This window comes from Phyllostomus hastatus, unplaced genomic scaffold (assembly GCF_019186645.2).
Source record: "Phyllostomus hastatus isolate PE091 unplaced genomic scaffold, TTU_PhHast_1.1 phas_contig_148, whole genome shotgun sequence".
NCBI lineage: Eukaryota > Metazoa > Chordata > Mammalia > Chiroptera > Phyllostomidae > Phyllostomus > Phyllostomus hastatus.
Window position 1 is genome coordinate 12,094,974 of NW_025333607.1, and position 70,426 is coordinate 12,165,399.

At 54.3% G+C, this 70,426-nt stretch overlaps 1 protein-coding gene across 2 annotated transcripts; it reads right to left on the reverse strand.

The window, feature by feature from the left end:
• Positions 1–245: 245 nt before the first annotated feature.
• Positions 246–47,937, reverse strand: STUM (stum, mechanosensory transduction mediator homolog). Of its 2 annotated transcripts, XM_045818078.1 has the most exons (4): positions 47,526–47,937; positions 7,962–8,141; positions 5,680–5,688; positions 246–4,379 (listed from the first exon to the last, which is right to left on the reverse strand). In XM_045818078.1, exons 1-4 carry the CDS (start codon positions 47,719–47,721, stop codon positions 4,345–4,347), a joined length of 420 nt encoding a protein of 139 aa, XP_045674034.1. In that variant the 5' UTR covers positions 47,722–47,937; the 3' UTR covers positions 246–4,344. The 2 variants fall into 2 exon arrangements, with proteins under 2 accessions (XP_045674034.1, XP_045674044.1); XM_045818088.1 differs by lacking the exon at positions 5,680–5,688.
• Positions 47,938–70,426: the final 22,489 nt, after the last annotated feature.

Below are 70,426 nucleotides of genomic sequence, written 5' to 3' on the forward strand. Positions count from 1 at the left end.
GTCCCAGCAAAATCAAAGCGAGAGATACCTTGTCCCAGGAGCTCAGACGCATACAAGTGGGACCCGAGTGAGGCAGGGGCAGGGACAGGAGGGGCGAGCGGAACTGGGCGCCAATGTTTCTGTGTCGCTAGAAAGAGTCCCCGCGGCAGGGCTGCCAGCCTGAGCCCAGGAGGCCTGTGCGGGAGAGGACAGCTGCTCCCGGTCCCCGTCCCCCCTCCCTCCCCCCCCCCATCGGCCCCCTCCCAGCCCCTCGCTCCTACAGACCTGGGGAAAACAATGGCTGCCCAGGCCCCTCCTTGTTCCCCACCCACAGAAGGTAAAACGGAGGCAGGAAGCAGCAGAAGGGACGAACAGCACTGAGTCTGGAACTCCCGTGCAGGTCGTGGGGAGCGTCCGGGGTCACGCTGGTTGGGGCCCCCCCAGCTGTCACCAGAGGGGCCCAGCCTATCTCATGGGACTTAGGTGGATTCTGAGCATGAGCGTCCGCCCCTCTGGGACCCCCATGAACCTTCTGAAGCTCTGAGAACCCAACAGGAAGAAAACCGGCAGACACACAGGACCCCGAGGGATGCCCGCCCGGTGCTCAGGCCACCTCGGTCCCACCTCCCTGACATCCTGGCCCCTCCTCTTTGCAGGGAAGGGTCCAGCCAGTCCTCGGGGACAGGCTGTCCCCTCGTCTACCTCTGTGCATCTTGCTGTTTCACCCGGAAACCTGGGGACCGGGATGCTCTCCAGGAAAGTGGTATCTTTGATCGGCTGCGCCGGGGCCGTGCCCAGGCCCTGCTTGGCCCACACGGGAGCCCACACTGAGTGCTTACACTGAGTGCTCGCTGAAGGCCAAAACGCAGGCCGGGAGGCCGCAGGGGAAGGCCTGCTGCTGCTCAGCCTCGGCCCGGGTTCCGGGAGGGCGGGGGGAGGCACACAGCATACGGTCAGCGTCCTCTTTGAACTGTTCCCCGAGCCTGGAGCCCCCCACCCCACACGAGGTCGTGGTCTCTGGGAGGGTCAGTGCAGTGTGGGCGCTGTAAAAGGGCTCCTCCCCACCCAGCCCCTCTGCGGAAAGCCCTCGGAATAGACCCACGACAGGGAGGAATAGTAACAACAGTGAACAGGGCCTGAAACCACCCACTGGTTCATTTGCATCTAAGTGCAACACCCGAGCAGTTTACACAGTGCTGGAGGCTTCCCTTGCCAACATCATCGCTAACAGATAGAAACAACCAGTGTCCCTAAAGCCTGCGGTGGCCCGGGAGCTGCTGGGGCCCAGACTCTGGGCCCAGGGTCAGACGGCCCCGCCCCACCCCCAGCTGGGGCCCAGGGGCCCAGGGGGAGCTGGGTCCAGGCACAGCCGAGAGACCCTCACAAACCCACCCTGCCTGGGCAGTCGCCGGAGACCAAATGCTCCACGCTGTGCTGCAGCGGCCCCAGCGTTCGGAGACTGCCCTTGGCACTGAGGCTGACACGTGGTCTGGGCCACAGAAGAGGGCTTCTTGCTCCGTGTCTCTTCCTTCCCTCCCCTCAAGGGCATCCAAGCGGAGGCCCCACCCGCAGCCCCCAGCGCAGGGCAGGCAGGGTTAGGGCAGCGGGGGGGATGGGGGTGACAGGACCAGGAAGGAGCCATCCGCCTCCTGCTGTCCAAGCCGGGAGTCCTGGCTCGGAAGCAGACCTAGAGCTTACGCTCCAGCCCCACAGCCTCCACGCCCACAGGACATCCCCCAACCCCCAGGCGGCTCTTTCTTACTCCAGGGCTGCACTCCGGCCGCAGGGAACTGCCGCTCCAATCCTGGGATTATCGTCTCCTTTACTGTGAAGCTCTCTGCACCCCTGGGGCCCCCCAAACCCCCATGGCCAGGGGATGTCCTGGGGGATTCTGATGGACGGAAGGCCGATGCTGAAACATGCCCCATGACTTCTGGACCTTCCCCTTCTCGCTGTGCCATTGAGTCAAGCCCAGCTCTGTCCCCAGAGGGTTAGGTGTCAATCAAGCGCTCGTTTTCAGCTGGCGGGGGTTCAATCAACGAATTCTGGTCGCCCCGACCGCTGGGAGCGCACTAGCCACGGCTCCTTATCGAATGGAGAGACTGCGGGCTGATGAGTTGACGCTATTTGAGCCAATTCCACACACGTGCCAGTCCACATGGGCTCGCTGTCCCAGACCAGCGGGTCCTCCTGGTCTCGGTCTCTTCCACACGGCAGCAGCCTGCAGAGGGGCTTCCTCCTGAGCCTCATGTCTTCCCAAGTTTGGGGACGTCCTTCCAAGTACGCAGACCCCCACATTAAGCCGTTCCACACTGGGACTCATGGTGACACCTGTCACTCAAAAAAAAAATTCCCACCTCTGTCTGGCTTGTGTCACTAAACATGCGACATAAGTCACTATCTGTTCTCTACCCTCTCAGCAGCCACCCCCAGTCCCAGCCAGGAGAACAGCACCCTCTCCTCCCACGGTGGGGGTGCCCTCCCTCCCCGGGGACCTGTCATCGCTCCAGGGGGCCACGCAAACTCGGGGAGCTGCTGGGGGGAGGGCTGTGGGCTGGCGGCTGTGGAGGAGTGGCTGGGCCCTTGCACTGTCATTCCATCAGCTGAGGGGGTTCTATCTGATTCCAGGGGAGGCTCCGAGCTCAGGCGCCGGCTGTCTTCTCGGCCTGGAGAAAGGCTCTGGCTTTCTGATCAAACCAAACCTGGTTCCTTGCCTTGAAAATGCAGCGGCTCCCCAACGTGAAAGCAGCAGCAAAGGCTGGGCGGGTGTCAGGAAGGGAGGAGGGGGGAGGGTACAAAGACGTGCCAGGTGTTCCGAAAGGGCGACCCAGCCCCCTGCAGCCTCCAGGAGATGCTCATCAAAGCTAAGGGGTGACGGGCAGCTAAGGTCAGGCCAGGAGTGGAGACCCTGCCCCGAACCAGGGCGCAGGGATGGGCGAGCGGCCGGGGGGATGCCAGAAAGCTGTCCAGGTCCCAGGGCCCCCCAGGCCTGCTTCCCCGGCAGGACTGTAATTAGAAAGCCCAGTGCACGGGTCCCCAGCTGGGGGCCTAAGAACAGAGACTATGCAAACACCGGCCCCCAACGGGGCCCCCGATGGAGCCAGGGGCCCTGTCCAGCATGGGAAGAAAATGGGCAGACAGGTCCCTTCTCCAGCCCTGGCCCCCAGGAGCAGCCCCTCAGAGAGGGGCACGAAGCCCAGTGGGTGGGGCACTTGGCCTGGAGCCTGCTTCGCATCTTAGCGATTCCTGCGTGAGACAGAAAACGAAACCAGACGTGGAGATGTCCGCCTTGTCGCTGTCATTTTGGAGCTCCCCCTCCACATTTCAGATCGACACGTGACCTGCAGTCCCCCGGAGGACTCCGGCTGGTTCCTGCCCCCCGTGGGGTCTGCCTGTAACAATCGCCGAGGTGTCCCAAAGGGACCCGGGGCCCCTTTGCAACTGGAGGCACCCCTGGGTCACGTGCTGGACGGTGGAGCGCTGTTCCAGATGGTGGGGTGTTGGGAAATGTGGGGCGCACGCCTGCTGTTCTCTTTCTCAGACCCAGCATCTCTGACCTCAGAGACCCACCCATCCCAGGGACTCCAGAAAACAGATTGTGGGCCAGAAACGGTGTTCAGGGAGCTGTGGAGGGCGGCCAGGCAGGGCCCACGCAGAGACGGCTTGGCCTTTCTAGGTAAGACCGGGATTCCAGGAGGTAGCCCCAGGGACACCCATAGACTCGGGGAAACAAAGGTCCAACACCCCCAGGCCTGGGAGTTTCAGTGACAAGGAAGTGGGGGATTCGATAAGGGAGGGCAGGGCTGGGTCACATCTCTGGGGATCTGTGTCCCCCGCCACCAAAGCTGAGGGCACAGCAGGCCTTGCCCCTCCAGACTGGACTCCATCCATTCTCACTGCCCCCCTAGAGCTGCCTCCAGGGACCCACTCTGGCAGGGGCTGGGGACCCAGAGGAAGTGTCCACCGCAGTCCTGCTCCTTGGTGAGCCCCTGCTCACCCAGACGGGGCCACTGCTACCTGGCCCCACCGCTCAGGTGTGCCCTTGCAGTGGAGGATGCAAAGCAGGGGGTGGGGTGGGAGGGAACAGGGACGTTCCAGCCACTCTATTGCCGCTCCCCACTCCCCTGGAGAGGCTCAGGGGGCCCGAGCGCACGGGGCTTTCCGGATGCAGCAGGGAGGGGCTGGCAGCCCTCAGAGCCTGCTGAGAAAAGCAGGTGCATTTCCAGAGTAAAGTGTATCTTCAAATCCCTCCCTGTCCACTCCAAGCCCAGGGAACAGCAGAAGACAACACGCAAGGTCCTTGTGCCCGCCGCTGCCGGACGGGGCCCTCGCGGGGCGGCCTGGTCTCCTGGCGGCTGGCCGGGCTCACAGCTGCTGTGGGATGCCCTGCTCCTTGTAGCCTGTGAGGGAGAAGCGGAGGAGAGATGGTGAGACACCCGCTTCCTTCGGGGTTGCTCCAGGAACCCTGGCCACCCCCAGACTGGGATCTGTTCAGGAGACCTTGCTCACACAGACAGGGAAATCGTTCCTACAGTCCGGGTCCCACTCTCCCCAAGGGCACCGATTTTTGATGGAAATCAGAAGGATGGGTGGAGAACTGTGGAGCCGGGGGCTACTGGGGATGCAGGAGAGGAGGGTGTGGGTGGTGGGGGTTGGAAGGTTATATCAACACGCCCTGAAGCCACACGCCTGCACACAAGTGGCCCCACCAGACTGGCCTGGCTAGACTTCCCAATGCCCTGCCTGGGAAGAAGGGGCCCAACAGGCCGCCCCAGGTGATGGGCAGCTGGGACGTGTGGACAGAGAGGAAGAAGGAAGACAGGAGGAAGACTGCATATAGCAGGGAGCGACCACGTGTGCGCTCGTCCAGTCACAGCTGGACGGCGATGACACAGGCAATGGTGACTGAGGCTGTCGAGCCTTTAAAACATTGGTGATAATTACAAGGCCATTGGGAAAACAGACCACTATGGGTATTAGAGAATTATTGCTAATTTATTTGGGCATGAAAGGGCACTATGGTTGTTTTAAAAAACAAAAAACAAAAAAAACAAAAAAAAACTATGCCTTGGCTGGTGTGGCTCAGTGGATTGAGCACCAGACTGAAAACCAAAGGGTCGCTGGTTCAATTCCCAGTCAGGGCACATGCGTAGGTTGCGGGCCAGGTGCCCAGTAGGGGGCGCTCGAGAGGCAACCACACATTGATGTTTCTCTCCCTCTCTTTCTCCTTCCCTTCCCCTCTCCCTAAAAATAAATAAATAACATCTTAAAAAGAAAAGATACCTACTGAGATATTCAAGGGTAAAATTAAGGTCTGGAATTTTGAGTGGTTTTCTCCTACTAGCTGGTACCTTAACCCAAAAAGGAGCTTCAGTGACTTAACTTTTTTTTTCTCTTTACTTATCAGATTCTCCATCAATTTTCGGCACCAATAACCCAGTGCTGGGCTGGGGTGAGATGCGGGGAGTCCTGGGTGAGACAAGAGTGGCTGAGACTCGGCAGCTGTTGAATTGGGGCTTTTTAGAGACCCGCTCAGGCCAAGCCCTCCATGTTTGTTTATGCTGAAAAACTTTCCAAAATAAAAAGCTAAAAATAGAAACCAGTCAACTAACTGAGAGAGGGGGTGGGTGCGGCAGTGGGGTGGGGGTGGGGCGCCCAGGCCGCCCAGGCCCGAGGCTGGGCCACCCTCAGCAGACTCACCTTGGGAAACTTGGGAGCCGCGCAGGGTGTGAGGCAGCACGTGAGGAAGAGAAGAGAAAGAAAAAGAAAAAGAGAAACGAGTCTGAAAACAGAGGACAGAGGGGCTGCCTGAAATACAAAAAGGGAGGATGCCGGAGGACTGGGGGGGGGTGCGGGGAGACGGAACAGAGGTGCTCAGGGCTCACAGTGACCAGCCCTGCGGCCAGCGGTGAGCCCCGCGGGTGTGTGCACCCACAGCGACCGTGGCCCCTCCCCAGGAGTCCCGCCTTGCACACACCGGAGCCGCATCTGTAGCATCTAAAGCTTTGGGAACGGCCCAGGCCCAGGGGTGGCAAACGGAATTTGTCTTGCAGGCACCTTGGATCAATTGGCGGTGACCGCCTGAAGCCCTGTCCTGAGACTGCTGGGCAGAAAGCGTCACAATCGATTAGTAATGCCTGCCATGTGCCTGGCAGTGGAAAGAAGGTGTTGGAAAACTACCAAGTGTTTATTGACCCATGATCGAGACAGGCTGTGCACTGCACTGTTACTACTGTGCAAGCACAGTAGTGTGCTTGCACGCTCCTGATTTTAACTTCTACCTTGATCTATATTTCTCTGATTCCCCTCTTGAGCTTTTCCCCCACGATGGTATGTTCGTGGATGACACCCTCGACAATGCACGCTGAAAATCACCCTGCGTGGCTACACCTGAAAAGTTCCCTTCGTTTTTATAGGAAGGGGCCCTGTCCAGCCATCTGCCAGGAGAGACAAGCTGACTGTGGCCATTCCCTCCAAGGCAGCCACCCTGGGACACACACACCACTGTCGCCCGGAGCCGTCCACGCCCGTGGCACCATCGCAAGGGTGGCAAGTATTCTTCCTTTGAGGCGGGTTCACTCTTTGGAAGAAGTGCAAACACCCCTTGGTGCTGAGCCGGGCGAGCCAGTCTGGTGGCCGGCGGGCAAGGTGAGTGGGTAGCAGCGAAGCATGACGGATCTTCTCGTGCAGCCCCCACGTCCGTCCCCCAAACGGTGTCCCAGAGAGTGTGACATAAAGACAGCAGCCCTGGAGCCGGTGGGAGGACATCCATGGCACTGACTCCGACCCACGGGGAAGGCTCTGACTCAGGGACACTCTGGCCATCCATCAGACCCCCCTCCTCCCCTACCTCTGCTCCCAAGACCTTCCCGGCGGCCCATCCAACCAGCCCACCAGCTCTGCAGGCCTCCTCAGGCCCTGGCACCTGCGGTTCCTCTGGCTCGTGACTCGATCCGTCACTGACCCAAGGCCTTCCTGGTCCTGTGTGTCCCCTCATCTTGGATGCTCACAGGATCCTGAACCCAGACTAATCAGCTACAGATCATTCTGGATCATTCCAGGGCCCCGGAACCCCGGGTTTCCCCTCTGGCCTCTACTGTTCTTGCCTGGCACACCTCACCTTCGGCAGTGACGATTGCACCCAGAAAGGTTTTGTTGGGTGTAGGACGCCGGGCGGACCGTGGGGGGTGGAGAAGGACTAACGCCTGCGGAGACGTGGCCCCGTCAGTGGGCACCGTGGCCTGGTGATGTGGACGGAATGCAGGGACGTGCGTGGGGCACAGGGGCCGTGCACCGCTGGGTTATTTTAAAGTCGTTCATCAAGTCGTCTTTGGTCAACTTGATTCCGAAAGGTTAAGCCCTTTCACAAAATAGTCCTGTGTCTGACTCAAGTTTGTGTGGAGCGGTTGGCAACAGTCCACGCAATACCAGCTAGGCAGTAAGGCCTCCGCATCCGTGGACAAAGAGCTCGGTTTGAAAGAAGGAGAAACTACACCGAAACTAGTCCATATACTAAGTGGACTTTCCCTTCTTTCTGGAAAGTGCACGAGGGAGGGACAGGGAGTGGTAGGCACAGGGGCCCTGAGCCCCCTGGGCCACGCTACCTGGTGCTGTCGGCTGGCCTGTTTCCTTGACAGACGCGGTGCCTGATGTGTCTGAGCTGACAGGGGCTCCCTCCCTCTCTCACGCGCACTCTCTGGCTCAGTCTCTGCCCGTCTGCACTCAGGAGTCCCAGCAGGCATAGCGGCTGGGTGTGCAGGGAAGGTCCCCTCCGCCGGGCAGCCACAGACACGAGTGAGGAGGACACAGGTGAGCCCTCGGGGGTGGAGGTGGAGCAGGACCAGCGAGTCTGCCTGCCAGGTGCCCACGCCCTGCAGGATCACAAACGCCCAGGCCATTCTGGCCCCCACCCCTCCCCCAGCTCCACCCCCCTCATCCCGGCCCCAGCCCCACAAGCAGGCGCAGCACTAGTGGCTACTCACTGGCAAGGATGACCATGTCCATGCCCCAGAAGATGCTCATGATCCAGCCCACCATGACGATGGCCGTGAGGATCTGGATGAGGGCCGCCGCGATGTTCAGCCAGAAGACGCAGCACACGTGCCTGTCCGGGAGGTCGGTGCGGGCTCCGCACAGCACGGTAAAGGCCGAGACGAACGTCCCTGTGAGTGGCGGAGGGGACAGCCACGTTAGGGTGATGGGAGCTACAGGGGCACGTGGGCGAGTCGCCACCAGGGGCCCAGCTGCACACTCTCTGGGAGCTTGGAGAGACGCAGCCTGTGCCCAGCAACTTCCCACGCAGGCCCTGGCCCACCTCTTGTCCCCACACTAGAGGCCAATGAACCACCTGGAGGAGGCACAGCACGGCGCCAAAGGTGCCTTTGGGGGAACACAGACGACATGACGATGGTCCCTGCCATCAAGGAGCAGGGCAGGGGAGCCTGGGGCAGGGGTGGTGACGTGGGGGAGGGGGAGGGCATCTATGGAGGGCTTTGCGAGCCAGGGTAAGGGGCTTCCCCACCCTACAGGGAACTGAGCTCTGACAGAGTCTGAGCAGGAGGGAAACACGACGGAAGCAGGGTTTAGTTAAGAGAAGGAGTTTGTCGGCAGGGTGTTGGCTGGGCTGCCAGTGTCTGAGAAAGACGGACTCAGACAGGGCAGCAGCTGAGAGCTGATGGGGTCGTGGACCCAGGGCTCCGTAGAAGACAAGGAAGAAACAGGGCACTTGGGGACGATCAGGAAGTGCGCGCCACCATCCTGTGCCTCGGCTGGCACGTCACGCACGTGGGTTGGGAGATGAACCCGAGCTGACTCCGTTAGGACAGAGAGCCCTGCGGAGGTGGAAAGATGGTGTGAGGTGAACAAGAGCACGTGGGGGAAATGTTACACCAAACAGCACAGACGCCGCTAGCCACACACCCACAGTGTGCTGCCCCCTCTCCCCCCGCGGCCCCTCCAAGGCTTCCCGCCGTCGGAGGTGGTCGTTAGTGACCCCATTTTGCAGATGGGAAAACCAAGGCGCAGACAGGCTCGATGACTTGCCCACACAGCGCAGCCCAGATTTAAACCCGGTCCATCGAGTTTACCAGCCTGAGCTCTTCTCGGTCTAGGATGTTGCACCCTTGCACTAAAACGTTTTAAAGAAGTTGGTATAGCTTCTGTGGGAAACAGTATGGTGTTTCCTCAAAAAATTAAAAATAGAAGTACCATGTAATACAGAAATTCCAATTCTGGGTATATACCCAAAAGAATCGGAAATTTGGTCTGGCTGGTGTGATTCAGTGGATTGAGTGCCAGTCTGCAAACCCAATGGTCACCGGTTCGATTCCCAGTCAGGGCACGTGCCTGGGTTGTGGGCCAGGTCCCCAGTAGGGGGCGCTCAAGAGGCAACCACACATTGATGTTTCTCTCCCTCTCTTTCTCTATCCTTTACCCTCTCTCTAAAAATACATTTTAAAAACTTTTCTTTTTAAAGGAAACTCAGTTCCTGAACTCTTGGAGTGAGAAGATCATCTAGTCCATCCCCTGTCAAAAGACAGACTCTCGCCAGCATCGCCGAACTGGTTAGAGGCCGGTGGGCCTATTCATGCTTCTGCCCACTTGCCACGGGGACAGGAAGGCCAAGGGAGCCCACTCCTCCGTGGACGTGCAGGGCTCTGTGAGTGGCGTTAGCAAAGACCTAGGCTTGTCTGCTGGGCAAGAATGGGCTGGCCCACGTGTTATGGGAAAGAAGAGACAGCCTTAGCTCCCTGGTGGTGTGGCAGGGCCTCTGGGTCCCTACTCTCTCTTCCACCCATGTGCTCACACTCATGAGCACTCTGAGACGTGTGTGAAAATATGAGCACACGGCGTGTACGCTGACTTGTATGATATGTACCTAGACTGCCTGCAGCTGCCTTGATTTAGATACCTTCAGTATTATTAAAGAATTTATTAATTATCATTAATTTGGACACATTATTTCACTCATTCGGAAACGACGGTAATTGGGCCCTTTGGCCAAAGTAACATACACCGTAGAAGGTAGGGATTAAGTGCATGGATTTATAAGATCAAAACATCGTTTTAATCAATTCGGCAGGACATTTTTTAAACGATTCTAGCACATGTTCACATGCAGATGTTCATGGTTTTAAACGAGTCCTGCCCGATAACGCAGAGCCCTCCCCAACAGCTACGGGTGCGTTCTGATCAGCTCCATGAGAGCCGAGCACCTGCCCGTGCTGGGGCCTGGGAACACAGAGTTCAGACAGGCGGTGGGGGCCTGACCCACCCCCGCCCCAGAGCTCCCGTGCTGGCGGGACACGGGGTCGCAAAGGGGACAGTGAGAAATTCCGTTTGGTTGTATCAGAAAAGGCTTCGCAGAAGCTTAAGTGACTGGTGGGGGGAGAGGGATGGAAAGCTGACGGGAAATGACCCAGGGCAGTGGGGGGAAAGGGCAGCCCGGGGTCACCCCAGAGTGTACGTCCTCTGGGAGCTCAGAGGGTGACAGGGGACTGAGTGGCCAAGGGCAGCTGGACACACTGATGAAAAACAAAGCTAGCGCATGCTTGGTTTTAAAAACAACGACCCGTAAAGTAAAAGAATGAGGTGGAGGTGGGCGGGGTCAGACGGGAGGGGGACCCACGAGCCAGGCTTCCTCTTCCAGGAAACTGGAGGCCACCGCGAAGGGTTTCGACAGGGAATCGCGCAGCCAGGTCTGAGTTTTAGAACCAATGCTGGGACCCCGCCCCCCGCCAAGGGGAGGATGGGCGGACGGGGTGAGGCAGAGGCTGGGAGGAGAGACAGTGCAGAAGTCCCCGTGGGAGGCGACACGGTGGGAAGTGAGTCATGGCTGTGGGGAGGCAGTGGGAAGGGCCCCACGGAGGAAGAGGAGGTCACGTCCCCAGGAGCAGCCACCAGTGGCGTGACAGGAGGGAAAGAGGCGACAGGAGCACAGAATAGGAGTGGTTTTCGTGCCACGTGGTGTGGGTGGAGCCATGAACCAGGTGGGAAACCTGGAGAGGCCGTGGAGACGAGCTGGGGACGGGGACTCGGGAGGGGTCATGACGGTTGTGGAAGTCACCCCAGGAGGGCACGGAACTCAAGGCAAGATCAAGGGCAGACCCTGGGGGACATCAAGGTCTCAGGGTGAGTGAAGAAAGTGACTACAGAGGGGGCTGAGGGGACGAATCAGGGAGGAGAGGGACGTGTCCAGACCCAGGAGAGGAGAGCCTCCTCTTGGAAGAGGAGGTGGCGGTCAGGGTCACGTGCTGAGAGGTGGCGGGGAGGGACGGGGTGGAATCACAGGTCTGGTGAGGCCATGAGCGGTGGGCCAAGGGAAGGACTGGTGGGAGCAGACGTCAGAGGCTAGAGGAGGGGATGAGGTGTGGACTCCAGGGTGTGGCGAGCACCTCGCTTCCCAAAAGTTCCTGGAGGAAACTGAGGCTCGTTTATGGGCTGAGGAGGAGCTGCAGGGAGGGGGTCTAAGGACGTGAGCAGATAAGGGATGAGTGGACGTCCAGGGTCTTATTAAGATGAGAAGGGGAGGGGTGGGAGGTCTACAGCGTCCTCCGAACTGGTGCGGGCATCAGCAATCTGAGACTGAGGTTTTCAAAATGCCACTTCCAGGGCCCCGCCTCCAGACCACCAAAAGCCCAGGGACGGGCCCAGGGAATCGCTTATTTAGAAATAAAAGAAGCACTGCCCCAGCTGATTCTAATACGCAATCAGGTGAGGGAATCCTGAGACAGGGGAGAGGTTGGCCTCTCGGAGCCAGAGCCAGAAAACCACGCAACCTGTAGGAAACGAGCCCACGATCCCGGGCCTCTCCCTCCCTCCGACCACATCTGTCTCCCACGTGACTCGGTGCTGAGGCGGGCGGCTGGTCCTCTGTGGCCCAGGCAGGGGGCCGGGCCCGGAGCATGGAGCTGCTGGGTGCATCCAGGCCCGGCCAACACCAACTGGCGCACAGGAAAGTGAACTGTGTCGTCAGCCACCGACGTCAGTGTGTTACGGCACCTAGAACCGCGGCAGGGACACGTGCTCAGTGTGTGTCTGGGTCCTCCTGTGATCCTGAGGAAGAAAGGCCTGAGGAGGACCCCCACCCCCACCCCTACCGCATGGAGATTCACAGCAAAGACAGCAGCTGGCTTTGCAACAACCACAGGCCCCTCTGGCCACCATCGCTGCTGAGGTCCCTGGCTTCCCCAAGGGGCTCAGCGCCCAGGCCCCAGACGCAGGCAGTGGGGATGGGGAAGCCTCTGTCCACTCCTGTCCTGGAAGTTACAAAAGGTCCCCGGGGAGAGCGCCCCCAGCCTGGCTCCTGCCCCCCATCCTGCTTCTGGCGGGCACTGGGAGAGAAGCAGCCAGAAGTGGGCTGGTGCAGCCTCACATCGGAACGGGGGGGCAGACAAGCCTGGGGGCTGGAAATGCCCTTCAGGGGTCCCAGCAGGTGTAGCCTTTGGCACGGGTCACGCGGGAGCTGTGGAAGGCACCGTGTTGGAAAGGGAGACTCAGGTTTCCTGGAACTTGCAGGGAGGAGGGCAGAGCTGTCTGTCTGCTGAAGCAGCTGCTCTGGATAAAGAGTACTCCCCTGGGACGGGGGCCAGCATGTCACGTCAGAGCCAGATGCCACCTGCAGCTGGCTCTGCAGTCATTAAGATGTGTGCCGCGTGTGCATGGCCGTGACTGACGCCTGGATGCCCTCTGTCAGTCCTCCATGGGGTGCGGGGCTGAGCAGAGCCTTCTTACCAGCACAGCCTTGAAAGGTGAGCTTCAGGGACAGGGAGGAAATGTAACGGAAGGACTTCGCAGCTGACATGGAAGGCCAAGCCACACTCTGCAAAAGAGGTCCCTTGGCCAGCTGCTGTCTAGCTCAGAGCCAGGACGTGATGATGAGAGGGAGACCACACTCAGGGTCAGACTCAGCCTAGGAAGCTACAATTCTCACACCTTAGGGGGGCACAGAAAGCAGAGGAGGCTGTGCTAAAAATGCACCTTGCTAGGTCCCACCATGCCAAGATTCCAATTCAGAAGGAGCGTTCATCATCTTTTCATCATTGTGCAATTATCTCGACTGGAAATGGGAAGGCCAGAGAAGTGACTGTAAGTTCACAAGCAACTGTGGACAAAAGGCTTAGGGAGAAAGAATCAAAAGAGTTTGAGAGTTAGCTAAGCAAGCCAGAGAGAAGAAGGTCTCAGTTCTCAACAGGGCTCGGTGAGCTCCTTCTGCAGCAGCTGCGCCTCGAGTTCTGATTCCTTAAGCAGCGGGGCCAGAAGGGGAGGAGGCTTCGGACACAGCATGTTTGCATGCAATGCTGAGAGAAGGCACTGTCTACTTTTTTGGCTAAGGAATTCAGGAGCAGAGAGTGAGGACAAGGCGCCCAGGCCACCGTGAGTGGGAGCGTGTGCGTCTTAGAGGCTGAAGGGGATCTGTGTGAGCCCAGGGCAGTCAGTGTAGGCTTCAAGGCCGCGGAGCCCCGCGAGAACCCCTGCATCCTCGTTCAGAAAGTGTTCTGTGGACCCAGGGCATCCTGGCCGGCGGGGAGCTGGCAGAGAGGGGGCAGACGTGTAAAACCGAGAGAGAGAGCAGTGCAAAGCGAAACATGGGTCTAGTGTTTTCGTCATCCTGCCCAACCTCAGAGTTCTTCCAAACCAATCCTCCGGTGCCTTCGACCCGTATGTCCCGGACCAGTGGCACGAGGGGTCTGGGAACTGCTTCCACCACTCCCAACAGCACACCTGATGGCGGTCCCACCCCGCTGAGGCCCCGCCAGCCCATCGGCACGCCGGCTCCCAAGCGTTCAGGGAGCACACGACCCCGGTGCAGTAAGTAGCTGGGGGTCCTAGTGGCCAGGCTACCCGCCTTTGCCCCGTGAGAGATGAGGCTGTGAATTGATGACAACGTACATCTTTCCAAGCATGGGTTTCGTGGAAGAAAATAATGACGGGTGGGCTTCTGTCTCCCTCCCCCCGCCCCCGCCCACCCCTGTAAAAAGAAGATACAAAGCACCCAGAACCATGTCACCCTTGCCCCAGCTACTCCTCTGCGCCCGGGGCCCCCCTCTCTCTCCCTCGGTCAGAAGGTACGGGCTCCAGGTGCACACAGTACTCCTCCCTGTGCCTCAGGCAATCACCAAGGCGCTGCCTGGGATCCAAGGCTTGCAGAACCCAGGAAAAGGCAGTAGTGGGGCGTCTTGAAACAGGTAAGGGGGCTTAAAGTGAGACCTCGGTGGGGAACAGTCCTTGGCCACTACCACGCCGCAGGGCAAGGCGGGCCTTAAATTTGCCAACCGCAGAGGTCCATGGCATAAAGAAAGGAGGACAGGCACCCCACTCCCCCAGCTGTCACAAATCCATCTGTCACCCGGCCTTCTGAAGACGGAGAAAATGAGACCGGCTCCTCCTGTGCCCCTCTTCCCCGAAACATCAGACTGGTTATCCTGCGGGAGGCCGGGGGCACTGGAGCTGAGAATCAGTGTTAATGGTGCTGGGCTTTGCGTCAGGCTCCCTGTGCTTGTTAGCCGTCTCCTCTGCTGTCAGCCTCCCGTGCTAAGTCCCTGACGAGCTCTGAGCTGTGCTCCCAGCCCTGGACAGACCGTGAGGGGCCGGGGAACGGCAGGCCAGTGCTGCAGGTCTGCCCTCGGGGGGCGCCAAGGAGGCCCGGGGGTCTCGCCAGGTCGCTGAGCCTGAGCAGAAATGCAACCACACGGAGTTTCTCTGCTCCCGGTTCTGAGCCTAGTCACGGCAGAGCCTGGGCTTCGGTAACACGCCAGAGGGTGAAATAAGGAGGTGGGCGTGGGGTGGGGAGGATGTAATGACCAGGGCAGCGGACCCCGGGCGGCACTCCCAGCCCCGAGGCCTGAGCTCTGTCCTCCCACCTTCCACAGGACGAGCACTAAGGGTGGTCACTCGGGTGGAACGAATGACAAGGGCAGCGGCGGTGACACTGGTTACAGGAGACGACACAGCTCCCATCTCCTGAGAAGCTGTAGCCTGGCAAGACGACCTTTCCACCGGTGGCGGGACACTGAGATGAAAACAGAGCTGCGCTCTGCCCAAGGTCACAGCTGCCAGGGAGCCTTTCCGAGATCGCCGCAGAGAGAACCTGCAGCGTGATGAACCTCGAAGGCGCTCCTGGGGACGGCGGCTGCAGGAATGGAGAGCAGGAACCCCAAATCCTATGCCCCCCGCCTTGCCTCAGCAGGTGTCCTTTATCCTCGGGGGCTAGCTGAGACCTCTGGGTTCGTGGTGACCCTCATTCATCACCCCATGACAAATAACACTTACGAAGCACCTACCCTCTGCTCAGCACGGCGTTTGTTGACCTTGAGTCATTCTCTTCTTATTGTGGGGGCAAGGCTCCCTGGGCCTGCAGCCCCCAATGTATATGAGGCCTGGTATACCAGGCCCCAGGGGGTCACTCCCTGGGAGTGTTGTGGGCAGCTGTCACTCATCCCTGAGAGTGTTGTGGGCAGCTGTCCCCAGGTGCCCCAGGCTGTGGCCACACACACCGGGCACGTGGAGGACAGCGCCGCCCTGCAGCCCGCCCAGGAGCCCTCAGCGGCAGAGGCCTGCAGGCGTCGTAGAGCATCTCCAGTCACGCCGCCTTGGCCCGGAGGCCTGCCTTCCCAGGCACAGAGTAGCCTCTTCCTTAAAAGCAAAGCTGATTCTTTCCGTCCACTCATTTTCCCATGTGTTCAGGTCGCATTCGTGAAGCACCTGCTAGGTGCCAAGAACCAGGCTAAATCCTCGTGGACCCAAACAAGAAGGAGAGTCCCGGGCCCCAGGGATCCCCCAGGGTCTGAGCAGGACAGATCAGGCACAGAACACACCACTGCGTGGCCACTCCCATGAGGGGCAGAGGCAAGACAACGCTGTGGTTACGGAGGTGAGCTCTGGCATCGGAATGCCGGGGCCGGGATTCTGGCTGCTTCGCCCCAGGGCCCTGAGACCCAGGCCAGTGACATACGTCTCTAGACCTCAGTTTCCCTGTCTATGAGAGGAGGACAACGATGGTAGTCTGCCACGATGCGGGGGGGTAGGGGGGGCTCAATTAAAGAGTGACAAGTACTTAGAACATCATGTGCACCGAGCAAGGGACAGATGGGAATATCAGGAGGCCCCTGTCCCAGACTCGAGAGGCAGGTGATCGGGGGAGGGGTCCCCAGAAGGCAATGCCAAGGAGCAGAATAATGAGTTACCTCAGACAAGAGAATGAAATTGAAGATCTCAGTGACTCTCGTGGTGGCTTGTAGCCAATGGCTCTACTCTTCGCCTTTCTAAATCATGTGTTATAACTGCTATGTTCTCTGCGCCAGCCTCGTGAAGCCGGAGAGACTCAGGCCTCACCTGCATGCCACGGTATTGCGCAGCCGGTGAAAATTATAAGTATGATGACTACACAGCAAGTCAGGCAAGCGCTTTATGGGAAATTACAAAAACAGTAGGTAGACTGTGCTGGGGACTATTGAAAATTATTCACATGTGTGGAGACAAGGACTAGAGTACAAAGCAAAATGAAAATAGTTTTGCCATGCAGAAGTAGAGGTAGCTTTTTCTGTGTTTTTTTTTCCCCGAATCAAATTCTCTTTTCAGTTATAAAAATGTTTCAGGACGGCCAGGACCCTGCCAGGACCCAACTCTGCAAGGCTGTCAATCAAACAGCTCCTTACCGGTCACAGAGAAGGCCAGGGAGCAGTTGAGCAAACTAGGGGACAGGTGGCACACAGGTACCTGACACAGGAAAATAAATGACGCCATGTGACCATGTTGGGGCTGCGATAACCCCCACCCCCAAACTCCCAGGAACGCCTCTGGAATACAGCCCCCAACCCTGGGGCGTCATTCCTGGGTAAGCAGGCAAAGGCGGCTCTCAGCTGAATGGGACGCTTGGGCTTACCTGCTGGAGGTGGGTTGAGAAGGTGGACACTGTGGGCTCTTGTTCGGCCGCCAGGGAATGACTCCAGGCCCAAGGGCCCCTGAGGGGCCATTTACTGTGGATTTATTTAGGTGGCCCCACGACAACAGCAGGAAAGGAGGAGGCTCGGCTGCGCTGGCACCCCAAGCTCCCGGGGAACCAGGGTGGACGGAGGCCTGTGTGGGGCTCGTACTCAGGGGGTCCCTGTCTGGCTGGGGACTCCCACAGGCCCGGGAGACACATCTGCTCCTTCCTGGCACCGTGCCCTGTGGGTGGCCCGTGTGTGTGTGTGTGTGCTGCTGTGTCAGGGACGACTTCCTGCTGGGGCTCAGCTTAGTCACCCACTTCATTCACCTCCCTTGGCTGCAAATTGGTCATTTCCAGAAATGTATGTCACCCTCCTTGGGTGAGTCTTCTGAGAATGATGTAAAATTTTAGAACTCTCTGCCCACCCTGAGAGCAGATACCCAGGGGGGTCAGGGGGTGGTGCTCAGCTTATTCCAAGCCACGTGCTCTGCTGGAACCGATGACACCCAGGACGAGAGGATCCTCCATAAAAGTGCGTTCCATAGGTGTGAACTCTCCTGAAATGCTGGGACTCCTTTGCACATGGACTCGGGTCTCCCCTGCACTTCTGGTCTCAGCCTGTCACCTGCTGGGGTGCCCCAGGCCACCTCCACGGGACTCCAAGAAGCAGATTCAAACAGAGAGAGGCATCTGGCATTCATGTCCCACACGCTGATGGAATGCCAGGCACATCACCCAAGGTCCTGGAACAGCGGGTGTATAGGAAGTGTACCAGGTGAGTTACTTGTTACCTTATATCTACATTTACAACGAATGGCAGGCTGGTGTCATTCTTGAGACTGGTAAATTACCCCTGTTTCTGTGCTTTTTTCCCACAGACAGCGCACTGGAGGGTCTAGCGGAGGAACACAGCTACTCGTAGCTGACATCTCTTAGGCTGCTTTGGGCTGCAAGTGACACAAAACCAACTCAAACTACGGCAGCTCAAGGGATAGGCAGCTTTTACTGTCTCAAAGGACAGGACAGGAAGTCCAAAGGTAGTTCAGAGGTCAGATTGTTAAGCAGGTCCGTTGGGCCACCAAGGGCCCGGGCTCTTTGTCTCTGCACTGACACTCTTGGTGCTGGCTCCAGCCTCAGCCTGACACCCAGATGGCCACAGCAGCTCTGGAAAGCTCAATCTCAACATGACAACATCTGGAAGAATAAAGATAACGTATTCCCGTGGCCCCCTTTTGGGCCTAAGGAAACAATCCCCTGATCACCGGGTCACCTGTCATGTCTGAACCAGTCACCCACCAGAGGTATGGAGTTCCAGGACTGGCTTGCGCTAGTCATCCTGGTGCAAAGGATGCTGGGAGTCAACCTCACTGCCGACCATACAGAGCCTTACCAGGGAGCTGTGCCTCTCTCCTCTTCACCTCTGGGCACACCCCCTCCCAGGCAACCAGACACTCCAAGTCAACCCCGGAGACCATGGTGAGATGTCACAGCTACCCATCTAGGGCCCCGTAGAACAATCACTGCCTTTTTAAAATGCCCTACCCAAGTGTCCATCCAGACATGAATGGATAAACAAAATGTGGAGTATCCCTGTGGTGGAATATTACTCGGCCCTGAAAAAGGGAGTGCTGGCACGTGCTGCAACATGGATGAGCCTTGAGGACATTATGCTAACGTTGCATAAGCCAGTCACAAAAGCATAAATATTGTGTGATTCCACAGAGACAGGAAGTAGAGTAGAGGTTACCGGAGACTGGGGCAGGTTGGGGTGGGTGGGGGGAGCAGGAGTTAGTGCTTCCGGGGCACGGAGTGTCAGTAAAGGATGAAGAGTAACTTCTGGAGCTGAGTGGTGATTGCACAGCATTGTGAGTGCACTTATGCCACAGAGTTGGACACAGAGGAAGTGAATATGGTACATTTGACGTTACGAATATTTTACCACAATACAAAAAAAATGACCTTTGACGTCTACGAACCCTCTAGCTATTGGCAACTTCAGTGAGAGGCGAGTCTTTACCTGAGACGTAACACCCAGGCAGCAGCCTTGGGAGCTCTGATCACATGATAATCCCTCCACGACTGAACTCAATCTCATCGCCGCTCTTACACTCCAGGAAGCATCCCTTGTTCCTTCCCTGGCTTGAATGCCAAGCTGATTCAAGAGGTCCAGCCCATAGGGAGGTAGTGTGTGAACACCCAAATCAGGGCTCCAGGCCCACTGGGGGCACTCAGGGTGGGGGACCCCAGAACATACAGCGTGCCCACCCCTTACCCCGGGGCCATCCCTGTCCCTCCAACGTTGTCACTCCTGCAGCCACCTGGCCAGCAGCTTTAGGAGACTATGTGTCACCGCCTCTAACGAGGTGCCTCTGAGCCCCAGAGTGAAGCCCAACCATCCATCCCCCTGGCAGGGAGCAGCGGGAAAAGGCGCTCTGAGCCTTTCTGGGGACGCTCGGCTGATTACCGAGCGGGGGAGAGAACGACAGGGTCACACAGAGTGCTTCTGCAGCTGATGGATTTCTCAAAGCAGAACTCATTAGGTGGAGGTGAGGCTTATCTGGGGCTTTGCAAGCCCGGGCGGCCCTTGGCTTTCCAGCACTCTAAACAAGCAGGAATATGACAGAGGTGGAGGCCCGGAGCTGGGGAGGGCGGGCCTGGGGCCCAGGCCAGCGGCCAAGGCGGGCTCTGGGGAGAAAGTCGGCACCAGACATTCCCTATTAGGGCAAGAAGACTGCGGACTCGAGAGCTGAATTTGTGCCGGGAGGGCCGCAAAGGCTCTGATCGCCTGGAAGGGGCCTGGAAGTGCGCGGCTGCGGAAGGAGGCATGCAGTTCTGTAGGTACGGCTGGTTATGTTTTTCCCTCTCAGAAATGGCACTTCGGGAAACCTTGTCCTCTAACAGATTCCCAGAACTACCCCCGCATTGTCCCCAGCAGGGACCGTGTCGTTGGAGGCTGGCCCACTGCCTGCTCTCACCCACACGTCTCCATTGCCACTGCACCACCCCACTCAGCTCCCCACGACCCAGGGCCAGCAGCGCCTAGCTGCCGAGTTCAGGGAGCTGGCTCACCTCCAACCTCCTCACCTCCCACACCACCCACGCTGGGTACCGCTCTGGGTCCAGAGAGCGAGTGGCCTGTCGGGGAGCTGGGCAGGCCGAACTGTCTCTCCAGGAGCCCGCAGCTCCCAGGTGGGGGTGGCTCCTGACTCTCTGCTCCCCTTGCCCAGACCTCCCCCTTCCTATGGGAGCCCCGGCACAGAGTGACAACCCCCGCCCTCCCAGAGGGCTTGCTCCATGCCAGGCCTGCTCGTGGGCTCTGCCTGCAAAGTCTCCTTGAGTCCCTACAAAACCCCTGAGGCGGGCTCTCTTTGCCAAGTGGTGGCAGGACAGGGAGTCATTAAAACAACAACCAGCCAAACTCCAGAACCTGAAACAGGCCCAGGACTCAGGCATGACCTCCATCCTGCCTCCCCGTGGGAGGGAGAAGGAAGGAGTGGTCACCTCGCAGGGCTCAAGGTTCGTGGTCCAGAGCCTGGGCTCTGGCCCAGCTCTACCACGGCCCTGTGACCTGGGAGAGGCCCTCTTGCCTGTGAGCCTCGGCGTCTTGTCTGTGAAATGAGATGCTTGGGCAGCATGTGGCCCCGAGAACCCCTCCAGCTCTAACTCTTTGAGACCCTGGCCCTGTTGGGCAGAAGGTAGCCATTCTGCCAGACCCAGCTCCCTGGGGCTCATGGCTTCCTGTCCAGCAGGGGGGCAGAGCCCCCCAGGGGTTTGCTCAGGGGCTGGGGGAGTGGCCTGTGTGTGGGCTTCCCCCTGGGGCGGGGCTCCAGAGGGTCTGGCTCCCAGGAATCCTGCCCAGTGGCTGAGTCAGCAACTCTGGGAACTCGGGAGGTTCTCCTGGTCCACCTAACCCCCTGCAGGCCCACCTTCGGGACGGCTCAGCAGAGCGGGCTCATCTTCTGGCCGATGTCGCGGGTGCCCCACAGTGAGGCCAGCTCTGCTCCTGACGCTACCTGACCGGCTTGCTTTCCAACTCCCCGGCCACCTGGCTGGCTGCCAGGACTGTTACCCTCTCCCCACTGTGGGTTCAAGTAGCTATTACATTTTAGGCACTTGATACATATTTGTTGAAAATTATTAAATGAATGTAGTAGATATTCGACAAACACACTGAAAAAGCCCCAGCCTTATCTCCCAAGAATCTCATAGCCAAGGGCTCTCATCTTTCCAAGGTCAAGTTACATCTCAATGACCTTGATTCAGACCACCTGTGTTGTGAATGCCCCTCTGTGGAGGAAGGTGATGGCACAGGCGCTTTTGGATGACACAGGTCACCGCTTACACAGCAACCACAACACCTCCACACCCTTTAGTACTTACCTATTGGCTGTGCTTGTTCAACAGGGCCTCTGTCCACGCCCATACAGCAGCTCTGACCACGTAGGTTTTTCAGCAACGCTGGTTAAGAGGCCTCTCAGGTCAAGGATGAAGAAGGGAAGAGGCCCTAACCGGGAATCCACAAACCCGCTGGGGATCCATGAACTGGGATTTTAAAAAACTTACTTCTTTATTTTCACTAACCTAACTCAGTTTTGGCATTTCCTTTCGTCATGGGTGTGGGCAACAAGCACAACAGTATCAGCAGAACCTGGCACTCGTCACCAATGGAAACCGCAGACAGCTCCACACCACGCTGAAGCTGAGAGCAGATTTTTCAAAATATTGACACTCATCGCTATTTTAAAATTATGGCACTAATTAGACGCGCTGCTGGATCTTCTGATTTAATACAAAAGCACAGTGTTTCTAGATGCAAATTTTTCAAAATACTTTGATAACTGTTTCTCAATATCCTTGGTGTTCTGTGTAAGTCTCTGTATTAAATGCATTAAAAACAATATTATTCTGAGAAGGGATGCAAGACTCAACCAGGCGGCTCAAGGGCCCGATGGTGCTGAAACAAGGCTCAGAACCTCTAGATTTGAGAGTCTAATGTCTCCGCTGGGCTCAGACCTGCTGCTCATCAGATACAAGCTTTGTCTAAAAGCCGTCCGATGGGACGCTGGGGCTGCAGGTACAGGAAGCCAGGTGGGGGGAGGAGGCGGCGTAGTGGCTGTCCCTGGGGCAGGGACATTCCTGCCCTGGAGGTCTCCTGTCTAAACCAGCGGCTGCTGCATCCGTTCAGGGTTCCGAGTTCTACCCGTCGGAGGCGCTGTGCTCAGAGGGTCTCTCCTGCTCCGCAGACTTTCATTGTATTTCATGTGGTGCCTGCGGGCATGGGTGGATGTTCCGACATTGCCGGTGTGTTGGATGAGTCCCGTTGCTAAGAAACAAATCCCAGATGTTTCTTTAAACAAAAAGCACATTCCTCCTCATTCAACTCCTTCTCTTGGGCCACTTCGGGCCTCAATTTGAGCCTCCAGAAACATCCGATGACCTGCTCCAATGACCCCTACAGAGCTTGGGGTGATGGCCTTGGGCAGAAAGGGGGGCACCATCCCAGCCAAAGATGCCTGCTGACTCCGAGCAGGCGGCTTGGGCAGGAGGTCTCCTAGGAGGGACCAGCTCAGGCCCAGGGGACAAGACACCGCAAGGGACCTGTAAGCTGTGGCCCTGTCCTGGGGGCTCCTGGGGGCTCCTTTTAGGATTTCTAGGGACCACGAGCCTCACTATTTCCTGTAGAGGGGCTCCAAGTTAGACGTGTCAGGGGTGTCCAACCTGTGGCCCGAGGGCCATGTGCAGCCCAGGATGGCTGTGAATGCGGCCCAGCACAAAATCCTAAATCTACCTAAAACATCATGAGATTTTCTTTGTGTGGCCCAGAGACGCCAAAAGGTTGGGCACCCCCACAAGACCAAATCCAACCACGACTTCCCTCCCTAGAAGGTTCCAGTCTTCCTGTGTTCCTACCAGAAGGGCTCTGGGGGACACCACCCACCCCCCAGTCCCCAAAGGCAGGGACAGCTGGGTAGGTGGGCCACCTCTGGCAGCAGTCACTCCCGGGTTCCTTCTCCTGCAGCCCTGGCTTCGGGGTGCCACAGTGCCACCCAACGAGATTCCCAAGAGTTTCTCTCCAATGGGGTGTGTCTTTTTAAAAAATGCAAGTTCCCCAGCCCCACCTCACTCTCTCTACCAGACTCTCAGAGGGTTGGAACTGGATTTGACATTTAACAAGCTGCCCAGGGGATTCAAATCGCACTGAGGTGGCTGAACCACACGTCAGCCATGTTCCTGGCTGGTCCTTCTGTCCCCAGATTACTGAGCGCCCGTGAGGAGCCAGGCGTCGCACCAGCCCGGAGGTGCGTGCGGCGCTGAGGAGGACTGGACAGGCTCCTCTCAGACCTAGGCTGGGAGGGCTGGCTTCCCGCCAGTCGCGGCTCCAAGGATGATGACAATAATATGTTATTTTAAAAATGGAAAAGTGAGCAGAGGAGCAGAATAGACATTTCTTCGAAGAAGACAGACAGATGGCCGACGGGAACACGAAAAGATGCTCACCGTCGCTCCTCATCGGGGAAATGCAAATCCAAGCCACAATGAGATGCCACCTCACACCTGTTAGAATGGCTGTCGGCAAAAAGACACGAAAGCTCGTTGGTCAGGATGGGGAGGAAAGGAAACCCCCGTGCGCTGTAGGTGGGAACACAAATCGGTTACAACCATTATGCAAAGCAGCATGGAGTTTCCTCCGAAAAGTAAAAATAGAACTACCAGATGATCCAGTAATCCCACTTCTGGGGTACATCCAAAGGAAATAGAACCGCTATCTTGAAGAGCTGTCTTCACTGCCACGTTCACGGCAGCCTCAGAGTCAAGCTATGGAAACAATCTAAACGGATGAATAGATTTTAAAATGTCCTCTATTATCTACACAATTCAGCCTTTGAAAAGAAGAAAGTCCTGCCACTTGTGACAACACGGAGGGAACCTGAGGGTATGACGCTAAGTGGAATAAGACACAGAAGGAGAAATGCTGCATAATCTCACTCACATGGGGAATCTAAAAAAAAAAAGAGCCAAACCCCTGGTAACAGAGCATATAGTGGTGGTTACCAGAGGCTGGGGAAGGGGGGAGGTTTTTCTTTAAATCCTTTAGAACTGGGGGGTAGGGGGGATGTAATTGTCACTATGCTCCAAGCACTGTTCAAAGCACTTTATGTGTAACTGCTCGTCTAACTTTCAAGAGTCCTATGAACTGTGTACTATTGTTTCCCCCATTTTGCTGGTGAAGACACTGAGGCACAGAGAGGGTAGGTAACTGGCTCAAGGTCACAGCTATCACGTAGATACTCTATCACGTAGAGTATCACAGTTACCACAAGAGTGGGATCGAGGCCCTGAGCAAAATAAAGATGTTATAACCAGAAAAAAAAAAGGTCCCCAGGGATTTAGGGAAGCGCCCCAAAAGTAAACGAGTAAATTCAGGGTCCCTGGCTCTACATCAGCAAATGTCCTTTGCTCTGGAAGCCTCTGGCAAAGTGGCAGGCGTTTCTGCTTCTACTTGCTGTTCCCTCCCGGAGAATGAACTCTCCCTGTTCCTGGCAGGGGGCGCGAGGGCCAGCCCCGGGCTTCGGCACAGGCCACATGGAGGGACATATCATCAGGGGACAACTCGGCGGGCACAGCTCCCCACCAGGCCGAACATGTGGGTCTCAGGGCCGAGCCCTGAGGGCTCAAGGACAGGTGCTCCTCCCCCAGAGCAGGGACAGTGGCCACCAGAGGGGGCAACAGGCAGGAAAGCCCCAGGCCTCGGGGCTGCTGTCTCCTCCTTGCCACCCACCAGCCCCAGCCAAGTGGCCTGCTACTGATGCGTTGTTTTTACAAAGCTTTTAAATTAAGCCCGAGTAAAGAGAAGAGGCCGGAGCGGTGCTGCAGGCACCGTTCGGGTTCTGATTCCCACCCCAGCCGGGGTAGCGAGCTGCTTTCTGTCAGCTTTCCATGCCAAAGTCATCTGGGATATTTCAGGGCAGAATAAATGTCTGGGAAACCCTCGGAGCAGCCCTGCAAAGCATTACTACGGGCTGGCGCCTGGTCCAGGACAAGTCGCCCTCCCAGGGCCCCCGGCCGTCACATCCCAGGCAGGGCAGCCCCGGCAGCGGAGGTGCCCGCCTTCCCTTCTGCATCCTCAGCACCGCAGCCTTGGCAGGAGCCTCACCCAGAGCCTCCTGACTCCAGAAGCACAAAATGTCCTCGAACATCTCGCATTCATCACTCTTTCTCTCTCAATAAACACACTTAAATAACAAGTCAGCGGCAGCAGCAGCAGCTGCTGCCGCCAGAGAGTCTGCAGAATGGACAGTCCACTGGCCTCTTCCCACTGTGTGAGCGTGAGACTGTCAGCAGCAGAGCTGGTGCTCTGCGACTTTCAGACTTGTGCAAACCTCTGAACACATCCTTGTCCCGGGCACATTCAGGGCACCCGGCGTGCAAGCTCACACGTGCACAGGCACTAGGTGAGCAAGCTCACAGATGTATGCACACACAGATATCCAGGCTCACGTGCGCGCGCACAACAGATATGCAAGTTCACACGTGCAGACACTCAGGAGTATGCAGGCTCACATGCATGTGCGCGCACACCCAGGTATGCAGGCTCACACATGCATGTATACACCAGGTGTTCAGGTGCACAGGTGCACACACCAGGTGTGCACACACACCCTCTCCCAGGCCTCGCAGTCTGGCTTTCCAGGAACGGAGGCCAGCGCTCCGTCAGACAGGAAGTCGGGCATGTCCTCCTCTGGGTGGCCCTGTTGGAATTTCCGGCACCACGTAAATTATAACAGTCAGCACAATGGCTTTTCAGTAATTATTATTCCTCGTGATTCATGATTCTGTGTGACTCAAACCTCCGTACTGTGCCCAGGTGCTGAGTCACGCAGCGCCTAGCACCGACGGCCCTCGGTGGAACTCTCTCACACGAACCTGCGTCTGTCTTTACCTCCTCCTACTGGTCATAATCCCTGCAAAACGCTTTTCCGAAACGCCTTTAGTCACTAGGAAATTCTCTCTCTAATTTGTTCGGCTTCTCCCTCGATCCCCTTGCATATTCCGTTTTCTGGGAAATGAAGTTTAATGGTGAGCCAAACAAAGCCCCTCTGTGAGCCAAAGCAAGCACCTAGCTAGCATCGCTGACAAAAAGTTTGGTGCCATTGCGACCCTCCACCTCTCTCCCCTCAACCCCTGGCACTCCACATGGCTATAACATTATCTATTTGTTACCCAGGTTTTCTCGTTTAACAGCCATGTTATGTTTTTACTTCCTAGTACCGTCCATTGCAAATGTTCAGCATGCTGGCAGGATTGTGCACTAAAATGGGATTTTTTTCCCCCGATGAATCTGGATAAAAGGGAAAAAGAACTCTCAGGCTCTTCGCCACCCCTTGGGCAGCTCCAGCTGTCGGGTCCCCCAGGGCTTTGTGAAACCAGAGTTTGAGGGGGAAGATTGCAGGTCACTCTGACCTGGACGGGGCCACGGATCGGCAGAGTAGGCTCGCACGATCCGCCACCTGTTGACTACTCCACCCCAGCAGTGGAGTGGCCTCTTCTCCCCGATGGGGTCCACTTCCCAGAAGTGCCTCTCATCGACTGTGTGGTTCGGAGAGCCCCGTCTCTGCCACAAACATGAGTTCTTGGAATCAGGTTTGCAGCGTTTGAGGGAAGCAGCCATGGGCTGGCTGCCAAACTCACCGCCTACTTTCCCCCCCGACTCTGCGTATCCACCTCAGCCTTCCCTGTGCAAAAAAGCCCCATGAAAATCATGTTTATGGAAATTGTATCGCCATGGCAACTGTAAAGGTCTCAGCAGTATTTTTAAAATAGCAAATTACCAAAACCCACTTAGAAAAACATAAAATCTGTTTCCTTATGGGCATTAGCGAGCATACGGATTCTAACAAATACAAAATGCGTTTCATGATAGCATGCCCGAAAGTCAGTAGAGAGGGCTCCTGGCCCCAGATTAACAGGACAGAGGGTTGACTTCGTGAAAGTGAAGTTTAGTTTTCTTTTTCTAATAAGAAATTGCACTTCCGATTTAGTCTGGAAAATGACACCGAGACCTTCTGGTGCAGAAAAAAATGTGGGTAAGAGACCTGAGTTGCTGAAATACTAATTTCTTACTTTCTATTTTCACACCACTGATATTATTACCTTCCCCACTCTGCAAGACAATTCCATTTTTAACTCATAGGTTCTCAGCAGTTGCGTAAGCTTCTGCCGCTGTGATTGAGCCCGGCTGAATCTCTAATTATAAAACCTGCTCCTCAGAAGTCTGCACACAAATCACACAGGAGAGGAATAAAAAAAAAAAAAGAACACAGATTCCGAAGTATCCAACTAGAACTTTTCTACTTTTTGAAAATGTAATTGGTATGGCTATCAAAGGGGACCCTTTGAAGTAGATGAAGCACTAGTTTGGGGTGTCTTTTGTAAAGACTTAGAACCTACTAGGTGTATTTTGATGATTGTTCTCATGTCAAGGAATCATCGGGGCTTTGACAGCTCAAACGATGGAGGGTCTTGTTGTGAGTGGAAGAAAAATAATCCAACTATGGACAGACCATTTTATGCTTTAGCTGGTCTCCATCTTTAAAGGTGGGAGGTGATGGGGAGAAGAAGGAAATAATAAACGGAGGACAAAAAAAGCAAATGATGGGTCCCAGGGAGTGAGAAGTACACTGGACTGAGATGCTGATTTGCTTTCAATGTTTTTCTGTTTTGTTTTATTTTTTAATCGCAGGGAGGGTAAGGAGGAAACAGGCTGGGCAGATACTGCATCTTCCAAAATGATCATAAAGAAGAAAACATGTCCCACAGTCGCTTGAGAATGGTCAGCTAGTTCCGGAAGCTTGGCGGGTCTGCGGGTCCTCGTGCGCGGGAGAAACATGAGGGGTGGGCGGAGCAGTGAACAGGTAAGAAAAGACAGCGCCCCCGAGGGAGGGAGGGCGGCGGCGCTCCGGGCTCCCGCGGAGCAAAGGGGCAGACCCTGGCTGATCGCTGGGGAACGCGCTGGGCAGGCGGGCAGCCCAGAGGTCTCGGAGCCAAGCGCCAGGGGCCAGAGCTGCCCAAGGAGGAGCCGGGCTGCTGCCCGTCGTCGTTAAGCAACAACACGAAAAATCACAAAAGAAAACGCAGGAAGAAGCTTCCTGGTTTGGACCCCCGGTCAAGCTCAGTATTGTCTGCAGCCCCCGCCCGTCCTCTTCTCTGCCCCTCCCCCACCTGGCCCCCTCCCACGGCCCACGTGGGAATGTGGCATCTCACGAGCGCTGAGAGCCATTTGGAAGCTGGACGCCCACGCTTTTCAGACGGCAGGAGGCTCTGGCTCGTGTACTGGCTGTTCCAGAGCTTCCAGGAGGAAGTCTGTGCTGGAAACCAACTTCTCTCGGAAAACTAGGGGGAAGGGGCAGCGGGTGGGGTGGTGGGAGCAGCCGAGGAGGCGGGGCAGGATCCCACGGCCCATCTGGGGTGCGGGAAACAAAGGTCTCTGTGCCGGTGGGGGTCGCTGCAGGAAACAGGCTGGAGCCCAGGGCTTGATGAAGGGACTATTCCCAAAGGTCCAGGAAGGCCCAGGGAACCCACGAGGAGGTGAAATGAGAGGGCAGGGAGAGGGGGACGTGGGTATTGTCTGAGTCTGCAGAGAGCCGCGTGGAGGAAGGGGGGCTGCAGAACAGAGGCCACGGTCATGGTCAAGGAGCTGGAGGAGCTAACGCCCAACCTCTCTCCTTCTTCCCTCCATCCCTGCCAGTGCCTTCCACTGGTCAGCACTCCTGGAGCAGGTGAGGCAGGCCATACAAGTCAGCCTCCTGGCCCAGCACAGGCCAGGGAAGGGTGCAGAATGGCTGTGGGCGCAGGGGAGGGACAGGTGGTGGGAGCGGCCCCCCTTGCCCACCTCTGCAAGGGCAAGACTCACTCCTTCAGGCTGTGTGGCTTGCAGCAGAGCCTCCGTGCCCTCCCTGACTCAGAGGCGCGTGGGACCTGGAACCTTAACCTTGTTCCTTTTACAATCTCAGCACAAACAAGGAGGCAAGCATAATAACCAGGTGTGTACAAAGTAGAACCTGGACAGACAGCACCATCGGGCTGAGGATGCTGTCACGACAGAGCTGGGACAAGAAGCCAGGTTAGTGGACCTCAGCCTGGCAGAGGCCACACCCTCTTTCCAGCTCATTAGGGGTCAGCAGGTAGGGCTGGGACCCTGCCATGGGCTCTGCACTGGCCCACACACTAGGGGGAGGCACAAAAAAAGGTGGGGTGGAAAAGATAAGATGAACCCACATGATAAATTAGAAAACCCCAAATTAGACTGGGAGGTAGACCAGATAACCCCAAAGAGGAGACACCTGACTTTCATGCATCTCTTATTCATTGCTCCACCCCTCCCCGCAGTTGGTGCTAATTGTTTTCAGACTCATGTGAACAGCCATGTGTGTTTCCCCTCATGACTGGTGGTGGTGCCAATCCCCTGTTGTCCGGGGTGGTGGGTGGGGAACCCCACGCAGAATGTGGGGGAATGGGATGCAGACAGCATTGGGCAGACATCACCGCTCACCCTCCCCTGGGCCTGCCTGAAGAAGTGCTTTGGTCGCTCTCGAAGCATCCTGACACAGGGTAGGCCCAGCTCTCGAGTCTCCGGGGGAACCTGCACCGGGGGGTTGAATACATCCTGCGACATCAGCCGCATTGAACGTAGGTGAGAAGCTCGTAGAGAAAAAGAAAACACACAGCAGCCCCGCCCGAGAATGGGCCCAAGCAGTCAGCTCTCTTGCCAAAGCCATGGCTCTTCTCTGCTTCCCTGCCGCCCAGATCAGTTCCCAGACCCGTCTTCTCGGGATGTGTCAGACTCAGCATCTGGCCCTGGGCACCGACGCCCAAGACCAGCCAAACCTTCTGGTCAAGCCCAACCTGTGTGGTTTGGTGCGTCCTCCACTGGCCCCTTTTCTGCTTTGAGCCTCAGAACCACAATTATTTGAGCCTAAGATGATTATGGGGTATTTTTTTCCCCTTCTGAGTCAGGCCACGGAAAGATTCCACTTGTCTGTTCAGCTCACGTGACCCCTCAGAGCAGCTGAGGCTCAGTTGCGGCTCCGCCATGCGCTCCTGACATGGCGTGGTTACTGGTTGTTGGTTGAGGTCAGTTTCTTAGGGGTCCATAAATGCTTTGTGGACTCCATCCTGAGATGTCAGGAAAAAAGAGGAATAACCAAGAAAAGGAAGAATTCTCCCAATAGCTTTGTAGCATTGGGATCTGGTCCAGCCCTGGCTGAAGCATTTAAATTCCTGATTGGCCCCAAAGGATGACCACAAATGCAGTCCATTTAGTTCCAACCAGCCACTGCAAGGGAATTGACTTGTGGACACTGGCCCCAGCCTCCTGGGAAATTCACTTCCATTATAATCAAGCCCGTGCTGGTGGAGCGGAGAGGCAACTCACACTCCCAAATGGCTGCATCGAGCTTTGGTGTTAACCATGGGCTTTTAATACTCAGGGTCCCTGAGAAAATCTCTTTTGGGGGCCTGGGTGGGCCCTGCAAGCCAATGCCATCTTGTTCCACCACTTTCTCCCTGTGGCTCCAGGGGGCCCCTGAGTGAGTTAGAGCTGGTAGGTAGACCTGAAGGGATGAGAACAAGGACACGGTAACTTTAGGGGCAGTAATTTGGATTTAGGCGCCATTGCTATGCCTGAACTGTACGAGTGGGTCTGGCTTTGAACCATATGATTTTGTAACTTTTTATTTCAAAATAGGGTACTTTCAAACTTACAGAGAAGTTCTGAGAATAATACAGAGATCTCCTGTCTTTCCTTTACCTCGATCGCTGATTTATAGCCCTTTGCATGAGTGTTACCATTCTTTCTCTCTTTGTATTATAATTCTGCACCATTTATGAATATCATAGCCCTTCATCCCTTAATACTGCAGTGTTTCCAAACAACAAAGGTATTGTCTTACATATTCAGAGTATGAATATCAATGTTAGGAATGTGATGTGGATAGAATATTTCATCTGATCTACAGTCCATATTCCGATTTTGTCAATTATCCCAATAGATGTCCTTATCGGTATCAATTTTTCCTCCAGTACAGAATCTAATCCAAGGTCATGCCTTACATTTAGTTGTCATGTTTTAAGTCTTTTAAAATCTTTCATGACAATGATATTTTTAATATGTTTTATTGATTATGCTATTACAGTTGTCCCATTTCCCCCCTTCACTCCCCTCACTCTGTACACCCCCTCCCACCCACATTCCCCCCCTTTAGTTCATGTCTGTGTCATAAGTTATTTAGCTTCTACATTTTCCATACTATTCTTGCCCTCCCCCTGTCTATTTTCTCCCTACCATCTATACTACTTATTCTCTGTACCTTTTCCCCCTCTCTCCCCCTCCCACTCCCCTGTTACTATCCCTCCATGTGATCTCCACTTCTGTGATTCTGTTCCTGTTCTAGTTGTTTGCTTAGTTTGTTTTTGTTTTAGGTATGGTTGTTAATAACTGTGAGTTTTCTGTCATTTTACTGTTCATATTCTTTATCTTCTTTTTCTTAGATAAGTCCCTTTGACATTTCATAAAATAAGGGCTTGGTGATAATGAACTCCTTTCACTTGACCTTATCTGAGAAGCACTTTATCTGCCCTTCCATTCTAAATGAAAGCTTTGCTGGATAGAGCAATCTTGGATGTAGGTCCTTGCCTTTCATGACTTGGAATACTTCTTGCCAGCCCCTTCTTGCCTGTAAGGTCTCTTCTGAGAAATCAGCAAGCTAATTTCAGTCTGATGGGAACTCCTTTGTAGGTGACCGTCCCCTTATCTCTTGCTGCTTCTAGAATTCTCTCTTTCATTTTAATCTTGGGTAATGTAATTATGATGTGCTGTGGTGTGTTTTTTCTTGGGTCTAGCTTCTTTGGGACTCTCTGAGCTTCCTGGACTTCCTGGAAGTCTATTTCCTTTGCCAGATTGGGGAAGTTCTCCTTCATTATTTGTTCAAATAAGTTTTCTACGTGTTGCTCTTCCTCTTCTCCTTCTGGCACCCCTATAATTTGGATGTTGGAACGTTTCAAGATATCCTGGAGGTTCCTAAGCCTCTCCTCATTTTTTTGAATTCTTATTTCTTCATTCTTTTCTGATTGTGTTTTTTTCTTCTTTCTGGTCCATTCCATTGATTTGAGACCCAGTTTTCTTTCCATCACTGTTGATTCCCTGTGCATTTTTCTTCATTTTACTTAGTGTAGCCTTCATTTTTTTCCTCTAATTTGTGACCAAAATCAACCAATTCTGTGAGCATCTAGATTACCAGTGCCTTGAACTGTGCATCTGATAGGTTGGCTATCTCTGAGTCACTTTAAAGTATTGGTTCTGGAGCTTTGATTTATTCTTCCATTTGAGCCTTTTTTTTTTTCCTTTGGTCTGTTTGTGCCTGTTACGTATGAGAGGCAGAACCTTAGGTGTTCACCTGGGTGGAGCGATCCAGTCACTGGGTTGTGACGCTCTATGTGGGGGCAGGGTCAGAGAGGGAACAATGGTGCTTGCTCCGCTCTCTGTCGGATTTCAGTCTCCTCTACCGCTTCCCACAAGCAAACTGGGCCCTTCTGGTGCTGGTTCCCGGGTGGGTGGGCTTGTGTATGTTCTAGGACCCTGTGGCTCTCTCCAACAAACTCTCCTGTGAGCGCGGGGAGTCTCTCCCGGCACCTCAGCCTCCACAAGTGTTTTAAATCAGTGCTTTTAGGCTTTATTTCCTGGCGCTGGGGCCCTGGGTTGTGTGGTCTATCTCGCTGCCCTTTTTCACCTGGTTTATCTGTGTGCGAATGTGTGACTGCGGATAGCCAGCTGCCTTGCATGCTTCATTGGGTCTGCTAGCGGCCGCCTGTGCTCTGTGCGCCCGGGTCTGCCAGGGTCCACCATCCACCGCTTTTTCCTGCCTCGACCCCTCTCCACCGGCCACCGACCCCACCCCTGTTACCAGTCTAGATGAATGATTGTCGGGACTTCCGTACAGTTCAATTTTCTGTCTGTTCTGGTTGTTTTTTTGTTTCTAAATTTTTGTTGTCCTTAATTTCGGTTGTGCGAGGAGGCACAGTGTGTCCACCTATGCCACCATCTTGGCCGGAAGATCCTGACAATGATATTTTTGAAGAATACAGGCCAGGTAGTTGGAAGAATGTCCGTAATTTGGGCTTTTCTGGTATTTCCTCCTGAATCAGTTCGGGTGTTGCATCCCCAGCCAGAAGACCACAGAAGTGGGGTGTGTCCCTCTTAGGACACCACATGGGGAGGCCTGTGGTGTCTGTCTGTCCCTCTCCTCACCAATGCTAATTTTTGAAGTTTTCTTGAGATAGACTTCACATACTGTAACATTCACCCATTGAGTAATTCAGTGGATTTAAGTATATTCAGGGTTATATGACCACTAGCATAATCAATTTTAGAACATTTTCATCACTCCTCAAAACACGCGTACCCATTAGCAATCACTCCCCAGGTCCGCTCAGCTGCCCTACTCCCCCACCCCTGCCCCCCACAATGACTTTCTCTCTCTTCAGATTTGCCTGTTCTGGACATTGCATTTCAGTGGAATGACACAACATGTGGCCTTTTGTGACTGGCTTCCTCCACCCAGCATCATGCTGGCAAGGTCCAGGTAAGGTGGTTTTTTCCACCCAGCCAAGAGGCTCTCTGGTTTCTTCACTGTATTATTTTTTTCCCTTGCAAGTTATAAACATTCTGCGGAAAGACACTTGAAGATCCTGCTAACGTCCTGCTCCTCATCAAAACGTCCCCCTAGATTTAATTTGATGTCCATTGACCAAACTAATCTTTATTAAAGCAGTTTACTAAGATTAATCACCTCCACCATTCCCCTCCACCCACCACTTGTCATTAGCTGCACAACTCGAAAAGATGGATGGTGGCCTGGCTCTTCTCAGTGCCATGGCTACTGTCCCCAACAAACCCCCCAGAGCACAGGCCCTATGCCCGTGTCCTCCCCCGAGTGACCAGAATGCCAAGGACGCCTCAGAGATAGGCATGCTGTGCTGCAACCCCGCCTCCATCCTGCCTGCAGCCCAGAGAACTCTGTCCCTCACCTCCCTCTGAGCTAGGATCGCTAGAAGCAACATGAAAGCCTATGTCCTTTGGAGAGGGGCTCACTAGGTTACAGGAACCAGGACCTGCTCCTGGCTGCGCCACCAGAAGCCAGTGGGCGTACATATCCTCACTTCCACCCGTACCTGTTGGAAAGGTGCAGGAGCTGGGGGAGGGGAAGTGGGGAAAGCAGAGCCCCTGACCTCAGGGAGATCATTCAAGAATTAGATTAGACAACTGAAGAACAAGGATTTAAGGAGAGCAGGAGAAGTGTCCCAAGTGGCTTGACGGTCCCAGGAAGGAGGAGCTCACCACACAGTGATCAAGAAAGGCGTGGAGGGACTTGGGAGATGTGCCTTGAAGGCCGGGTGTGGGATTTAGACAGGATGGTGGGGGAGGGAGTTCTGGGCCGGAGCAGAAGTGCATGGGCAGCACCTGGTGAGAGCCAGTTGCCCAGTCTGATTAAATAACGGGAGGCAAAGACTAGGTGAAGTTCATTGAATCCTTGTGGGTTCAACATGGGAGATGAACTTGGCTCCAGGGCAACGGGGAGCTACTGAAGATCTCAGAGCAGAGGAATGAAATGATCCCAGCAGAGACACAAGCAGACAGGTGCTTAATCTGCTAACACAGAAATTTCTTAAAACAGTAATGTAATACCATAGCCACACTGAGCGGGGACCCAGAAAGACTCATGCCCATCTGAACTGCCGAGGCCACTCCCTTCCCCAGCTTGGCCCTGTTGGAAACCACCCTGCTTGGTTTCAGAAGCTGTAACCCCCACCAAGGCTAAGGCTGAGGGAGTGACCTTGGACCATAAGCCACTAAGGAGACAAAGCTTATCTCCCTGGCAGGAGCACCACTTCTGCTCCTTTCACTTCATCCATAACTGGCCCCCAATGCTTGGTCGGTTAGCCAATGACGGGTAAGATTCTCCAAGGGGTGAACGACCTAAGACAGGCACGATCATGTGGGAGGCCCCCAAGGAAGGACTTTGGGGGTATAGCAAAAGGGGGTGGTGGACCCTCACCCCTCGGCTTTGACAAAGCCTGAGTCCTCATTCTGTCTGCAAGAAATCTCCTAATCTCTTGGCTGCCTTACTTCCCCTGCTCCACCTAAGCCTGAAACAATGACAGGGGGTGGTGCAGCCCTGTGCTGGAAAGGGCAATCAGGCCTAAGAAAGAATATGTAAAATCCTGTGAAACCTACTTTGTTTAGAATGCTCTCAATTAAATGATAAGGGTCCAAACAAGAAGTAAGTTTGTTCCTCAAAGTTTTACAGCTCTTTAGCTACCTGACCCTGACTCAAAATAGGCCCTCAGAGTTCTTTGTTATCTACTGTTTGATCCTTACTGCCTGGCAATGATTAATGAGCTTTACCTGAATTCTTGTGTAAATGAACCCAATAAAAGCCCATGAGGAACAGGCTCCTGGCCCTTCTCCTTTGAGAGATCGGCCACCTTTCCTCCCCAGGCAGACCATGTCTTGGTCGACTTATTGTCATCTGTGGCAGACAGGTGGGGCCCTGTGGGCAGAGCCCTGCCACATGGCCGAACGATGCAACACCCATGGCCAGGGCCAGAGCCCAGCTGTCTGCTCCTCGGACATGCCCCTCATTGAAATCATGCTCCTGGCGCCATGCTATTAACGTTTTCATTGAGAAAGTCTTCCTTCTTGGTGAAATCCTTCTTTTTAAAACAAAACAGAAAATAAAATATGACAACCTCCCAAACAGTGTTTGCTCCGAAAGCCTCCAGGCTGCCTGTGCCTGGCCCATCTGCGGCGCTGGAGCGGGACGCCTCGGAACAGGAATGCCTGTACTGGCAGGACTCTGAGACCCCGCGACACAAAGATTCCCAGACAACCGCTCCTCCCCAGAAGCACCTGCCCTAAGGTGTTCGTGACACATTGAGCTTCTGAGGTTCAGGAAGTTGTCAAATAGTGAGAGTGGAAGGCAGGGCAGGGGAAGGAGTTTGCTACACCTTGAAAAAGTGACTTTGATGATATGTAAATCTATCTCAGTAAAGCTTGTAGCAGGGGGAAAAAAGTCTGGGCAGGGAGAAGGTGGTCCAACTGGCGGGATCTGATGCGGTCACTGATAGGTCACTGCTAGGTCACGTGTTGTCCTCTGAGCCCACCCCTCGCTTTCTCGAGGTCTCTATAAAACACCGGTGCACTCGTTTAAGTCAACAAATTGTCAGGAAGCACCCAGTACAAGCCAGACGCCATGACGGGCAGGAAGGCCTCAGCCTGGGGTAAGTGAGGGTACAATTGTGACTCAGAGCCTTGGGGGCCAGAGGAGGCCTCGCATCTATCACATGAAGGGCCGGAGTGGCCCCGAAGCTGCCTGGCCCTGGGAAAGATGGACCATTTTCTTTGTCGAGGCTTCAGGACGGGCTCTTGTACCAAACACCGAATTATCCTTAACCCCAGGTGCAGCTTCTCGGCCCACAGAGACCAAAGTCTACTAAGTTCCCAGCTCCACCAGGGGACCATGGTCATGGCCTCACATCCCCCAGGTCCCAGGACAGCCCTGGTCTTATGCCTTTTTAGTCCTTCCAAGAGAAAAAATTACTTCTTTACTGTAATTTCAGAACTTTCCTACAAGAAGTGCATAATTAATTCCTGGGTTCTGCCTTTTGACCATGCAGATAATGTCCCCTGATCATTGCCTCAGCTTCTCCGTAGACACAGAATTCTTAATTAAGGTGGCCGGGGGAAACCATGCTCAGCCAGGCCACCGAGACGCAGCAGCCAGCGCGCACCGGGAAGCCGCCGAGCTGAAGACCCCACAGCACGCGTGCTCCCAAGGCCGTCCCACCTGGCCCAGGGGACGGGGCTTCCAGGCCGTAAACCACTACCACATGCCGACCTGTGGGGCTGGCCCGTTCAGACACGGACCTAGGAACAGCCCTCTCATTTTCATAGTGAAAGAACCAAGAGGTCGAAGTCCTGTGGGGACATTTGTGTGTGTGTGTGTGTGTGCGCGCGCGCGTGTGTGCACGTGCACACACACACACCCATGCCCCAGTTTGCTGCCCCCACTCGGAGGTGCCTCAGGCCCAGGCTTTGGGAAGCCTCCCGCTTGGTGTGGTAAACCAAGTCCTGGAGAAGGTGTCAGATCTGTGAGCTGTGGCCAGTGCCCAGGAATGCCCAGGTCTCAGCTCAGGGAGTTGCGTGGGACCAGGATGCTGCAAAAGGCAGAAGTGCATTTTGGTCTCCCGCCCACCCCAGGTGCCACTCCAAGGAAAACACCAGAAATGATAAGCGAGAACAAGGAAATTTTGCTGATGTGAATCAGCAGCGATAACCCTTTCTGACCATGACGGGGGCGGGGGGAGGGAGGAGGGTTTCCTATTGATAGAACATAATGACCTTGTGAGGTGGCTGAGCAGGAGTTATCGTTTCCATTTTATGGATGGGGAGACTGAGGCCCGGAGAAGTTAAGTGGCCTGCCCAAGGTTCGATGCTACCGAAGAACCGAAACCAGCTCTGAGGGCCACCCACTTTCCATGACGCTGCAGCTTCACGAATCGGACACAGAACTGGAAACATAACTTCGTCCGGTGCCCTCTGGGTCCCGCTGCCCTTTCCCCTGGAGCCGTGTTCTCTGGAACCGTCCTCTAACCCCCGTGCACCCGTCGGTTGGGCCGCAGCAGCCATCTCCCCCTTCCCTCCCTAAAGCACATCGACCACCTGCACTCAGCACACTCCACCTGCCCAGCAGACAGTAGCCCCTGGACCCAGGGGCCAGGTCTTCCTGGATTTAGCGTCTCGGCTCAGCCCACACCTGGCACACGGCAGGAGCACAGAGCACATCCACCCGGTCAGTGACCTGCCACTGAGGGCACTGGGAAGTCCGCTGTCCTCTGCTCAGCACCTGGCCTACCCTTGACCCAGACGCCAACCTCCCCAGTATCACCTGCTGGCTGACCACGCCCACTCCCCACAGCAGCTCAGTCCCTCGCAAGGTCTCAGGAGAAACGTGGAGGCTGTCACCCCCCTTTGAGGGGTGAACCTGACCCGGTCACCCCTCAAAGTGCCGCTGCCCAAGCTGCAACTCAACCCATGATGGGGCACGCCCGACGGGAGCCTCACTGAGCCGGTGTCATTAGAGGCTTCCAAGAGTGGCAGGGGGGCCTCTGACTGCATTATAACACTTGGTGCAGTGACGCGTGTGCATCGGGTTATAAATGACCCTGCAACACACGTGTAGATGGGGAGTGTGGACTCTGTGGGGTGCAGACAGGCGGTCACAGATCCTCCCCAGCACTTCCCCGTGGTCAGAACACCGCCATAGTGTTATTAGAGTCGCAACCCTGTGAGGGGGATGTGCTTTCAAGACAATGTTCATTTCATTTTTCTAATTATAAAAGCCACAAATTTTTACGCTCATTTTAGAAAATCTTAAAATTATACAAGAGTATAAAGAAGAACATAATTACCCATATTCTTACCACCTATAAACGTTTTAATGTATTTTGTTCCAATATTATCTACCAACCTATCTGTCATCTACCTTGTATTTTCTTGATTTTAACATGCCAGTGGTCATAAAATGCACTATTAATTTAGCAACAAGTTTTTAGAGAAAAAAATGAAAGAAAAACAAAAATTCTTATTCTCAATATCAATGATAATACACATCTCTAAGTCAGAAACACCCAACATGTGGGGAAAGGAGGCACCTTAGAATAAAGTGAATAAAAAACATTTGAGAGCATACTGCCGGCACAATGCTCAGCCTTCCTTCGCTTACACCCTAGAAGTGGGCGGCGCCACCTCATCATCGGAAACTCGGGGTAGACACCCTTTAAACGGGTACAAAATGCTGTAGCATAAGGGTAGCCACCTTTTGTTTAGCCACTCTTCTATTGCTATCGTTTGAGTTTGTTTATAGTTTTCAATGTTGTAAATAATGCTTCATGGCACAACTTTATGCATAAAATTTTGCTCATGTTTCTGATTTTTCCTTCGGATAAACTCCTGCAAGTGGAATTGCTGAATTAAAAGGTAGGGACTTTTTTTTAAATCCTCACCTGAGAATGTTTTTCTTCATTGCTTTGAAGAGGGAGGAACAGAGAGAGAAAAATTGATTGTATGCCTTCTCACACTCACCCCAACTGGGGATCGAACCCTCAACCCTCCAAGCTACAGGATAACACTCCAATCACTTGGAGCCACACCATCCAGGAAAAGGGTGGGCACATTTTGAGACTCTTGATATAATTGCTACACTGCTTTCCAGAAAAGATGTCCCAATTTACATTCATATCAGCAGTGTATGGAAACCTTCTTCTCCTTCCCTGGCATTGATTCTTATCCTTTAAAAAGAAAATTTAAGTCACGAATGCACACAGTTTTTTAATTAAACAGAGGGAAGGGGGCTTTTAATGAAAAGCAATAGCCCCCTATCCCAGCTCTCCCTGCTCTGAGCACACCTTCCCTAAGGCGATCCCCTCTGTCTCTGGTTTTAACTCATGCATTCATTCATTCATTGACCCATTCAACTTGCATCTATTGAGCATCTGTTAGGGACCAGGCACTGCTCCAGAGTGCAGGGACTCAGCAACAAGCAAAACAGACCCGAAACACGAACAAGACGCCCCACCCTCACGCAGCACCCGTTCAAGTGGGCTGCAGGAACTAGATTAAAAAGATAAAACATGCAGTGTGTTTGTTAGTGAGAGTGCTCTTAAGGAAGACGAAGTGGGAAAAACGGAGTTTGGGGAGGAGGGGAGAGCTGCGATGGTGAGATTGTCTGGGAAAGTGTTGTGGGCTGAATCGTATCCCCTCAAAGCTCCTATGTCAAAGCCCAAACGCCCAGGACCTCAGAATGCGGCCGTGCTTGGAGATAAGGTCTTTGAGGAGGCAATAAGTTAAAACGAGGTCTTCAGGGTTGGCCGTGACCCAGTAGGACCGGTGTCCTTATGAGAAGAGGGGACTAGGACACAGACAGATGCAGAGGGAAGACGGCCATCTGCAGCCAGGAAGAGAGCCCCCCGGAGAAACCAACCCCGGCAGCACCTTGCTCTTGGACTCGGCGTCAGAAAATAATTTCCGGTGTGCAAACCACCAAGCCTGTGGTGCTTTATGACAGCTCTAACAAACTGACACTGAAAGCCTCACTGAGTCGGTGACAAGGGAGCAGAGACCTAAGGATGTGAATGAGTGAGCCACGCGGCTCCCTAGAGGACACGTCCCCCGAGCAGGAGCACATGCGAAGCCTGGAGGTGAGAAGGTGCCTCTGGTGTTTCCCAGAACGAGCGAAGAGGCCAGCAGGGCCGGCGCAGAGTGAGCACGAGGGAGAGGGGAAGATGAAATCAGAGCCCTGGCCGGCGTGGCTCAGGTGGTTGGAGCGTTGTCTGCAGACAGAGGGGTCGCGGGTTGGATTCCCTATCAGGACACACACACCGGTTGTGGGTTCAATCCCCAGTCAGGGCACATGCGAGAGGGCAGCCGGTTGATGTCTCTCTCTCTCTCTCTCTCTCTCTCTCTCTCTCTCCCTTCCTCTCTCTCTCTACACACTATGAAAAACGTCCTTGGGTGAAGGTTTTGTTGTTTTTTTTTTAAAGATGAAATCAGAAACACAGTGGGGGCAGATAGATGCCATGGAGCTGCACCGTCTCCAGTACAGCAGCCCCCACAGCTAGTGAGCACCTGGACGGGGTTAGTCCAAAGTGAGATGGTGGCAAATGTAAAACTCACACCAGATTTGGAAAAATTAATATGTAAAAAAGGAATATAAAATATTGCCCTAATAATGTTTATACTGATATGCCCTGAATGGTAATATTTCGGACACACTGGGTTAAGTATAATACAGGGGTGGGCAATAGTAGGTTACAGTTGTGAGTACACAAAACAGAGTTTATTCTTGTATTATTATTTATTAATTGCTGTGTTTATTTGTATTACAACTACAAACCTACTTCTACTCACCCCTGGATGCTGTTCATTTCACCTGTTCCTTTTTATTTTTTCTAATATAGGTGCTAAGACATTTTAGATCACATCTGTGGCTCATTTATATTTCTTTTGGAACGTTCTGGCCCAGGGCCTTGTGGGACCTGAGCTTTTACTCTAAGGGACATGGGAGCCACTGGCAGGCGTACAACTCAGAAGTGACATGATCTGACTCACGCGTGTTTTAAAAAGGTCACGGGCATCGCCACATGCAGGGCAGACTCTGTGGGAAGTCAGTAAAGGCAAGCAGACCGTGTAAGAGGCCCCTGAACTCATTCAGCAGAAAGTGGAGGCCTGGACCAGTGAGGGAGAGGCAGGATGGTGAGGAGTGGTCAGATACCCAATAGACTTTGAAAGCAGAGCCACGAGTATTTCCTGGCAGATTGGGTGTGGGGTGTGGGAAGAAGAGGAGGCAAGGATGAGTCCCAGCTTTTGGCCTGGCTTCTGAACAGATCCCATTTGCCGTGACAATAAAAGATGAGGGCAAAGCATTTGGGGAGAAGAAAATCAGGAGTTTGGTTTTGGATAAGTTGACCCTGGGATGCCTTTTGCTTTCCAGTGGGGCAACGTTGGCAAGTGGGTTGAACGTAATGCTCTGGAGTTCAAGGGAGGGTCTGAGCTGGAGATCTGGGTCTGGGAGTCATCCTCGTTAGGATGAAGTATAAAGCCTGGAGACTGAGCGCCAACATCAAGGGAGTGTGTAGGCGGAGAAGAGATGGAGATCAAAGAGAAGATCAAGATCAAAAGATCAAGTGGCCTGGGGGACTCCCAAGTTCAGAGGTTGAGGAGAGGAGCAGAGGAAACGTGAAGTATAAGGAAAACCAGGAGAATCCCTGGCTGGCGTAGCTCAGTGGATTGAGTGCGGGCTGCGAACCAAAGCATCGCAGGTTTGATTCCCAGTCAGGGCACATGCCTGGGTTGTGGGCCACGGCCCCCAGCAGCCACACACTGATGTTTCTCTCTCTCTTTCTCTCTCCCTCCCTTCCCTCTCTAAACAATAAATAAATAAAATCTTTAAAAAAGAAAAGAAAAAACCGGGAGAGGATGGCGTCCCAGGAGCCAAGTGAAGGCAGCAGTTCGGGGAGAAGGAAGCGAGTGCTGTGTCCAGTGCCACTGAGACGTCCAGGGAGATGAAGACAGAGAACTGACCACTGGAAACAGCAGCAGCCCGGGGGTGGCTGGCAATCTGGTGAGTACGGTTTAGGTGAGTGATAGGGCAGAACACGATGAGAGCGGGTTCAAGAGACAGTGAGAGAAGAGCAACTGGTGAGAAGAACTGGTCAGTAAGGGGGAGAAGACAAAGGGGCGACGGCCCGAGGGGGAGGGTGGATCAGCAGAGAGCTATGTTTAAAAGACGGAGGAGAATTTCAGCCTGCATGCATGCTTCCCGGAATGAGCTATTCAACAAAGAAAAATCGATGATGCCAGGAAGGGTGGGAATTCTTCGGATACTGCTCTAATCTCCAAAGGTTGCTTATGTTGCCTTTTCGTGTTGTATCAACTTCAGGCATCAGTTACGGACTCTCTACTCTGGTATTACAGGAGTTAGCCTACCTCCATCACCCCCAGCTCCGTGCCACACTTGTCCCCACGTTGTCCCAGCACGTGGCTATTGTCCCATTGTCCCCACAGATCCCTGTGTCAGTGCATCTACTGATTACCTTGGTAACCTTTCTTTTTCACTCTATCAACTACAGACAGCATCTCTCGCTCCCCCACTGTGCAGGAGGAGGGCATCCCCTCCTCTTACCCTACCCTCCACGTATCAGCCAGCTTTGGTGGGTGTGCTAAGACAGTAACAACGCTCTACACAACAAAGAATTCTTAGCAACTCAGGCTCATTTCTCATTCCCATGCCATGTCACACTCTGCTTCTGATGTCCTCTTTCTGTTAGGGACCCGACTGAAGAGCGGCCCCCACCGAGATCTGCCACTCTCACGAGAGAGGCACTAGAACAATGGCAGAACCTCAGGAGGCCCCTTGAAGCTTCTACTCCGGCATGGCTTATGTCACTTCCACTTACATTCAATTGGCCAAAGCAAATCACGTGCCCAAACCTGACACCAATGGGCAGGCAAGGAAGTACGCCCCGCCCACAGGAGGCGGGGCAAGCCACGGGAGGACAGTGAATAACTGGCAGCAGTAATTCAATCTATCACAATTGCTTGCCCTTCTCTTGTCTTCTACTTGCCAGCTTCTTCAAGCTGTGCCTTTCATTTTTCATCGTCAAGGTGGAAAATCTTTATACCCTCCTTTGTAGCTATTTTAAGTAGAACTTCAGTGCTTTGCGTTTGGTTTTAGAAGTTCAAAACCACTGAGCAGCCTTTATATCCTGGTGACGAAGCAAGTATTCTTTGCTGCAGAGCCAAAGAGAACCTAGGAGCCCACATGTGCACCACTGGCCCAGCGACAGGCCCCCCGCACTCAAAAGGGCCTTTCTCGCAGCCCACCACGTGCTCAAAATCAGGCCGTGTCTTTATTTGCTTCATATGACAGCTTTGTCTTTCATGAAAAATTTTTCTTGTTTTTCCAGAAGTTTTTGATGGCCTCTCTTTCCTTTGTTGGTAGAAGAAACAGGTACCTTCTTCACCATGTTCCTAAAATCTTCTAAATTTTCTCTCTGTTGTCTGGAATCTTTCTATTCTTCTTTTTGAAACCTGCTGGCCTTCTGATCTCATTGGGCAGCTTCCTTCATTTTGGGATCCTAACGCATTTGCATGACTTTGTCTTTACCGCAGTTCTTAATCTCCTTCTGTTTCTCTTGCTTATGTTCTGCGTTCTGTCACAACTTCAGTTTCTCGAAATGTATCCCCCCTCATGCCGTCCTCAGAGACCACTTTCCTAGAAACTCCCCCTCACCCCGCCTCCCCACCCCCGGTCTAATGAAGACTGACACCTCTCCAGGCCCGAGAACAATTGTATCCTGGGGTTGCCTTCATGGCTGTCCTGAATTGGATACATTATTTCCTGGATCACTTATCTTCCTTCTTAGTTTACACTGTTGTCTTGCTAAAATACATCCTCAAATAACTTCCTTTAAAAGGTTGAGTAGGATCTAAGCTTCCTGGGTCCTTGCCTGGGTGCAAACTTCCAGGTCCTAGCCTGCCTCACTTCTGTGCAAAATAAAGCTGCTGGACCAGACGATTTCTAATGCCTATTCCTGGAGTATCATTCTAGTTCATATGTATTCACAAATGATATACAGTACCAAGGAGAAATTTAAAATGGTTGCTGCTCTGAAGGAACTCACAGATAAAGAATAAACTCTTGAAACAGTAACAGAAAGTCAACAGTACAAAAAATGCCACAAGGGAGGACGTGGTAAATATCAGAGCCTCAGGACTGGAGGGAAGAGAGAAGGAAGCAGCTGAGCCAGCCTGTGGTGCTCTTACCGGGGAAGCGAGGCTTCCGTGGAGTGTCAAAGAGTAGGCGGTATATTAGGCATAGATGAAATATTCATGAATATTCAACAGCAGATGAATGGCCAACATTAGTCTGATGCAATGGTTAACGGCCAATGGAAGCTCTCCATCCCACTTTCCCTGCCACTACCGGAGTCATCGACATTTTCACTGCACCAAGCCAACAAGATAGATACCATTTTTACACGTGAAAGTGTAATTTTACCCCTGACCAACAGACAAACTCTCTGGCTGTTTGGGAACATAGCAATGAACTTGCCCTGTGTATCTGAGTAACTGCATATCCTTGTATATACAGGCCCCACTTATGGGACTATGCAGGCACAGGCGGTGGTCTTCATCAGCAGAATAGGAACTGGGGTGCCTCTCTTTACCATCATCCACTGTTAAAATTCGTTTCTATTGTTCCAGTGAGGAGTCAGAAAGATGGTAAGACACGCCTGCTTTCCATCCGCTCCCCAGGAGGGAAGGAAGCTTCAACAAGAGATGCTCGGGCCGAAGGCCTGCCCAGTCTGCAGAGAGTAGGAGTGCAGTGAGGATGGGAAAAGTGTGGGGGTCCCGTGGTGGATCTTCCCTGCCAGGTGTGACCTCACACCACTTCCTCTGGGAGGTTTTCTCTGACTCCCAACCCAGGAAGCATTAACTGTGGCTAAAACGCTGTTTCTGCTGCCATCATAGCATTTATCAGATTCAAACAAAGTTTGCATCAGTTGCTCTCAATAACCTATGACATCCCAGCTGATGTATTCATCGTCACATCCCCAATGCCTGGCGTGGGGCAGGTGCTGTGAGTCTGTGCAATGAATGAGTGAGTGGATTCCAAGTATTTTCCATTTCCTCACAGGGCAGAGCCACACATGAATATTGAGTTTTCACAGGAGCTTCAGATGAGCCAGGAGGACCTGGAGGAGGGGAGGGTGGGGTGGGGAGACTGCCTGCAAGCATTGCCTGGGCTGGTTTGCCATATAGGGCCCCACTGCAGGTCAAGGTGAGCAGAGAGATCAACAGATACACAGCAGAAAGGTCCAGAAAGGCGCGCGTGCGGGCGCACACATAGGGACGGACCCAGTGTCAGTTCTGCAGAAGGGCAAAGCGCAAGAGGGACCCACCCCCTCCAGCGCACTGGAGCCCTGAATAAGCTCTGAGCAATCTCATTCCGTCCTCCCAGGCACCCAGAGAGACAGGTGTCCCTAGATCACAAGCGGGAAACACTGCCAGGAACCAGGACCCCTGCAGCGTGGAGAGGGCCAGGGGCCTGTGCACCCGGTCTACAGTATCAACCAAAACAAAATGAAAAAAATAAAGTGTGGATTCAATCACAGAAAACCCGTTAGTCTGAACACCCGTGACTCACCTGTCTTATTACTTCTGTATTTTCCTTATTTTCTCCTGGCTTCCCAGAAAGGTTTCTTACAAAAATCCTACAGGATTCTGAGAGGGGAAAGCCAGGTCCCATCATGGGGGGTATGGAGGGGGGGGCTGGGGGAATGGCAGCAAAGGTACCTAGTGAGGTGCGACCCAGGAGGGCGGTCACAGGTGCACGGGGGTGGGGGGGGCGCAGCTGCGGGCTCCTGGGGGCGGCTCCCTCACTCAGCAGGGCCTGGGTACAGCCCCTCCCACCTGGCACCCACTCGTTTGTTTCCTCAAAAGACCATAGGGCGGCATTGACTTCACCACTTAAAAAAGAAAAGTGGAATCAAGATGCAGCCCTGCTCATGACTGTCACATCCCGGAGAGAGGGACAGGCAGTATGTTCACACTCCAGCAGGTGGGAATTGCCCACAGCCAAATTCGCACCAGGTCGCCGCCCCGCGCAGCGTCTAACGATGCAGAGAGCCGGCCTGTGCAGAGAGCCGGCCTGTGCCGAGGGCAGGCTTAGGCTGCTGGCGGCATCGCAGAAGGGGGAAGCACGGCTAAGGACCACCTAACCCCCTGCTCAGACAGATGTGCCTTCTGCTCCTGGCCGCCGCAGCCCGGCAGGCAGAAAGACAAGGAGAAAGTGAACACGTCCTGCGTGGGTGGGCGCGCGCGCTCTCTCAGCTCCGCGAGGCCGTGAGAAAGGCCAACGTACGACAGAAAACCACTTCTAGCTGACCCCGGTTTTTGGAAACTTGGAGCCAGATGCTGGCAACTGGCAGGCGCGCAGGGGCAGGCCTGCTCCTGGAGAGGGCACCCAGGGGCCTCCCTCTCCGCCGCGCACGGAATTGGAGAGGCGGGACCGCTCAGCGCGAAAAACAGCGAGTGCCAAGCAGGGGAGTGGGGGTAGAGCGTGCAGAGATTTGGGACGTGAGGACCAAAGAGGGTCTGGAAAACTCACCCCCTCTCTCACACACCCTTCCTCACCCCCATCTCTCTGGTGGGCCCCTGTTAAAATTTGGAACACGGGTGCCGTCAGAGTCCCTCCAGCCAGCCAGACTCCAGCACAGAATTACACGGGCGCGCTCTCCACTTCGAAGGGACGGAAGGGACAGGAGGGAGTTTGGGGTCACCTCTGGCCATGTGCGGTCCAAACCCACAGGTATCCAAACTAATCATCCCTCCCCCGCTCCCGCGGCGCCCCGCGGCGGGTGGGGGGGGGGCGGGTTTGTCAGCGGAATCGCCGCCTCTTGGAAAGAAGGGGAAGGAGCTTCTGGCTAAAGAGCTCTCGCCCCCACACGGTCCGCACCCGCGAGCTGCAGGGTGTCTTCTAAGCCCGGCTTGCCTCCCTTTCCCCCGGCAGCGCCGACTTCTCGGACTCCCGGGACTTGGTCGGCGCCGGGTGTGGCCACAACGTTCCTCCTGCCCGGGTCCCGGGGCCCTCGGAGAAAGGGGTTCGCGGGAGGGTGCATGGTGGAGAGAAGGGGCAGGATTTCGGGGAGGCTGGAGGGGAGCCGTTCTGGCCGCCGCCGGCGGGCTACAACATTCCCCGCAAAGTTTCCGGCTCTTGGGCCGGACAACCTCGTTAACAGGTGGGAGAAGGTGAAAGGCTGGGTGGGCGGCCCTGCGCCCTCCCGGGCGCCTGCTCCGCGCGCTGCTGCCACCTGCCAGGGGGCGCTGGGAGCGCGGGCCGGCGCTTGCAGCCGCGAGCGCCACCCGAGGGTCGCAGTCCCTCCCCTGCCTGCCCTCCGCGGCGGGGCCCGGGGCGCGGGGGTCGCGGCCGCCGTGTCTTACCCAGTCCCGGCACGAAAGTGTTGAGGAAGAGGCAGATGACGGCCACCGGGAAGGGCATATAGGGGATGGCGGCGCGCAGGGGGCCCTTCTTCTCGCGGACCTGCACCACCACCCCGCTGGACGAGGACGCCCCCCGGGGGTCCGCCGCCGCCGCCGCCGCCGCCGCCGTCTCGGCGTCTTTGTGCGAAGACTCCATGGCGGGGCGCGCTCCCCGGGAGCCGGGCTGCCGCAGCCGGGGCTGCTGCCCAGCGCACAGGGGGCGGGGGACGGCCGGCGCCGGGCTCCGGGCTCCGGGCTCCGGGCTCCGCGCCGAGCTCAGGCGGCCAGCGTGCTTCGGGTGCCCGCAGCTGGCAGGGAACCCGCACTCCCGCGTCCCCACGCGCCTGGCCCTCTGCCGCGCGCTCCGCTGCGCTCCCACACCCCCGGCTGAGGGGCGGAGAGGGCGGCGTGACACTCGGTGACAGCACTCCGACGCCCCTCCCCGCTGGGCCCCTTCCCCGCCCTTCTCTCCGCCCCCCACCCCACCCCGCTAAAAGTCCCACTTACAAACCAGGGCGAAGGGAAGAAAGTAGAAGGGGAACACAGAGGGAGCCGGTTGTCCCTCCAGATACTGGGAGGGATGGACAGACTTCGCCCTCCCTCCACAGGTGACTTGGACGGGAACCTCCGCCAAGGCCGCAGAATTGGTCGTGTGTTCTCAGCTGGCAGGGGCAGGGGAAGCCTCAAGTTCTAGTCCTTTAGTCTGGAAGAGGTGCTGGACCTTAAGGGAGAAGGAGGCAAGGAAGGCAGGGCGCCTGGTGCCCAGTAGGCCTTCAATTCCTTCTCATCTAAAAGGACTTGTTCCATCGAGCCAAAGCAATCACAGTCTCGGTAACAGAGCATAAAGCAGGAGACAGCTTTTCAAACAGGTCTTCGAAGCAAGACACTGAAGTGGGACCCTCCCCTACACACGCGCAAAAAGCGGAAAGGAAGGGGCCTGCCACCGGAGAGAGGGGATGCTGGGCACCGGCCCCTGAGCCGGCCCGGAGGAACCCCTGGCCGTGCGCTCGCGCTCGACGTGGGGGTGAAAAGGCCAAGGAGCACACAGCGCCCTCTGGTGTTGACAATGCGGCAGTTGGTGGAAGGAGAGGAATGGTCCAAGCCGGCCCCAGGAAGCCCCCTAATTGAACTAGATTTTTGAATAATGCCGCCCTCACCTCCACATCTGGAGAAAGTGAACGTATGGAAGTGACGCTTTTTATGCGAGGGAGGGGTTCGATGCATCGGAATTATCCAGAAATTCAGCAGCTCATGGGAGGACTGGAAGGATGCAAATCAACTTCCTTCCCAGGAATCCTCGTTCTCCAGGAATAAGAATGATTGAATGGCAGCCCAGAGGCTCACAGGAAGGGTGCCGGGATACCACGGGGTAGTTTATGGGTGTCTGATTGAATACTTTTAAGAGCAGATGGTCGGCAGGGGTTAGTGGTGATACTGGTGGACTCACACACACACACACACACACACACACACACACACACACGCAGTAGCCAGCTGAGGTCTGGCAGTCAGAGTGAATAGGACTGAAAGTCTTAGTCTCTCTTCAGCCTCCTGTGTGACTTAGAAGAACTCATTTAGCCTTTTCTGGGCTTGAGTTACTGTGTAAAATCAAAGCAAGATGCAATTTACTACACATTTATGGAAGGCCTAATCCGACCTAGCTTCTGGGGAGAGAGAAAGGAGTAAAATCCAGCCCCTGCCTTTAAAGATCTCGCAGGCGAGGGCCACGAAAAACCCCAGTGACAGAATTACAGGCAGTGACAAATGTAACTGTAGGGAGCTGGAGGTGCTGAGGAAACAGGGACCTGTCTTCAAAGGCAGCTGGAGTGGGGGAGGCACCAGGGCGGGCCTTCCAAAGAATGTGGTGCTCAGTGAGGCCTGGGCAGTGACTGGAGTTAACTCCTCGCAGGAGACTGATTTTACAGAAACGCCTATTTACCCAAGCACGCCCTGCAAGCACCATTCTAAGCACTTTACACATTTTTTAGAAGATTTCATTTATTATTTTTAGAGAGGCAAGGGAGGGAGAAAGACAGAGAGAGAGAAACATCAATGTGCAGTTGCTGGGGGCTGTGGCCTGCAACCCAGGCATGTACCTTGACTGGGAATCGAACCTATGATGCTTTGGTTCGCAGCCCACACTCAGTCCACTGAGCTGCCCCAGCCAGGGCTTGCACTTCACACATTTTAACCCATTTGATCCTTACCACAACTCTATGAGGTATCACGTATGACCCCATTTCCCAGATGGGGGAGAGGGAGCCCAGAGCATCTAAGGAACTTGCACAAAGTCACCCACTAGTAAGTGACAGAGCTGGCATTTGAATGCTGGCATCTGGCTCCAGAACCCATAGTCAAAGACTAGGTCATAACCCTAATTTCTAAAATATTCTCTCCCAGAGCCCCTGAACTGTCGGAGGGCCACACAGACTCAATGATTCCAGGAAGGAAGGACTTCAGGAGAGGAAGTAGATTTACATCCCTCGACTTCCCAGGTGGTCCTGATCCGAAAGACATCCAGGCAGAGCAGCAGCATGTACAACGGCACAGAAGCCTGGACTAGGGAACATCCCAGGGATTGCAGCATGGCTGGGACCAGGGCTCCTGTGGACAGGGACAAGGGGGGGGGCAGGGGGGCGGGAGGTGGGCAGGAACCTAGTAATGAAGGGCAAAGGAACTGGACTTTGTCCTAGTGATGACGCGGAGAATCATTGGAATACTTTAAGCAGGGGGGTAGCATAAGTGATCCAGTCACTATTGTGCGCTTGGTAACAAACTACCTAAAATGTAGTGGCTTGGCCCCACCCTTTGGTGGGTCTGGAAAAGGGAGGAGCACAGCTGAGGCGGCTCCTCTTTGCTCCTTTGTGTCTGGAGACTCAGCTGCGAAGGCTCACGTGGCAGCGGCTGCAACCGCTGGGGCCGGAGAATCCACTTCCGAAATCATTGCTGGGTCTGGTGCCTGCACTGGGGAGCGTGAAAGCTGGCCCAACTGGGGCTGTCAGCCAGAGCACCTGCCCACGGCCTCTCCATGTGACTTGGACTCTTCCCAACGTGGTGACGGGGTTCTGAGAGGAAACTTCCCCAGAGGGGACCCAACCAGCATTGCAGGACCACGGAAGTCACACAGTGTCATTTCTGTGACCTCTATTTGGTCGAAGCAGTTGCAAACCTTGCTTAGATTCACATGGAGGACATCCCACTTCTCAATGGAGCAATGTCGAAGAATTTGGACCCTGGCTTTAAAACCACCAGAAAGGGATGCGGTTTTGGGGAGGGGGGGAACCACTCAATCAACCGTGTGGAGGATGGACTGGAGAGGGTAAAGTTGGGTCCCATAGAAGGGGGACTCTTCCTGGCCTCCATGGGTTAGGAATGGGGGAAGGATACTTCCCAAATGGAAACCGGATATTATTAGCGAGGAGGAAAGGTGGAGTTCGAGAGTCCCAGGATGTCCAAGGGGCGGCAGGCAGAGGTTGGCCAGCACAGGCAATTGTCTACAAGAAGCTGGAGAGTCAGCCTGCTTGGGGCTTAGCCAAGAAATCCGGGCTGCGGATTTGGGAGCCAGCAGCACACAGATGGTGGTGAGAGCCCTGCACACAGATGTGCAGTAGAGAGGCTCGAGGGCCCAGGAGAGTCGCCAGAGGGTGCTGTGAACTGGGCACGAAGGAGGAGGGAGAAGGAGGTTTAAAAGGAAGCACACTTACTTAGAGTGTTTCGTGGAGCCAGAAGGGGAAGATTTTAAGAAGCAGCAGTCCGCAGTGTCAAACACCACAGAAGCCCCGTGAGACCCCCAAGTGCCCATTGGATTCGGCACTTAAGAGCGTCAGCTGTCTGGAGTCCCAGCTCAGAAGTCTCACCCACAGTGTCCATTTTCGAGGAATTTGTCCATTTCGTCAAAGCTGTCGGTTCTGGTGGCATAACATTACTCACAATACACTCCAATTATCTTGTTACTACCTGTCACGTCTGTCTCGATGTCTCCTCCTCAGTCCAGATATTGTTCGTTCTGGCTTTCTCTCTCTCTTCTTGGTCACTCTTGCAGGGAGCTTCTACCACACCCACTTGACGCTGAGACCGTGGCTGATGTTTGAAGGGGAGACTAAGATCTGAGCCATTTCAGGTGGGAAGAGACCTCCAGACAAAAGTTAAAACCTTAATAACTAACCCCCGCGCCCCAATCAGACACAAACACAGCAGGGGAAAGAGACCAAACCGTCGATGACGTCAGCCAAACAACACACAGGTCGGGCGTGTGTCACGTGAAAACAAAGCCTGCGTATCTTGCCCTTGTCCTGTTTTCAGCTGAACAAAGGACCTCAGCTTTGGGCCTCTTGTAGCTGAAACAATAATAATAATCCTCATGTTAAAGTCTGCTTCCAAACGGTAAAAGCCATTCATAGACCGACAGGGATTGCTCCTTTCGGCAGGCTGGCGCTAAAGAATCGGCATTAGAAAGACAGACTTGGCTGAAAGCTCTGTGTCTTCGAATAGTTTCTTAACCTCTGTGAGCCTCAGTCTCCAAAACTGGCAGTAACTCCAACCTCGTTTACATATACGTAAGGATTAAGTGAAATATCGTGTGTAAGACACTCAGTCAATGGCAACTGAGTCAAGGGGCTTTTCATCCCAAGTGATAGGAACCCAACCCAAAATTACCTTATAGGGGATAAAAGGGAATTTATAGATGTGACGGCTTTGAATGTAGCGACTCGTCGAGGCTGAACGGCAGCCCCCAGAACTCCCTTCCTGATCTGTTTCTGTTCGGGCGGGCTGCAGGCGCTGATCCCTCTGCAGGGCTGCTGGGTGCAAGTCTGGGTGCAAGGAGCGGTGGCTGTCTGGCAGCACACCTGCATCTGCTCCAAGGTACCTGATCAGATGCTGACCCAGGTGCTTCAGGGAGGAATTCTGCGGGTGTGATTGAAGTCCCTAATCAGTCGACTCTAAGTTCATCAGTGGGAGATTACCATGGGTGAGTGTGACTTACTCGGTTAGGAGCACTTTAAAGCAGACTCGGCCTGCTCCGGGGGGAGAAGTGCCACGTGGCTGCTGGACTGGCCCTTGTTCTCCCTTCCCTCCAGCCCCTCCTTCTCCCTGCAGCCAGGGGTCATCAAGTGTCAGCTCTCTCACCACGGGTTTCCAGCCTGCTTGTGACCCCGTAACCGGATGAAATTGCCCATCCCTCTAATTCCCGTGACTCTTGCCCCTCCCCCTCCTGGCCAGCTGCCCACTGGCAGGGCTCATCCCGGACCTTGCTTCATTCCCAGAGCTGCTCCTCGCCCAAAATCTTCACTCCCAGCCAACGCTTCAGTGCCAGTTCTCAGGGCTGCCGTTAAACAGTCTTGCTCCTCGCCCTGCACAGTCTGTACGGACCGAGGGGAGAATTGTTACCGCACTGAATTTAGAGTCTTGGTGATCCGAGAAAAACATGTCCTGCTGAGTTCTGGAAGGCCAGGGAGGAGACTACTCTCTCCTTAAGAGTCCCACAGCAGACACTGAGACGGGAGCGTTCCCTTGCCAAGTCCCAGTTCTTATGCAAACAGCTGCACACTTTTCTAAAGTTGGTAAGGCTGCGGCGGCAGACCAGGTTACTGGGAAAACTGTGGAATGCTATTGAGAGAGAGAGAACAGGAGATTTCTGCCAGCAAAGGCCTTTCTGATCTAAAAGCAGCTGAAAGCGAGCAGAATTTCATTCTCTGAACAACCAAGGACTCCTAGTCCCCTACTAAAAGCACAGGCCAAATGCCAAGCCACACCGAAGGCAAGGAGGAGCCGGCCCTGGCAGCCTCTTCCCAACACAGGCAAGCGGCCTGCAGGGCAGAAGGGCTGTCCTCAGAGAAGACTGGGCAGCCTGGAGCGCCTCTGCAACGACCCTAGTCACCATGTCCCCAGTCTGGTAGCCATTAGCCATGTGTGCCTACTTAAAGTTACTTAAAACTCAGTGAAACAAAATTCAGTCTCTCAGTTGCACTGGTCACATTTCAAGTGCTCAGTGGCACGTGTCTAGTGGCTACCATACTGGACAGTGCAGATACAGAACACTGTGTCGTGTATGAAAGTTTGATCAGACAGCACTGAGTTAGATTATGACTGGGCTGCATGTTAAGAAGATGCAACAACCCCGACCAGTGTGGCTCAGGTGGCTGGGTGTTACCCTGCAAACTGAAAGATCGTGGGTTCGATTCCTGGTCAGAGCACATGCCTGGGTTGTAGGTTCAGTCCGGGTTGGGGCATGTATGTACTAGAGGCAACCAATCAGTGTTTCTCTCTCACATCAACATTTCTCTCTCTCTTTCTCTCCCTCTCTCCTCCTCTCTCTAAAATCAATAAGTATGTCTTCCGGTGAGGGTTAAATAAAAAGAAGAAGATGATGAGACATCAGAGTGGCTTAACTGAGATCATGGTTTATTTCTCTCTGTCATGTAACTCTAGGGCAGTAAAGGCGTTCAATTCCCCCAAAGTCATCAGGACCGGTGTCCTCGGAGTCAGGCACCCAGCTTCCTTCCCTCTTGACGCTGCCATCCCATCCCTGAGTGTTTCCTTGTCTCCGTGGTCCAGGATGGTCCCAAGCCAGGAAGAAGATGGAAGGAGAGATCTCCTCCTTCCTTTCAAAGGCATCGCCTAGGCCTGCATCCATTGGCCGGAATTTGTCACATGGCCTTACCTAACGCCAAGAGAGGCTGGGAAACATTACTCTGGTCAAAAATAAAAGGCTGATGACTATGGAAAGGGCAATGTGGGCGTTGAGGGCACGTAGCAGTCTCTTCCACGGCATTTGTGGGTATTGCTGAAATCAGTGTCTGACAGTGTTCTCTTTCTTGTGACATTTCTGTTGTGTTTCTCCTGTCACTCCTGTTTCCTCCCTCTGCCCTTTACCCCACTGCACCCCCTTCTGTGCAGCAGGCACCACACTCAGCTCTTCCACATACACGATCTCGTTGTACCCTTACAGCCCCCCTGGGAGGGAGGTCCTCGTGATGCCCATTTTACAGATGAAGATGTTGTGGCTCAGAAATGTTCACGAAGGAGCTGCACTAGATTGGTCCCAACAGCTTTCTCTCCATACTCACTAAATTCCACTGGCTTCTTCCTTTCTACCAGGCCCATCTCTCCTTCTTCTTGGATTCCTGCCTCCCAGCCCCACAGCCCCCAGCCGATCTCTCCTCCCCTCCTAACCCCCCCCCCTTTCAGGTTTCATTTTTCTCTTCTGTCTCCCAGTGTAACAGGCCAGCCTCACTTGGCCCATTACTCATTGGTTCCACTCAGCCCCTAATACAGAAAATCTATTAAGTTGTAATCAATTTATAAATCAGCTCTCCTGACTAAACCTGGTGAGATTAGTTTTGCGCTTCCCTGGAGCAGCAGCAGAAAACCTGAACATTAAATTGAAGGACCGACCGAACGAATGGGGTTATCTCAGAGCACCGTACCTCTGCTCTCCTAGGACCCGGCCGGCCGGGCCCTGACCACAGATGACCTGGCTCCGGACTGCTCCTCCGCCACCTGCCCCCAGGGCTGAGGGTGCAGAGGGCAGGACAGACCTCTGATCTCGGGCTGGAGGTCAAGATCCTGGCCTTCACAGAAAAGGGGATCTCTGAGGTGAGCAACAATCCCCCAGAGCTCTCATCACCCTGCTCACGAATGCCTCTCCTCCTCCAGGTCTCGGGTAATAATAATTCCCCCTCCTTCCATTTCCTAGGGTTTCTCTCCCTCCACTCGGGGACAGAAGGGAGAGAGGGCAGGACTGTCTGAGAGGTGGCGCCCCCTACCTAGTCGGGAAACTCGACATATGATTGGGGCCATTTCTCACGGGAACAGAAGGGGACTGCAGGCAGCAGGGGCATGATGGTGGGGACCAAAGATGGAGGAGGGGTGGCTAAGAAGGTCACAAGGGGATCTTCCCTTCCCTTCCCTGGAATGGGAAGATCCAGCTCCCTGTCCTCCTGCCTCTCCAGAGACCCGAGTGGAGTCGGTCAAGGCAGGGACGCCGGCCACTCCTGCCCTCCGAGGACGGTCCGCACATCAGCCTCAGGCTTGTGCAGCCGCCACCTCCCACCCCCAGCTCTTCCTCCCTGCAACGCCCTCCCACACCGGGATGCTGAGTACAGAGGCTGGCATCTCCTGGGTGCTTGATCAATGTGAATTGAGTTCGCCTACTCATTCAGGCACCAATCAATTCCCACATCTCCACGTGCAATTTGTGTTATTCAGCTGTCCCAGACAGCCAATTCACTGTTGCTTTTTCGGAAGCAGTGGGAGTCCTAGAACTGATGACTCGTCTAGAGGGTGGGAGAAACCAGAGGAAATCAAAAGAGAAACAGGGGAGAGAGAGAAGAAAGCAGAAAGGAAGAGAGAGGCAGACAAACAGAGAGACAGAGACCCAGAAAGCTTGCCTCTTACCTTGAAGGTCATCCGCACTGGGCACATGGCTGGATCACGTGCCCTTATATTCACGACTCTGGCATGTAACTAAGAAAGTGACATACTAGAAAACACAACGAAGAAAAGCAACCACAGAGCCCAACCAACCTAGAAGGCAGGAGCTATCTGTCCTGGACGTCCTCCGTCACCAAAGACAGGTCACAGCAAAGACCCGGTACCTCTTGACAAACCTGTTGCCAAGTCCACCTATGGAACCCCCTCGGGCCCTAATCCTGGGAGCCCCAGCCTGGCAGCCCCTCACCAGCAGCCCTGCCAGCCCGGCTCCCAGCTTCCCAGCCCCACTTCTCCCCGACCCACCGTGGGGCAGCTTTGGTGTGGTCTCCCATCTCCTGTGATAACACGTGGGGACGGGAAGCTCTGTTGTTCCAGCAGGCGCTACAGACGGTCTCTCTCAACATTTAGTTCCTGGGCATAGGTTGTTTTGTTTCTGTCTTAACCACTCAGCCCTTGTGCCAGTATCTCCAAGGCTTCAGGAGGGCAGCTATGCTGCAAAGCAACCACCCCCCCACACCCCACCCTCCACTGAAAGGAACTTAGGCCTGTGCCCAAGGCTGGCTCCTCCTGCCCCATTCCCAGCCCCTGCACTCCAGGGCTCTCGGGGCCTGCCTCAGAGAGCTCCAGTGTGGCTGCACCCTAGGGATGTGAGCTGGGCACACGCTCACACAATTCCAAGGACAGGACATGCTTAGGCCCATGAGAGGCACTGTCACATGGGCTTCAGAGTCTGACATTCCATGGAGGGGCAATCCTGCTTCTGTCGCTCACCAACTATGTGACCTTGAGCAAGAGACTTAGACTCTCAGAGTCTCAATCTCCATATTGGTAACATGGAACGGTAATAGTACCTACCTCGTACAGTTGGCCTGAGGACTGCAGAGACTGCTTAGCGTAGAGTTGAGAACATAGTAAGTGCTCAGTAAACAGTACATATTACAGTATCATTATTAACACTCTACAGAGGAGGCTGGGGCCATTCCCTGGACACCAGGCTTCTCCAGGAACCCCCTTTGCAGAACGCAAGCACACGAAGTTTAGGTGATTTTGATCAGGCCGGTGGTCCTCTGGTTCGTTGGGAGAATGAAGACATGACCCTGGAACCCTCTCAGAGATGCCCCAACAGAACAACAAGGTGAGTGGTCATCTAAGCAGAGCAATGAAGGACTGACCTTCCCAGCATCCAATAAACCACTCTAACCACTCACTAGTCCCGGATCCCTAAACTGTCCACCACTAACTAGTCACTTCTTTGGGATAAGGCAGCATCCCCAGACAAAGACTGAGTCCACTCTAGGGGATATACTCCTTTAATCTGCTTATTTCCACCTCATCAGATGCCTGGGGGGCGGGGTGGGTGTGGGAAATGTGTTCAGTCTTTGATATCAGTTGGGGGTCTTGCACGGGTTGGGGCTGGGAGTGGCAGGTCTTATTAGTAAGCAAGTGGAGGATTAGAGTGCTGGGGCCTGGGGGCCCTTTTAAAGGGGCTGTGGGGGCCCTTGCCAGTGTGGCTCAGCTGGCTGAGCATCATTCTACAAAGGGAAAGGTCGCCAGTTCATCCCAGTCAGGGCGCATGCCTGGGTTGCGGGCCCTGTGTCTGCTTAGGGTACATGTGAGAGGCAACTGACTGATGTTTCTCTCACACATCCGTGTTTTTCTCCCTCCCTTGCCCTCTCTAAAGATAAATAAATAACATCTTCAAAAGAGGCTGTGGGGACGCACCCCACACGGGTGGCCTCCATGAGTCCCGCCCTTTGAGCCTGGGTGGGACTGTGACTTCTTCTAGCCAGTGGAATATAACAAAGGTGAAGGGATTCTGCAGGTGTCATGAAGGGCCTGAATCAGTGGATTGTGAGTTAATCTGAAAGGAGCATCCCTGGTGGGCTTAATTTACTCAAGTGAGATTCCTTAACAGGGGCGCCCCCCCCCCCCCCGCCCGGGGGTGAGCAGCTGTCCTTGCAGTCTGGAGGAAGTCAGCCGCCATGTTGGAGAGAGACCCACGTGGCAGGGAGCCGGCAGCCTAGGACCCAAGAGCGGCCTCCGGTCAAAAGCCAGCAGGAGGCAGGAGCCCGCAGTCACATAGCAGCAAGGAGACAGACCCTGTCCACAGCCCGAGCGAGCTTAGAGGGGGGTTCTTCCCGGCTGAACCTCCACAGGAGACTGAGGCCAGCTAACCCCTGGAGTGCAGCCTGGTGAGACCCTAACCCTCGGACCCCTAAAACCTGTCCCTGAAGCTGCTATGAAGGAGACAGCATCCTGTGTCCCATGGCCAAGTGCCCAGGTCTCCAGGCCCATCCAGAGTTGAGGCTCCTGGGAGCTTAGGAAAGGTCACAGATGGTCCAATCAGAGCCAGTCCAGGACCAGCACCCGTCGGGAGTGGTCATCCTAGCAGCCCTGGCCCTGGCTCTCCTGTCTGCAGGCCTCACGCCACGTTTAGGTGGACCTGGGAGCACCCCTGGGTCAGTAGGCCAGACACCCCCACAGACTAATGGGTGCAGACTTGTGCCTCGGTGCTGGAGCTGACTCTGGACCCCGCCCCAGCACCCTGGGGTGGGCAGCTGCCTGCCCCTGCTCACCCCAGCTGGCCCCGTCCCTCAGTGGCAAATCCTGTGGGGCCTGCTTCCCCTCCCTGACACAGCGTGTGACACCACCCTCCCCTGGTCCCCACATGCAGTATTGCTCCTGAGCTGACCGAACATTTCTTATGGATGGAATCTCTTTGGGTGACTTTTAAGCTATTTATTTATTTATCTATCTATCTATTTTTAGCCCTAGAACCCTTTCTTCAAACAAAAATACTACAAGAAAAGTCAGTCTCCAAGGACACAACAGCGGAGCTGCTCCGATTGAGTAGAGGGAGGTAGGTGGCCTCCCCCCTTCCCTGGGAGCCCCTGAGGGGCTGTGTGGAGCCCAAGGGCTTCTTAAAAGCTTGTTTAGACACTCCTGTCCAGGGCCCAGTCAGGCCTTCCTGTTTGCCTCCTCAGGGTGGCCTGGGCAGGAAGTCCCACCCTCTCACTCCCAATGCAGCTGTCAATCAATCAGTGGAAAGTACAAAGAGGGTTCCCAGTCTATACAGACTGAGACCCTAAACATCCAGCCACTGAGATCATTTCCACCTGGAAGACCACGTCCTCCCCGCCAACCTCCCTTGCAAGTGGCCTGACCTGTGACCTTGCTGTCTGGGAGGCAGGTGTTCTTGGCCAGCAAAGGAGAGCTTTTAAATAGAGCTGGAAGGAAGCTAATGGCATGTTTTCCTCTCTCAGTGCCTTCGGGATTATCGGTCATGTGACTTGCTCATTAGCATGCATGAGGTTCGATAAACACAAGCAAGTTGCCGCTTGCTGTCTCAGAATGTCCCTTCTGGGAAGCCAGCTAAAGGAGCTACTTAGGCTACCGAAGGAAGGTCGAGCGGCCAGGTGGAGAGAGGCCCCGGAGGCTGAAAGGGCATTTTGGACGTTCCGACCACCGATGGGCTCCCAGCTGAGTGCACCCCCAAGGGTGGCCTGAACCGTACACACGGAGCAGAAGAACTGCCCTGCTGAGCCCAGCTGCCCCACAGAACCATGACATAACAAACTGTGATGTTTTTTAAGCCACTACATTTTTTAAAGATTTTATTTATTTTTTTAGAGAGAAGGGAAGAGGGGGAGAAAGGGAAGGGAGGGAGAGAAACATCAATGTGTGGTTGCCTCTTACACGCCCAACTGGGGACCTGGCTGTCAGCCCAGGCATGTGCCCTGACAGGGAATCGAACCTGTGACCCTTTCGGCCACACTAGCCAGGACTTGCCACTACATTCTGGAGTGGGTTGTTATGCAGAGATAGATAGATAGACAGATAACTGAAAACCATTGATAGAATTTGGTGGGGAGCAGCAAGTTTCTGGAATAGCATAGCCAAGATTTTTCATCCCAGGTCAGCCATTTGCAAAGAGCACAGACCAGCTGTCTCATCTGAGAGACAGCAAACATGTCTCTGGGGATGCTGGGAGCCCTGCCACTTCGCATTAAATTAGAAGGAGCCAGTGACTGAGGAGGAGGAGGTAGGAGCCTTTGGCTTGAACAAGTCCGAGAGCCCTGGCTGGATGACAAATTATGCAGAACAGCTTGGCTTCCTGCGAAAAATGGAATTATGCTCCAGTTCAAATTCCTTGCCACTTATAAATTACTTTTTATTTTATTACCCTACAAGCTGCCATCCAGACAGGCTCAAATGCTGTTTTACATATGCCAATTGTTCTCCAAAGCTGTGAGGGTGCAAATCACATGCCATCCCCAGTGGCTCGGGAAGAGATGCTTTTTCTTTGAGGGGAAAAGAAGAAGTTTGGGGGACATTAGTGATAATGACTTAGAAGTGGAAAAAAAAAGCAGCAAGATCAATTGTAAGTTATAAGAGCATCCTGAACAGGGAGAATTAATGTGAAATATTCTAGAATGGATGTTGTCCAGGCCTCCTTCTCACGCATCCACTCCAGAAGCATTCATTGAGCACACACAGTCCTCGCCTTCCGGGAGTTCACAGTTCAAGGGGAGAGGCTGCCTGGTGAACCACCTTGCAGGCATTCCACGCGATCACGTGGCCAGATGCCTGTGGTAGTAAGCAGCCTCCCTCCCCACGGCCACTCTGGGCCTGTCCTGGACTGGCTGGCTCACTATGTGCATGGAAAGAGGGACTGTCTTACCGGTATATCTGTCTCCCACCCCTGGACTTTCCTAAATCTCAGTGGAACGGTGTGCAGCCAGCACAATTTTCGTTTCTGTGTCCAGCCTCTTGTAGATTGTGCCTCTGATTCTCACTCTCATTTGGAGCCCATCAAAACCTCCTCAAGTCCTTCCTCTTGACTCCAGTTTTCCCTCTTTGGTACCATTCTACCACGTGCTTTCAGATGATAGAGCAATTTGTGTTCAAGCCTCTCTCCTCTTGAGGCTGATTTACCATCTCTGTAAACACAAAGCCCAGCTTGTTCTCAACAGCCTGCCCGAAACGCCTTGCACAAAGTTATCCGTCAGGCAGCCGTTGTTCTTCAGTGGAGACCTTTCTCTTCTGTTCACTAGCTGTGTGGCCTCAGGCACACTCCTAACCTCTCTGGGCTTCCGTGTGCTCGTCTGTAAAACAGGTGAAACACTGGGTACGATAAATGATCAATCCATGGTAGATTTTTTTTTTTTTTTACTAATGAGCTTCTTAAATTGTGGTCCCAGTACCAGCTACCTGAATACACTTACGGGGGCCTCTCCCATACACGGGAGTCTCTCCTTCTGTTGTGAACCATAGTGTGTAGCCAGCCCTCGTGTTGCCAGAGACGCAACAGATCATAAACCAGACCCACATTTTAAAAAAGAAAACCTAGTAACAAGGCAGAAAATGGACTGTGTAGGTAGAACTAGGGGCCGGGGAGCCTGGTAAGAGATCAGGCAACAGTCCAGGCAAAAGATAAGAAGGCCCTGAACGGAGGGGGCAGCAGGGAGAAGCTGGGGAGGACGGCCCCGAGAGATAGTCAGCAAGTGGGTCGGCAGAATATGACACGTGATTGGGGAAGACGGCATGGCGTCGTGGAAAGAATACAAGGTCATCCAACCAGGGAGGCCAGAGCGCGCTTGCTCTCTACTCTGCAAGACCAGAGCAAGCAGGTGGAATCCTTCAGGTCAGGAACCTCACCAGGAACTGATTCTATACCTTAATCTTGGACTTCCCAGTCTTCATGGCTGTGAGAAGTAAATGTTGTTTAAGCCACCCAACCTGTAGTACTGGGTAATGGCAGCCCAAGCCAAGACATATGCCTAAGTCTTATGGGGGGGCTTTGTTCCATTGTTCCAATGTTCCATTTGTTCCATTTGTTCCAATTTACTTATTCCTATACCAATACCACTAATTATTATAGGTTTGTATTATTAAGTCCTGTTCTTCCTCTTAAGAAATATCCTGCTATTTTTAGCTTTTTGTTTCTCCATATAATTTTTCCAATGATTTTATCAAGTTCTATGAAAACATTGTTACGATTTTTTTAACATTTTTAAATTTTTTAAAAGATTTTATTTATTTATTTTTAGAGAGGGAAGAGAGAGAGAGAGAGAAACATTAATGTGTGGTTGCTGGGGGCCATGGCCTGCAACCTAGGCATGTGCCCTGACTGGGAATCGAACCTGCAATGCCTGGTTCGCAGCCTGAGCTCAATCCACTGAGCTACACCAGCCAGGGCTCATTGTTAGGATTTTGATAGGAATTGCCTTGAATCTATAAGTCAGTTTGGAGGAAATTGGCATCCTTGTGATTTTGTACCGTCTTATCCTTGAGTGGGGTATATCATTTTGTTTGTGTCTTTAATACCTCTAACGTAATTTCATAATTTCTCCCATAGAGGTCTTGCACAATTTTTGGTAGATTCTTAATATTTTCTGACACTTCTATTAGACACTCAACATTATTGTCAATAGTAATTACATTTCTAATTGTTTGCTACTGCTCAACAGAAAGGCTATACTAATTTTTGTACATTAATCCTGTACCCAGCAATTTTTATAACTCTGGTATAATGCACGTCGATAGTTGCATGTTAATTCTTCTGGATTTCCTATGTAGCAGTCATGTCACCTGCAAATACTTCTATTACTTTCTTTCTAGTCTCCATGCCTGTAATTTCTTTTGCAGGTCTTACTAAACTGTCCACATCCTCCAACACAAGAGAACCTCTGAGAGTGGTTATCCTGGCCTCATTCCTGATTTTAAAAGAAATGCTTCTTACATTCCCCCTATCGGGATTTTATTTGTTTAATTTTTCACAGGCACTTGTTATCAAAGCAGTTATCTTATTCCTACTATAGAAACAGTTTTTAGCATGAATAGTTTTCAATTTCTCAAAGATAAATCTATTACATCTATGGAGGTGATTACACGGCTTTTCTCCTTTAATCTATTAATATATTAAGTCATATTTCCAGTTTTCTATTATTAAACCATTCTAAATATCCACAATAAATACAACTTAAATATAGTGTATTCTTTTTAATGCCATATTAGTATTTTATTTGCTAATATTTTGTTTACTGTTTTTGCACTATAGTCCTGGGCGAAAGGGGCCCATAATATTCCTCCTGATAAAGTCTTTGGTTGTGGTATCAGGATTGGGAGAGGAAGATCCCCCAATCCAGCTTTAATATTTTTGCACAGGAAGTTCCCTGAAAGCTCATTTTTAATACACAATCCATGGCAGCTAGTGAGGACTGGTTTTTTTTTTTCTTCTAAGTACTTAAAAATCAACTAACTTAATTTTTATAGCATTTGCTTGTGTACTGAGATCATATTCACCAAAATGTAGGTGTTAAAATCTGTCTGGTTTCTTTTTTAAAAGATCTAGATAAGTTTGGCGAGCTCCAATCTTCCCCATTTGCTCTAATTCCTCGGAGTTGACCTACGATAGTGCCTTCGCACACCTGTGTGGCTTGGACGGCACCCCACAACCCGGGGCAGTGGTTCCCAAGAAGCCCAAGAACCAGCTGGTGTGTGATGTGTGGGTTCAAACATAGCCCAGCAGGCTCCCAAGATTGAAGAAGGTCCTTTTACATCCAAGAAAGATGTCATCAGTTGTGAACTCCTGGGTGAATGCACTAGTGTTATACTCACACAGAACTTTCTAGACTGGCTTCAGGGCAGGCAACTCACTGGGAGAGCATTTTTCAGCCAGGTGGCACCACTTAGGAGCGAGCGTCACTGTCACTGCTGGCAGGAGGGTGCTGCAGCCAGCTTTCCCACTCCGGCGGAGCTGGCCTCCATCAGCACTCTCGGCTCAGCCTCCCAGCCCAGCTCTCCCCTGGGGAGCCCGTGGGCTCCAGGAACCCCTCAGGGCAGAGGTCCAGCTGTGAGGTTCAAAAGCAAGAGCCGCCCTGGGTGCCTCCCAGCACTGCATCGCCTGCTCTGCTCCTTTCATCTTCCGGCTGCTCAGACCTGAGCCAGACAGACTGCCTAATCACCAGCCGGGCCCCTCCTGGCTCCCTCATAGAAAGGCCCCTTCTGCTGGCAAAGCCAAGGCAGGCTCTGCTTTGGACTAAACACAGTGTGTGTGTGTGTGTGTGTGTGTGTGTGTGTGTGTGTGTGTGTCTCTCCCCAAGACCTAATGGAGTTCTGAAGGCTGGCTCAGAGGGATGGATTATAAGATAAGGCAGCTGGTTATCTACAGGAAAGGGTTTGTGCCTTCTCCTCTTGCTCCTTCTCTTTCCCTCCTTCCCCACTAGAAGAAAAGAAAGTGGGAAGGAAAGGAGAGAGGGAAGAAAGAAGAAAAGGAAGGGAGAGAGGGAAGGAGGGAGGGAGGAGAGAGGGGAGGCAAGCAAGGAAGGAGGAAAGGGGAAAGAACCTCAAGCATCAACCCCACATTTTTACATTGCTATGGAAACAGGAAGTAGATTCAGTTCGTTAGGTTAGTGTGAGGACCCTGAGGCAGCTCCAGGGGTGAGAGGGCAAACTGGGTGGGTGGGTGGAAGCCAGTAGCTTTTGGCAGCCAGGTGGGACCCGCCATTCCCTGGGCTGGGGGCTGCACCAGGCTGCCCCAGGCTGCCGCAGAGCGATGGGCTGGCACACCCTTCCCTGGAGCCCAAACGCTCAGCCTCCTGACTGTTGGCACAGGGTGAGCGGGCCAGTTCCCACTCTGGCAGGACCTGTCACAGGGCCCTCATTTGCTGGTAGCCCCTGACTGGCTTTTTCTCCGTAACCCCAGCCACTCACGCCCTTGGGTTTTATTGGGCAATGTGGGCCCTATTTCCTTCCAGCTCTGTTTACGAGTCTCTAATGAGACCTCGCTGGGACAAAACGATGGGAAAGAGAACGGCCTGGTCTGTCCCCAACCATTTTTATGATGTTTCTTTTTTCCATTATGAGAGAAAGAAATACTCCAAGAAAGCAGGGAAAAGTACAGGAACGTTTTTAAAAAGAGAGAAATTGCCTGCAGTTGCACTCCTCAGGGACAACTGGGCATTAATATTTTGGGGGGAAAGTCTGCCCCACTGGACACCTGTTACTTTTTTCCAACTTAAGAAGGTACAGGTAAATAAATAGATGGGAAGCACAATGGCCGTGACCAGAACGCAGCAGCATTCTCGGTAAAAGAGCTACCCACCTACCCCGCCTAGCAAAGTCTTCCGTAAAAGTCACTCTATTATCTATTAAAATGTGGGGGGAGGGGCAAGCCTCACTCTCTTCTGCTTTCTAAGTCAGTTCTTTATTCATTGAGTTCTTACCCATCCCATTCCTGTTACTTTGAGAGATTACAAGTTTATTATTCCCTAACGTCTCCGACAGCCCCACAAAGAGGTCTTATGTGCATGCACAAGTCGACACCCAATGCAGCAGGTCGAAGGTGGCCACCCCTTCTTGGGTAGATTCCGTGTCTCCCAAAATTCATTTGCTGAAGCCCCCAACACCCCAGTGCCTCAGAAAGTGACTATTTTGGAGCTGGCGGTCTTCAGACTTGCCGGGGCAGTGAACGTGGGGTGGGGCCCTGTTCCGGGCTCCGCCTTCGGTTCTGCCATCCGCGTGCAGGCTGACCACCCTCTTCAGCTGTGAGTGTATCATCTTGTCCGCTGAGCCTCAGGCAGGAGTGCAGGTGTCTGCAAGGCCTGTGGCGTGCACAAAAGCCGACGTAGGAACCGTGTCCTGGTTTCTCTGCCCCCTCCCCCCACACCCCACTCACACCCCAGCCATCGGAACTGGCCAACGAGCTTCTCTTCTGGGGACAGAGGAGTCCCCGTGAGAGCACTGCTTAATTCAGTGGCCTCTGCACAACCCACTAAGGATGCTTCTTAGAGAAACCTCAGCTTCTCTGTTCTACGGAGACTCTTTGATTAGTCCAAAGCCACTAACTAAAGACCCAAGGGTCCTCTGTGCTGGGAGCAGGCCAGGGCGAGGAGCCGGAGATAAAGTCAGAGACGCTTCTGGGCCTGTGTTGGGGGCGGGGAGGCATCTTCAATGACAAGCCAAGGAAGCAGATGAGTCTCCAAAGGCCCTTTCATTTTCATATTTAGCTGTTTCGATAAGAAAGGACTGAAGCCTCACCATGATTTGTTGGGCAATTTGCAGACAAATGAGGGATAGACTCCAGGGCTAGAGCTAATCCCGCTCTCTGTGGAGGGTGAGCTTCTGGTTTGCATTAATCGGGGACTAATGAATGTCTCTGAGGAGAGGCTTTCAGACCTCCCTGTGGACCGAAGGATCAGTCCGGCAGGCAGCCACAATGCCAGTGATGGCCTGGCGCTGGCCTGTGAAGGCGTTAATTGTCCCTTCAGGACTCGGCCCTTGTCCGCCAGAGCTGGGCTCCGGCTCAACAGCCCCCGTGAGGTCTAGGAAACAGAGAAAGTCAGGCCCTGCACCTGCCTGGGATGTGCACCCCAGCGCCCACCTCTGCTCCGTGCATGGGGGGACAGGCTCTGCCTTGCCCCGGGGGAAGCTGGCATTTCCTGGCGGACTCATCTCAGTGTGGACACAGAGGTGGCTAAGGGGATCCTGCCCCGTGTCCACCTACTGCACCACACCCAGGGGGCCACATGGGAAATGCAGGATGGGACTTCATAGAGTAGAGCAAGGGGCAAAAACTGAGGAAGGCAAATGAGAGGGAGGAGGAGACAGGGAAGGTGTCTCTGCTCTGGGCAGACGGGCAAAACCAAGCCACAGAGTGTCCCGAGGTGCCAGGGCCTGCCATCCCCCTCACCTGCCACCTTCTTCAGAAAGACAAGCCAGGTCAGCACTCCCTGGGCAGAGGCAGCTCCGTCCGGAGACCCCATTCCTGCCTCCTCTCCGGACGAGTGACCCTGGACAAGTCACTTCCCTCCTGTGGGCTCTGCTCTATGGCGGTGGGCCCATTGGTTGCTCTCAAATAACGACCCCCCTGAGCTGATTCGGTGGGTTTGTGAATTCCTTCCCAGGGTGGAGGACTTCACACAAACATCTAGCGATGCCCCTCTGCACCCCTGTGGGCACCATCAGTGAGGCCCTGCACTGCCCAGCAGGTCCCATCAAAACTCCGCAGCCTACGTCACCGTCCCCAGTGCAGCACCTCTCTGGCCACCACTCCCCTGCCCCTCCAGGTGCCTCACTGTTCCGGCAGCATCCTGGGTCCATTCTGCCATCACTGTCCCAGCCAAAACCACCTGCATTACCTCCCTCTCTGCTTACCTTGTTTTATTTTCCTTCCAAGCATTTTCCCTACCAGGTATCATCAATTCTGTGTGTGTGTGTATGTATTTGTCTGTCTCCTCCTCCCTGGTGGCAGAAACAGGGTTTCCCCTGTGGGTGCTGCACACAGTAAGTCCTCAACAAGTCCTACTGAACAAGGGGTGCATGAGTGGGCTGCCCCCTTTGTGCCCATGGATTTCCCTGCCTGCCTCCCCTCCAAAATCATTGCCCCTTCAGGTCTCCCCTGCCCTGCCTTCCCTGAGCAGCACCCCCCTCCCACTCGGAGCCCCCCTTTGCCCTCATGCCTGTAGCATCAGTGTTCAATGGTCACGCTTCCCTGTGGGGGTCACGGCTATGACATAGCTGAGGATGCCAGCACACTCAGAATGTCAGCCTTGGGGCCAAATGTTCAGCCACGGTGGTTCAGACAAAGGAAACTAAACGCCATGCCCATAATTGGCACAAAGGAAAAAAAAAATCTGCTCTTCTCAAAGCCTCCAGCCCACAGAACTCTGCTCGTCCCTTCCGGGTACCACAGATGCTCAGTGACAGCTGAGCTCTGTCTTCCAGAAGCAGGAACCAGGGGCTATTTCTGGCCCAATTAAGCTTTCAGGCTTGACACGTCGGAGAGGCAGCCTCACCTCCTCGAGTTCCTCGTGTGAGAACCATATGGGCTCCGGGCACCCGGGCCCCTTGCGCCCTCCCTGCGGGTGCTTCACACCAAGGGCACGGGCACGGCGCAGACCCAGGGCACGGGTGTTCGTGCAGGGCACAGGGTGTCTCTGAAACGATGAGGGCGACTTGTGGCATCCGCCCCAGGCAGTTTGTGTGAATATTGTTTTATACATTATCAATATTGGAAAACCAAGCCATTTCAAAGGTGTGGGAACGCTCTGCCATTCCTGCCAGCAATATCGGGTGTGTCATACCATGCTGCCAGCGGTGAGACTTCTGTTCTTTCAGGCGCGGCAGATCCACAGTCGGTTTCAGCAGAGACCAGGTGTGAGTCGTGATTGAGCCGTGATCTCTGGTTGAACACTGGGCAGGTCGGTAGATGGAAAGACAGGTTAGATAGTCCATTTGAGCGTGCACACGTGAAACCCTCTCAGCTAAAACAGCTCCAACGTGAGAGGCCCGTGGGAAAGGCCCTGCTGGGCGCAGTGAGTGCCTGGCTCTCCCCGAGAAAGAAACCACAAGCAAGACAGCAGCCCCTCAGGGCAGAGAGAGCCTGCCCCTCCAGCCTCCTTCCCCAGGCTGCGCCCCATGCTGTCCTGATGGGGGCAGGGGGTGGGATGAGGGGCCGTCCTGTCCTTGGCCGGAGGATTCCCCAGGGATTCCGAGGAAGCCCTGCTCTTTCGCCCCCGGGCTCAGCTGTGAAGATCCCCCCCGCCCAAGGACTGACCACCTTTGAGGGGGATCAAAGCCCCTCTCTGTGCCAACGGCCCCTTGCCATCGTGTGGGCAGCAGCTAGGGTGGGCATGGGTCCTCCTCCCTTCTGGCCTCTCAGTGGGAGTACAGGACAACAGACCACTACCTTCAGGGGTGCCTTTGTGCAGGGCAGGTGAGGGGTTGGGCTATGGGGAGTGAGGGGGTGGTAATCTGCTCCTGTTCGTTTATTTAAGCTCCACGTGGCACTTAGTATGTAGTTTGTGGCGTTCGTTCTGAAGCCCCCGTGTGTAGCATAGTGTGTGGTACAGGGTGAGCCCCCAGGAGCTGCTAGGGCGGCGTAGGGGCAGGGGCAGGCTGGAGAGGGGGCACCGGCCAGCTTGAACCGTCAGAGCCAAATTTATTACAGCAACATTAGTTACCGCTGATGAAGCACTTCCTCTCTGCCAAGTGCTTTGCAGACTTTTAACACACTGAACCCACATGGGCCCCGAGTGAGAACAGTGTTATTAGCTCCATGTTCCACATGAGGATATGAAGGTTCAGAGGGGGTAAGCAGCTTTCCCAAAGTCACACAGCTTGCCACATAGCCCGTTGTCAGACTTGGGGCAGTCAGACCGCAGAGCCTGAGTTCTTGACCGCTGCCGTGTGCCCCTCCTCTTACAAAGAGCAAAGGGGGCCGGACGGGGTCCCTGAGGCCGGCAGCCTCGCCCACTGGGGAAGCCCCCGTGGCTCCAGGGGAGCCCTGGGGCAAAGCGGCTGCTTTCACAGGGGAGCCCTGTCACCGAGGCCTGTTCTTCCACCCGGCGGTCATTCAGCAGAGCCGGCCAGGCTGCTGCCCAGCTGGCGTGCGCCGGTCCTGCCGCACCTGCTGGCAAAATGCTGAAATACGTTCACACAGGTTGGCAAAGAGCTGTGGTCCTGACCCCTCCCGCCTGGGTCCCCTTGCCCTGACCACTCGGGGGCCCCCACTGGAGCCCAGGAGCTTCCCCTGGCCCCACTACTCAAGGGTTAACACCCGGCCCTGCATGGGGCCCCCAGGACCCCGCTCCAGGGGCAAGCTGGGGCTTGGTCTCTGCTGATGTATTCCAATGTTTCATTATTTTGAAATTCTCCTTTGAGTTCCGCCCTCTAGGGGCACTTCTGGTGTGAAAGGGCATCTCCAGCCGTCCTGGGAGGAAGCAGTCCTCTTGACCCAGATCCCAGGGGGAAGCTGGGAAGCTGCAGCTTGGGGACGGGGGTGGGGGATGGAGGGTCAGGCTCTGCCAGCACACACAGAGCGGGTCGTGCCCAAGGCAAGGGGCAGCCAAGGCTCCTCAGAGACACCACAGCCAGGTTAGGCAACACCCAAGCATGCCTGACCCAACTGTGGGACCCTGGCAAACCGGGCTGGCTGGAAGCATGGCCCAGGGGGAGGTCTGTGTGGGCCTGGCAGGGACCAAACGCTCAGGAAATCAAAGCCAGAGACCCAGCGAGGAGCGTGGGTCTGCAAGGGGGGCAAGGCCAGAGAGGGAAATAAACCTCAAACACGGAGCTGACAAAAGAAGAACAAGTTGCTTAGAGGCCTGGGAGGTGCGTCAGAGGGTGTGATTCCAGGCTGGAGACGTGAATATTACAAGGGTGCCGGGGCCACGTGGGACCGCTCTGGGTGCTGCGGGCTCTGAGCCTGGGCGGGTGGAGGCCCGGGACCCGAGCTTCCAAAAAGCCCTAGAAGGGAGCGGCGACCGACTGAGGAAAGGACAACACTCTGCTCCCAGCCAGGATGGCGCCGGTCCCCCCTCCCGCCCCCCAAACCTCCAGCTTTCACTGAGTGTGTCTTCCATCCCCACATGCTGACGTACAACATGATCGGATTTTTTTTCTACCCGAGCACATAAAAATGACAA

What these genes read in the sequence shown, in the direction of transcription:
- STUM (XM_045818078.1), bottom strand. Translation starts at nt 47,721, where the DNA reads ATGGAGTCTTCGCACAAAGACGCCGAGACGGCGGCGGCGGCGGCGGCG. An exon ending in CACTTTCGTGCCGGGACTGG is followed by an intron (nt 8,142 to 47,525) that starts GTAAGACACGGC and finishes CGCCACTCACAG; the next exon opens with GGACGTTCGTCTCGGCCTTT.